The 72,089-nt window shown below is 43.8% G+C and overlaps 2 protein-coding genes and 1 long non-coding RNA gene across 4 annotated transcripts in view; 2 read left to right on the top strand and 1 right to left on the bottom strand.

Moving 5' to 3' along the window:
- Nucleotides 1-15,059, top strand: part of LSM7 (LSM7 homolog, U6 small nuclear RNA and mRNA degradation associated) — a 40,683-nt gene extending 25,624 nt beyond the window's left edge. The window contains exons 3-4 of the mRNA XM_068233731.1: nt 10,112-10,183; nt 14,639-15,059. Of these exons, the coding sequence (XP_068089832.1) occupies nt 10,112-10,183; nt 14,639-14,781 (215 nt within the window). The 3' untranslated portion in view covers nt 14,782-15,059. The remainder of the gene's footprint in view (nt 1-10,111; nt 10,184-14,638) is intronic.
- A 9,687-nt stretch (nt 15,060-24,746) lies between these two features.
- Nucleotides 24,747-57,470, top strand: LOC137548646 (kelch-like protein 23). Of its 2 annotated transcripts, XM_068271160.1 has the most exons (3): nt 24,927-25,967; nt 39,847-40,258; nt 55,584-57,470. In XM_068271160.1, the coding sequence occupies exons 1-3, from the start codon at nt 25,082-25,084 to the stop codon at nt 55,900-55,902; spliced, it is 1,617 nt and encodes a 538-aa protein (XP_068127261.1). In that variant the 5' UTR covers nt 24,927-25,081; the 3' UTR covers nt 55,903-57,470. The 2 variants fall into 2 exon arrangements, 1 of the variants encoding a protein (XP_068127261.1); XR_011026731.1 differs by lacking the exons at nt 24,927-25,967; nt 55,584-57,470 and adding an exon at nt 24,747-24,920 and having other exon boundaries at nt 39,847-39,932.
- A 12,716-nt stretch (nt 57,471-70,186) lies between these two features.
- LOC137548624 (uncharacterized) overlaps nt 70,187-72,089 on the bottom strand; it is a 22,306-nt gene continuing 20,403 nt past the window's right edge. Inside the window, exon 5 of the long non-coding RNA XR_011026726.1 lies at nt 70,187-70,829. This is a non-coding gene — a long non-coding RNA (uncharacterized lncRNA). The remainder of the gene's footprint in view (nt 70,830-72,089) is intronic.

Genomic DNA, 72,089 nt, shown 5'->3' with positions numbered 1-72,089 from the left:
CGACCGATTTGCGGCCGATTTCGATCGATTTCCATCTAATTCAATCGATCTGGCAGGCTGGAAAATCTAGGTCGATCTGTTGAGATTGCTTATCATTTTGCATTGGCCCTAATCTGATGGCAAACTAATGTCATCAGATTGATTTTCAATAGATTTCAAACTGAAATCTATTGGAAATCTGTTCCTACTAGAAAAAAATGTTCCTAAACGCATCAGATAGATCAGAAATCTATCTGATCTATCTGCTGCTAATCTAGCGAGTGTATGGCCACCTTTAGCCAACCAGATTGCGCTATCAGCAGGGCCAAATGAGCTATAGATCGCTGTAAAAATACATCCGTACATAACAAAAACAAACCCCGCTCCGTTGCCCAATCAAAGGCAAGGGGGGCAGTACAGCTGATGATTTCACCTCATACATTGTCCTATAGAAAAACTGCACTTTACATAACACGTAAAGATGCGACAAAAACGTCGCACCGAGGTGACATGCATTGTAAACCTCGTGAGATCGGCTGGGAGGAGCAAGAGACGTTAACAAAGATGCAACGAAAACTTCGCACCAGGATGACTTGCGCCGTAAACGATGCGCAATAGGCGAGGATATGCCCAAAACGTCACAAGGGGGCAAGGCACGTCTCAAGTGCCACATATGGAGCCGGAGCATCAAACGTTATCATGGCAACCCCAATTCAGCCATTCAGAATAATTACCGTGCGTCGCCAGATTACAAAAAAAATGCATAATGTAAAAATACACCATGCAAACCTATAAAAAGGACTAACCCATATATTGCGTAACTTGGCCCATATAGCACATGCAAACAGCGCCACTAAGCCTATCGAATCAAATAAAATCAGATGAATGTTATATCATAAAGCGAACAATGTAATCTACTATAAAATATGTATAGTGAGCTATCAAAATTGCCACTCTAGCCTCAGGTCATATTCCTTATTTAAACCTGTATTAACAGTATCCAACTCTCTAATCCATTTGTATTCTAATTTCAACAGTTTTGATAGGCGATCGCCCCCCTGTTATCAAGTTTAACCCCATCACACATACCCTCAATTGATTGACCTTATGACCCATTCTTGTAAAATGCTCTGATACTGCTTTATCCATATTCTTTTTCTGAATGGTAGATTTATGCAATGCTAATCGATCCTTCAATCTTTGTGTGGTCTGTCCAATGTAGCATTTGCCACATGGACATTTCAACATGTAAACTACCCAACTTGAGTCACAGGAATATCTATCATATACCGTATTTTTCGGACTATAAGACGCACTTTTTCTCCCCCAAAAGTGGGGGAAAAAAGTGACTGCGTCTTATAGTCCGAATATAACCCACCTTGGTGCTTTTTTCCTAGTGGGTGGCATGGCAGCAGTAGCAGTGGTAGTCCGCAGTGGGTGGCATTGGCATCAGCGCGATCCACAATGTCTAAACGGCATAGGAGAAGCCGCAGTTATAATCCACTTGTCCTTTGATCTCCCCAGGGTGCCCCCGCAGCGCGATCCACAATGACAAGCGGCATAGGGAAAGCCGCTGTAATCATCCGCATGCAATCCGCATGTAATCATTCTTTTTAATCCAGCCCAGCGTCAGCCCAGTTGTCATCCGCAATGCTTTGTTCTTCAATGTTCTGATCCAGTCCAGCGTCAGCCCAGTAAGCCCTGCAGCAGCACGATCCCAGCTGCTAAAGTATCGGAACATCTTCAGCCGCTATGGCGGCAATCCTCGGGGGCTTCCGTACTTGAAATCCCATCATGCTTTGCACAGCATTAGGGGAAAAATGCCCGGGCAGTTTTTTTCTGTGCAGCTAAAAATAAGTCTTGTATAAGAGAAAAAAGTTCTGATGCTGTGAAACCGTTAAAGAAACACCAAGCCTTTCCAGTGCTGCTGTGTCGATTTTTAGTCTGGAGGTTCACTTTAATGTCAGAGTGTACTAATTTTACTCCTAAGTGAGGGTGATCTCTTATAACAAAATATGGGGGGGGGCGATTAAATTCCCTAACATATGGTAATGAATCCTTGAGAATATCCCAATGGCGTTTAATACACCGTTCTACCTGATTGCTGATAACACTAAAGGTGGAAACAAATGTAATCCTGTCATGTTTAGTTTTGTCCCTCTGTTTTCTGGTTCTTCCCCTGTTCCTACTGAGTGGTTCCTGCAATAGTTTTGCTGGGTATCCCCTTTGTTTAACCATTTACCGCCATCCTAACGTATTAAAACGTCATGCTTACCGCTATTAACAGCAACATGACGTTTTAATACGTCGCGCATTCCCGCCGCTGCTACCGCCGTGTGTCCGCCGCTACCGCCGCCATTACCGTCGGGATCCCGTGCTGGGCGATTGGGGAAGAGGACCGAACAGTCCTCTACCCAATCGCAGTGCCTGGAGTGAATGGACGTGACCGCGAACAGCGGCTACGTCCATTCACATAAACAGGAAATGTAACAGTTTAATAAAGTGTAAAAAAAAAAAAAAAAAAGTGAACACGTCCTATGAGTGTTCACTAGCGCCATCTTGTGGCCAAAAAGTATATTACACCTACAACATACATACATTTTCAAGTATATACACATCATTAATAAAATTACACTTCCAACCCTCCCCCCAAAAAAAAAACACTTGTAAAAAAAAAATCAGCTTAAAAAAAATAAATAAATAGTTGCCTTAGGGACTCAGCTTTTTTTATTCTATATTTTATGGGGGAAAATTAATTTTAATTTATTACATAGGGGCTTGTAATTATGGCCAGAACAAACAGAAAAATAACCACTTATATTTCAAAATAATATACTGTCGCCATACATTGTGGTAGGGACATAATCTAAACGGTTTAATTATCGGGACCACTGGGCAAATAAAACGTTTGTTTTATCCACAGGAGAATGTTTAATTTTAAAACTATAAAGGCTGAACACTGAGAAATAATGATTTTTTTTCTTTTTTTTTTCTGTTTTTTCTCATTAAAATGCATTTAGAATAAAAAAATTCTTAGCAAAATGTACTATCCACAGAAAGCCTAATTGGTGGCGAAAAAAACGAGGTATAGATCATTTTCTTGTGATAAGTAGTAATAAAGTTATTAGGGAATAAAAGGGAGGAGCGCTGACAACTGAAAATTGCTCTGGTCCGTTAGGATAAAAACCCTTGGGGGTGAACTGGTTAAAGCGAACCACCATTTCAGACAGTCTAAGAGCTTGTTTGTCCTCTTGGTTGACAATCCTGTCAACCCATTGAAACTGTCCACTGGGGATGTTACATTTCTATCGGTTTCCTTACGATAAACTGTCACTAATTGCCAGCCTTCTTTAATGACCATCGTGTCAAGATAAGAAATCTTGAATCAATCAAAATTAATCGTCAACTTGATGTGTGGACACCTTGAGTGCAGGGAGTCTACAAACTCGACCAGGGTCGAGTGGCCCCCCGCCCATAGAAAAAAAACATTGTCTATGTAGTGAAACTAACATTTTGCATATTTTTGAAAAATTAAGTTAGTGTAAACAAAGGCCTCCTCATACAGGCCCATGAAGAGTTTAGCATAAACAGGGGCCACACTCGACCCCATCACAGTCCCCCTGCACTGAAGGAAAAAGGAACCATCAAAAAGAAAATAATTGTTTCTTAAGATGATATTCAGAAGAGCCACAAGAAACGCTCTCTTTGAATCATCAAAATCAGATGATGTAAAAAGATAGTGTTCAATGGCCTCCTCACCCCCATCATGTGGGATGGAGGTGTAGACGCTTTAGTATATACTATATATAACACGCACGCACGTGCACTATGTGGACATCTTCAGGTCCATTTGAAAAATTAGCCCCGCCCCTGACGCATGATGTCACGCCGCTCTGATTGGCCACCAGGTCCCCGTAAGAATAGCAAGGATATGGGGTTCCCGGCGTCCGGACAAGTGCAGCTGGGGGGAGAGAGGCAGGAGTCCCTGGACAGCGCCGATCGTGCTAGGGACTCCTGCCTGGAGGTAAACATGCTGCCGCTCTCGCTCACGTGGGCCACCAGGTCCCGCAAGATTACTGGGGATATGGGGATCCCAGTGGCCGCACAATGCCTGCAGCAGTTGAGGGAGAGAGGCGGGAGTCCCGCTGAGCAGTGCCGATTGGCGCACGGGACTCCTGCTAGCAGGCAGACAGCTCTTTTCACTGCCCCGACCTGAGCTTGGGGTTACTGCTCATAGCTGTCTTTTCCTACCCCGAGCTCAGGATGGGGTTACCGCCAGGGAGGTTAAAGTCTGAAGCCATTTAAAAAAAAAAAAAAACAGGTTGTGGACTGCTCTCTTCCAGGTTGTTCTGGCTCCGGCAGTTCTTCGAAAGTACTTGAGCTTCCGAAAGGCTGGCCGATCCGTACTGCGCAAGTGTGAGCGCACTCTCGCGTGTGTGCAGTAGAGACCCCCCCCGCCACAACTCAGTTATTGTGCCTCTGTACAGGGTGGTGTATATAGTGAGCTGCTCCACAGGACTGCATTTGGCACGCATACAGTAATCATCAGTAGTGGAGATCACTTGAAGTCTTTTTGTTGCTATGAGTTTTAGGTAGCCAGTTATAGGTGTCCCCTGGTTAGGTAGCCAGGTACAGGTATAGGGGCCCCCAGTATCACTCCAGGTTTAGGTTCCCCCAATAGTCCCCCCCAGATTTCATTCAGATACTTCATATTCTCCTATATCTTCACAACATACTATTAAGTCAACTGGTTTCCCCCAAACAATCCTATAGTGAAAATATTAGACTATGACTATGGTAGAAAAGGTGGGGGGAAAGGCTGCGCGTCCCTAAACATATGTTGCAATTGAATGGTTAATCGCACAGGCATACATCGCCTCTGCCAGACTGAAAAATGCATGCCCTGCATCCAAGACAAGTGCTAACATTCATTAAACTAGGAGGAACTTTAGCTTCCAATATGGTTTGCATGCAAAGTATATTATACTAGACACTTGCGCCACGGTGAGGCAAACCTCCGGGCAAGTGACCTAACCTAAATTAAAAACCTTGGGAGCAGCTAAGCAAAAAAAATGTGTAACTTACATTTGGTTGAACAGCGAGGAAAACGCCAGCGCATACCACTAAGGTATATATTTTGCATTCCAAACCATATTGGAAGCTAAAGTTTCTCCTAGTTTAATAAATGTTAGCACTTGTCTTGGATGCAGGACATGCATTTTTCAGTCTAACAGAGGCGGTGTATGCCTGTGCGATTAACCATTCAATTGCAACATATGTTTAGGGACGCGCGGCCTTCCCCCCCCCCACCTTTTCTTAACTTTGTAACTTTGTAACTATGTAACTGTCAGGTTAGCTGCTCCCAGCCCCTCCTCCTGAGTTTCCTGTTTGCATAATAAGTAGTAGCAGATTTGCATATGATTTGCATCTGAATTGAATGCAAAGTGTGCAGAAAATCTATTTAGGTGCTGCACACTGAGCCGCTGGTCATTTCAGATGCAGCCTTGGTGGTATGCGCTGGCGTTCTCCTCGCTATGACTATGGTAGGATTATATTGTGAGCTCCTCTGAGGACAGTCAGTGACACGACTATGTACTCTCTACAGTGCTGCAGAAGATGTCAGTGCTATAGAAATACATAATAATAATAATAATAATAATAATAATATTGTAGGGTATTAGACTATGACTATGGTAGGATTAGATTGTGAGCTCCTCTGAGGACAGTCTGTGACATGGCTATGTACTCTGTAGAGTGCTGCAGAAGATGTCAGTGCTATATAAATACATAATAATATGGTAGGACATTAGGCTATGACTATGGCAGGGATTAGATTGTGAGCTCCCCTAAGGACAGTCTGTGACATGACTATGTACTCTCTACAGTGCTGCAGAAGATGTCAGTGCTATAGAAAATACATAATAATAATAATAATAATATTGTAGGGTATTAGACTATGACTATGGTAGGATTAGATTGTGAGCTCCTCTGAGGACAAGCAGTGACATGGCTATGTACTCTGTAAAGTGCTGCAGAAGATGTCAGTGCTTTATAAATACACAATATGCTTTATTGGGCTTATTGTGCTTTATAAATACACAATATGACTATGGCAGAGAATAGAAAGTGAGCTCATCAGAGGACAGTCAGTGACATGACTATGTACTTTGTAAAGTGGTGCAAGTGATGGATACAACAAAACCCCTGGTGCTGCTCCCCCAAGTGTATAACTGTGCCCCCATGTGTGTATTTGTATACATTACCTGTCCTGTGTCGTTTACCAGACGGTGCCCATCCACCTTCAGCTTCTTCCTGTTCCATTTGTGGCTCACATGCCACCAGCATATAGTGTGTGGCGCATGTGCGATGTCACGTGTGCTAAATGCCAGTGGCATGTAAAGCGCAAATGGAGGAGCGGAAGAGGTATGGGCACAGCACGGTGGGCAACACAGGACAGGTTATGTATAAATACACGCTGTCTGGGGGCACATAGGGGGTTGTGGCGGATGCAGCAGAAGCAGGGGACTCCTCTGATTCTCAAGATATGTCATGCTAAAATCAATGGGGTATCTGTCTGAGGTGTATGGGCATCTGACATCTCTCTCTAATCAGATTGTATTAGAGAGAGATTTGTCTTTTGGTGAAATCTGCCCATCATTGCTAGATGTATGGCTACCTTTACTCTAGCATGGCAGCATTAGGACAGTGTCATTTCTGTAAGTTCAGGTCCTTATCAGTACTAGGAGTGAAGGGGGGTAGGGGGGCGGATCGCTCAGAAGCAGCCGTATCAGTCCACCGACAGTGCGTACACACGCCGGACTGTCGTTGGCACACCCACCCAGCGGAAGGTAACGACGGACCCGTCGTTGCCTCCAGTCCGGCGTGTGTACGCACCTTTTATGCTTTTCTGTTAACAATGGCTTTCTTCTTGCCACTCTTCCATAAAGGCCAACTTTTGTACAGTGCATGACTAATAGTTGTCCTATGGACAGAGTCTCCCACCTGAGCTGTAGATCTCTGCAGCTCGTCCAGAGTCACCATGGGCCTCTTGATTGCATTTCTGATCAGCGCTCTCCTTGTTTGGCCTGTGCGTTTAGGTGAACGGCCTTGTCTTGGTAGGTTTACAGTTGTGCCATACGCCTTCCATTTCTGAATGATCGCTTGAACAGTGCTCCGTGGGATGTTCATGGCCTGCTTTAAAGAAAACCTGTGACTACAAAAAGTTCCCCTGGGGGGTACTCACCTCGGTAGGGGGAAGCCTCTAGATCCGATCGAGGCTTCCCCCATTCTGCGTCCCACGGCGGTCTCGCTGTGCCCTTCCAAACAGCGGGCAAGTACATATTTATCGCTCCAGCACAGGCACAGTATCCGCTCGGAGATGGGCGGAAATAGCCGATCGCTGTCGGCCTGCTCCACTGCGCAGGCGCAAGTCGCCTGCGTATTAGAGCGGACCCAACGGAGATCAGATTTTTCCGCCTATCTCCGCATGGTTTGCCGCAACAGCGCCCCCGCTGGAGCCAGGATAGGTAAATAAATCAGCGCTTTTTAGCCTTGTCGAGGGAAGATTCCGAGACACTTCGGGGTAGTCAGCGCTGGACTGCCTGCAGCTACAGCGGAGGGGGAAGCCTCATTGGGACCCTGAGGCTTCCCACTACCGAGGTGCGTACTCCCCAGGGGACCTCTTTTTTGGGTAGGGTCTCTTTAAATTTCTCAGTGGACTTCATGGTGTTGTTGCTCCCAATATTCTCTAAGGGCCCGTATCCACTTGTGCGGTGCGAATTAGTCGCAGAAAATGCAAAACTAATTTGCACGCGTATGCAAATTTTACCACGAATTTGCGGGCGTTTTCGCATATGTTAGAAAGTATGTGAATTTAACCATGTCAGTGCCTGTGTGATTTTAGCTTTCCGGTACTATATGGTGATTCTGATTTGACTCCAGTAGTGGAGGGACGGTGTAGACTTGTGAGCACCAACTTTGGGCGATGACCTGTCTCCAAGCTTGTATGAGGATGGTGCCTGTGCTAGTGGTGCTGCTTGGTTACGTTACCAGGGCTCGGACAGATGTGGTGTTAGAACCTGTAGGTACTGCGGGGTCCATTCAGTAAGCAGAACTGCAGTGTCTTACAGCAATGGCAGGTCTTTTCAGCTCAAACAATATATAAATTGTGGCATGAAGAAGGGTGTTTATTTAATTGTGGGTTGTATTGCAAACAATATGTGGGCTGCACTACTAGGCCCCTGTGAGCTAGAATTAGAATTGCAGAGCACTATTGCTGTGCGACCAGCCACGTTCTATGGGCGTGCAATTGCCCGAGGCGCCGGATTGAGCGACAGGAGAGGGTGCGCAGCAGTATTGGGGGGGGGGGGGGAGAGCGGGCATAGCTGTTACAACTCACCTTCCGCCGCCGATCCCCTGCAGCCTCTTTCTGTTTCTTGCCTCAGCCTGGCAGCCATCGCTTTGGTAACAGTGTTCTCCCCAGAATTTTTTTCCAGCTGGGTGGCATGAAGAAGTAGCCAGGTGGGGCAAGATGAGAGAATACAGGGCTGGTGCTTCTCTGCACAACTCTGCTTACAGCAGAGGAGGAAGTGAGCTGATGACAGCCGGGTGCTCACCAAAACTTGCCGGGTAGAGCACCTGGCTAAAAGGGCCTGGGGAGAACACTGTAATAGCACCTCCCCTTTGATGACGTGACCACATGTCATCACAGGTGGCGCTGTCACTAATGCGAGCTGTGCCGAGACAGGAAGGAGATAGAGGCTGTGGGGGATCGGCAGAGGAAGGTGAGTTGTAACAGCTGTGCCTGCTGTTACAACTTTGGGTAACGGAAATAGCTGCAATAAAATTGCTGATGTTCTTTTGTAATTCTGTTAGTAAAATATCAGTTAATTTTACAGATTATTGTATTATCGCTAAACTTAACCCTATCACATGAGCCCTCCCTCTACCGATGCCTAACCCTAACCAGCCTTCCATCTATCAATGCCTAATTAGGTACTCAATTGTTTCATAAACTGTGGAGTCGGATGATTTTTGTACCGACTCCACAGCCCTGATAACCACAACACGTGGCACTTGATAATTAACATTGCAGTCTATGCGGTGCCCATTTTACCATATTGCTGCCAGTGCTTAAATTACCTGCTTCGCCTGAAGTGATATGCAACACAATATACATGTACATACAGGTCTAATCCTAGCCATCATGTGTTTTATTTTTGATTTTCTAACTGTGAGGGTTAACGGAAAACTGAAGTGAGTGATTTCGAGGTTGCCATATTTATTTTCTTTTAAGCAGTACCCGTTTCCTGGCTGTCCTGTTGATCCTTTGTATCTAATACTTGTAACCATACACCCTGAAAAAGCATGCAGCAGATCAGGTGTTTCTGACATTGTCAGATCTGACAGGATTAGCTGCATGCTTGTTTCTAGTGTTATTCAGACCCTTCTGCAGCCGAGTCGAACAGCAGGATTGCCAGGCATATGGTATTGTTTAAAAGGAAATAAAATATGGCAGCCTCAATAACATTCTCACTAGCCATGTTGTCGGCCTACATGGCTAAAAACCATGTACAACAGATAAAAAATGCAAATGCATGCATGATTTGACTGTATGGGAGTTGCACAAACATTTAAAACCTGGTCATTCACCTAGACAGTCACGGCTTAAAACTTATATAAACTAAATGTAAATTGTAACCTTGGATAACATAGAAAAAAAGTGATACAAAATTTACATTTTACAAGACCTAGCAAAGCTATCAGTGACTTGTTACAGAAAAATGCTGACTGCCACCAATAGCACCATTATTATCTCTAATATTGCATTAGTATTATAAGGCCTGTTCCTCCCATGGCACTCCCTCAGCAGTGAATTGTCCAAGTACATCGTTATTACTCACGCTTGCCTCACAGCCAGGTAGAAAGAAAAATGTGCTGATCAAGTGACCAACAAAAAGGGGTTGGGAAGAATATCAAAATGCTGTAGGTTTCACTTTAAATCTGTTAGAACCTTTGAGCCGTGGTTGAATATTGCTTTGAATCTCGAAATACTTTATGATTATATCATTTAGTTATTCTTAATATCTTTCTATTGATTCTTACTTGCCTGTCTATGATTTTCTGTTTAAAGCAAGTGGAGTCCTGAAAGGTTTTGACCCTCTTCTGAATCTTGTGTTGGATGGAACTATAGAGTATATGAGAGGTAAGTGTGAGATTTTTCAGCTCATTGCTATGCAAAAATATTATCGCATCATAAATACCAGCTATGAATGCATCAAATGTTATTCAGATATGGACTCTATTTGCAAATGTGGATGTTAGTACATATTGGCATTTAGTTTTTGTGGCTTCAATGACATGGTCCATGCCGTAGCAGTTAGGTACTCATAGATATTCCCTAGCTGGTTTGACTACTGTACATGCCACCAAATTGTTCTAGCAGAAATTGACAGACATTCCCGATTGAACGGTAGGCAGAAATATGGTCAATCACTGGTCCAGTGGTATCCTTTGTGGTGGGACCTGGAGCCAGTGACCTTTTACCCCCCCCCTCCTTCCCCCATGCAGCTTCCTAGGACCCCATGCAGGGTAATACCGCAGCAAAGCGCTCTCACAACTCTAGCCGGCACGCTCCGTTCTCTGTGCTGCTTTCGTCTCCCGGTGACCTGGTGGCATGTACACAGCCAGATTATGGGGTATGGGCACTAGGAGATGATAGCAGCACAAAGGAAGGAGCATGTCATCTGGAGGTGAGTGAGAGGCTAATACTCTGCATGGGGCCCTGGAGAGTAGCATTAGCAGGGGGCACCATACAGCAGCAGTAGCAGCAGTTTTGCTTTTTTTTTTTTTTTTTTTTTTTTTTATAGATTTTGTGCTGAAATGTATTACAAATTGATGTGCAGTGAACGGTAATGATAAATCCCTCCCTGATCAGATGTTGATCAGAGAAGTATCTATCTTTAGGGCATGTTGGGAGAAAGGTGAGGGAAGAGGTATGTCAGTGGGGGGCATGAAGTAGTAGCTTCAAGCAGGCAGGGGAAGTAAGGGGAACAGTGCTTCAGCCAAGATGATCTAGCCTAACAAATCTTTCGGGACATCATGTCGGCTACACACATGCTGGTTTCTTGCAGACGGCCAAAACCAGCCGCCTCGGCTGAGTTCAGACAACTGTGTACCAGGCTTAAGAAATCTGTGTTTTATTTTAGTCAAACTTTTGGTAAACACTATTGTCACTTAAAGTACCCCTGAACTGGATAATTTTTTTTTTCTTTTTAATTCTGATTTATGTGCGGTGCTGTGATATGTCACAGCACCATCCACAACCTCTAGTGCCCCTTGCGGCACCCTCTCTGCACAGCCATCATCTCCAACTGAGCAGAATGTTGAAGAAGTGGCATTTCCTCTAACCTAGCCATCCCACTCCCAGCTGATGATTTCTGAAATCCCTGTAATGGCACACAATGTAGGAGAGCTGCAATTTGTGTGGGCTTAGGGAGATTGAGCTCAGAACAATAGTGCACGGATATCACTTTTGACAAGACTATACGCATGTTTGTTTCAGGTGTGACTCGCACCAGTGCATCCAAATAGATCAACAGGTCTGCCAAGCAACCGGTATTGTTTAAAAAGAAATAAATAAGGCAGCCTCCATATAACTCTCAGTTGAGTTGTCTTTTTAATGCATACATGAAAATATCCATATAATCGTGCTTTGAACTTCATGTAAGACTATATTGTAATGCTGATTCATTGCTAATTTCTGCAAGCTTTTGGAGGGATACGTATGCCAGTTAACTTCTGAGACCTCATCCTGACTCTTTAAAGCTAACCTGGGGGGGGGGGGGGGGGGGGATGGCTTCTTACTGAGGTAGAGGAAAGCCTCTGGATGATCCAAAAGGCTTCCTGTGTCCTCCTTGCCCCCTCTGTCACTCGCTGGGACTCCTTTCTTTTTCATGGCAGCACTGCGCCTGTGCAAGTCCTCTTTGCATACATGCAGTAGCACAGAGTCATTCACATTCGCTTTTGATTTCCCATAGGATAATGCATGCAAATCGCATACATTTTGCATGCAGTATGTGGGAAGAAGGGACTTGCTGTGCAATTTTAAAATGTGCATAAAATCACAAAAGTTACCTTGCGTGTCATGAGTGCAATGCAACATATACAGTACTTAGATGTGCCCTGTATTACAGCTATAATCTTGCTTGTCATTCCAACTGTATCCACTGCACTGTGCCACTAACACAAAGATGGATACAAACCATTGCAATGTGATTGCATCATGCTGTGATTTATGTTGTCCGTGGCACTGCACCACAACAGAAGTAGTGTAAAAGTGCCCTTTACTATTGCAGTATAGATGTCTCTCTAAAGCCCCATCTACACGATACGATTCTTTGTACGATTCAATTACGATTCTATTTACGATCCGATTAAATCCGACATGTCCGATCATGATTCGATTCGATTTGCCATTGTTTTGCAAAGGCAAATCGAATTGAATTGAATCGAATCATGATCGGACATGTCGGATTTAATCGGATCGTAAATAGAATCGTAATTGAATCGTACAAAGAATCGTATCGTGTAGATGGGGCTTAAAGGTGGCCACACACCAATACATTTTTTTAAATATCTGTTCAATTTAAGAATTGCAATCAATTCTTCTCACTGACTGGTCATATTTTTGAAATGTTACAATGTACCACACACCTATATTCAATTTTTCCCCAATTATGATAAAAATGATTGGAAACTCTGAGAAAAATGCTTGGGTGTGTATATTAATAAATTGACAATCTAACACACGCCATACAAGCTTTAGAGAAATTGAAGAAAAATATCTGGCATTCCGGATAGATAAAAATCGAAAAAAACGGGAAATCCGATCGGATTTTTCAGTCGAATGACAAAAAAAGCATTGAATTTTTTCCCGGAGATCCGATCGAATTGCTGTAAAATCGGATCATTTTATTGTATCGTGTGTGTGTGTGGCCACCTTAACTAAAGCAAAGTGTCCAAATCTGATGACTTGTAACTGGGCCACATATTCCTGAATCATTATTTTGTTACGCAAGAGCAAAACGAGGCTCTTTTGAACTATTTACATACATCCAGCAGCTAGAGATCTAGACAAATATCATGCTTTCATTTGTGATATCTGTAGTAAAGTTTTAAGTACAATTGATGTTTTCTGTATTGTACCTGAAGGTAGCTTCGGCAATGGAACGCGCATATGACTCACCCGTTCACCAGAAAATGGGAATTATTTTTAAATGCCCCCGTCGGCAAAACCACATTGTCAATTTGTGCTCAAAGCCTCCCCAATGAAATTCAGAGCTCTGTGTCCTGTGTTGCTGCAGCCTTCCCCCCAGCTCGCCAACCATCGCCTGATAGGGGGCCACCGGGCTGAGGGTGGGTCACGGCAACAGTGAGTTATATACCCATTCAATCTCCGAAGCTGTCTACAAGTACAATAAGGATTCCATTAAGGTAAACATGTAGGGAAAAAAGTGCCCTGAGTGGTACTTCTCTTGAGAGGAGGAAGCCTCTGGAACCTAATGAGTCTTCCCCCCCCCCCCCCCCCCATCCTCCGTTCAGTCCAGCTCTGGCTTCCCTGCAGAGACACAGACTAAAATATTTACACCAGCAGCTTCCTGTGAAAACTGCCTGTGCAGGAGACTAGACATTTCAGATATGGACAAGATGGAATCCACATAAGATCTAAGAGTTAAGATGGCTACCATGTCTTGTTTCTCCTGGCGCTTTGAGTCCGCCAGGAGAAAAGCGCGATATAAATGTTCTGTTTTTGTTTTGTTTGTATATGTCACACCCCCTAGGGACACTTAAAAAAGTGAACACTTCCTATAAAAGTAAAATTACACATACACTTATTAAATATTAATAAAATGAATTTCTCACACTTCCAAAGCCCCTCCTAACCCCCCCCCCCCCCCCGACCGCATAAAAAATCAAAACTCAGTTTACATCAAATATATAAATCGTTGCTTTAGGGAATCAGCTTTGTTAATCTAATTTTATGAGCAAAAATTACTTTTACTTTACTACATAGGTGCTTGTGATTATGGACCGGACAAAAAAAAAACAGGAAAATAACACCTATATTTTAACATAATGTATTGTCGCCATACATTGTGATAGGGACATAATTTAAACAGTTTAATAATCAGGACAACTGGGCAAATAATGGCCGAAAACTGAGAAATAGTGAATTTTTTTTTCATTTATTTTCTTATTTTTCCCATTAAAACACATTTAGAATAAAAAAATTCTTAGCAAAATGTTCTACCCACAGAAAGCCTATTTGGGGGTGAAAAAAACGAGGTTTAGATCATTTTCTTGTGATAAGTAGTAATTCAATTATTAGGGAATAAAAGTGAGGCGCACTGACGGGTGAAAATTGCTCTGGTCCATTAGGGTAAAAACCCTTGGGGGTGAAGTGCTTAATTGTATTTGAAACTTCACTTCAGATACACTTTTTAATAGTCTTTATGGAGAAAAATAATATTGAACCTAATGAATAAAACTGATTATTCATTTTAAGTGTGCGCTGAGAGCCTGCACACTGAACAGATACTTTGAATGAATTTTTATGTATTGCTGTGTTGGTAAAATATAATCTTTGTGATTTTTACAGATCCAGATGATCAGTACAAGCTAACAGAGGATACACGGCAGCTTGGACTTGTTGTTTGTAGAGGGACATCTGTAGTTCTTATCTGTCCACAAGATGGCATGGAAGCTATTCCAAATCCTTTCATTCAACAGCAGGATGGTTAATTTTCCACAGAGAAAGCATAGCCAGATAGATTCCATTGGGATGCACCATACTTCAAGTTGAAGCCTTTTTTTTCCATTTAAGTTTTACAATCACTTGTTTTCTTTTGTGGTGGCAAAAATGCTATGTTCAATAAGTTTGGTTGGTCTGTATGAAATACACTTCTGTTATAGTTCATGGTTAATGTGGCCATGTTTGTTTTGTTATATTCTTTAATTATCGGAAGGCCTTTTGTTCCTACTTTGTATTCCTTAAATTTTATTAAATACATTTCCCTGAATTCCTCTTGTTTCATTTGACTCTAATTAAGACAGTTCACTTTCTCTAGGTTTCAAATTACTATTTTATTTTTTCAATTAAAAAGCTTTAATTTAAAAACTTGAAAACAATATTTAAGATGTAATACAATTTTTTTTAAGTGGGGAAAAAAGTGCACATTTATAACAGTTGACTTTTTTTCACGTGAACCTGTCAGTCCATAATAAGCAACAAGACAACAAAAATACTCAAAATGCAATGCAAATCCTTGTCTTGCTCTTCGGTATGCCGTTTGAAGTATATGAAATGTGGAGTAACTATCCTTTCCTCTTTGGCGCATGGGGTTGTGGTGGTGTTGTGTGTTTTTTTTGTTTTTGTTTTTTTTTGGGGGGGGGGGGTCCCTTCTTTTCATTGCTCTTTGTGCTTTGCCTCTATTCTTAGCATGAATAGAGTCCCCTTCGCATTCTGCGCTGCCCAGCACAGTATTCAGACCTCAGATCAGTGCTGGCCAGTGCTCACAGCTCCCTAAAGGACCTAAAGAAAGAAGTGCGCAGACTAGAAAGAAAATGGCGAAAATCTCAGAATTCAAAAGATAAACACATTCTTGTCTCTCACCTGGGAAGCTACCAAAATGCAATTACTAAGAAAAAATCTTCCTACCTATCACAGGAGATCGCAAAGGCCGCCAACAGGCCAGCCCAACTATTCCGCACTGTTGATAGCCTCTGTAACCCATTCTGTCAAAATCCTACCATAAATCCCTCAAAGGAGCTATGTGAGAAATTTGCTAGCTACTTTTTCTGACAGTGTCCTCTATTCAGTCTCTCATTTAGTCCACAGCACCTAAGACTTATTCAACTTCTGTAAATAGTTGCAAGAAAAACCTAACACCCTGGACTGACTTCAAAAGTATTAGTGAGGAAGAGATCTCGGACATCCTCCGTCGCCTCCACCAGACAACCTGCGACCTGGACCCTGGACCAACTAAGCATATGCTGAAATGCCCTGACCTGCTTGGTCCAGCTTTTCACAAAATAGTAAATTGCTCTCTGCAAGCAGGGAGGTTTCCTACCACTCTAAAAGAAGGAATCATCAAGCCCCTTCTTAAAAAAAAAAAAAAACCTTCCATGGATCCAGATGCTATGAGCTGCTACAGACCTGTCTCCAACCTCCCCTTCTTAGGTAAAGTTATTGAACAGGCTGTCTATCTGCAACTTGAAACCAGGCTCTTAGCAAACATCCTGGACCCTGTACAATCTGACTTTAAGAAACACCACAGCTGTGAAACAGCCCTCATCCAAGTCTGCAATGATCTGTTAATGGCAAGGGACAGAGGGGAATGCTCCATCCTAATCCTGTTGGATCTCTCAGCAGCTTTTGATACAGTTGACCATGAAATCCTGCTCAACAGACTGCAGGAGTACTGTGGCATCAATGGATTAGTCCTTCAGTGGTACAGATCATTCCTGACTGACAGAACACAGAGAGTAGCCCTAGGACCCATCATGTCCAACCCTGCACCTCTAAAATTCGGAGTTCCACAAGCATCAATCCTATCCCCTCTGCTGTTTGCAATCTACATGTTACCACTCGGTACAATTATCCAACAACATAGCCTGACTTACCACTGCTACGCCGATGACACACAGCTATACCTGTCCTTTAAACCTGGTGGAACAGACCCTACTCCAAAAATAAATTCTTGCTTAGCCGAGCTACAGGCGTGGATGAATAACTGGTTGAAACTGAATGCTGACAAAACTGAGGTCTTTTTTGTCCAAAGCCAACGCTCGCCATCAAAACAGCTCTATCCTAAATCAACACCAATCAGGATTAGAAATTCAGACATAAACCGCTCCAACCTTGTGCGCAGCCGTGGTGTGCTAATCGATGGGGAATTGAGTTTCAGAAACCAAATTTCCGTAGTCAAATCTTCCTACTTTCATCTGAAGAACATTGCAAAAATTAAACCTCTGATTCCCCCAGAGGATCTTCCAACCTTCGTTTCACGCATTCATCACATTACGGCTGGACTACTGCAATGCCCTTTATGCAGGCCTTCCCAAAAAGGACCTGCTCCGCCTGCAATTAGTGCAGAATGCTGCTGCCAGATTGCTAACAAACCAGCCTCGCCACTGTCACATTACACCGATCCTTCGCTCACTGCACTGGCTACCAGTAGAATGGAGAATACTCTTCAAGATTTGGACTGCTGACATTCAAATCACTGCACAACTTGGGCCCTGGATACATGAAGGACTTGCTGAAGCTGCACCACACCCCTCACAACCTCAGATCAGCAGGATCTTGGTCACCCCCAGAGTGCACCTCAAAACCTCTGGAGACAGAGCTTTCTGTCATGCTGCCCCTACTCTTTGGAACTCCCTACTACACCTAGTAAAGACGGCCTCATCCCTGGAGTTATTCAAATCCAGATTGAAAAGCCATCTGTTTAGCCTGGCTTTTCCGGACTTATAGAATTCTTCCTCTGTACCACGATTTACCAATCCACTAATAATTGGTCTGAGCCATGCTCATGCGCTTTGAGTCCTACGGGAGAAAAGCACTTTACAAATGTTATTTGTTGTTGTTGAAAGCAAGAGGTGCTGTGCACCTACTGGATTGGTGGTCATCTGCTGGATTGGTGGGGTGTAGGACAGGATTGCTACAAAGGTTGACATAAGGCTCCCTGCACACTGCGTGCTATTCCGATTATGCTTTTTATCGGTTTTTACATCCGACTCCGATTTTTAATCTTTGCTGCATTTTTTGATCCGTTTTTCTGTTGAATGTATGCAGGAAAAATTGGAATTGAGAATCGGAATCGCAAAACGGATTTGCAGTGTGCAGGAAGCCTTAGGGATCACAAATGTATGCGATTCAGATAGTGTATTTCTTTCAAACATACACAGTGTATGACTCTTATGGTAAAGTGCTCTATCCTCAGCTGGGGATTATATTTTAATTGTGATTGTTAAACCATGTTTATGTTGTTCAAATGTGTTATGCAGTTAAATTAACCTAGCAATGGGATAAGTAGCTTGAGATGTACATGTTGGATATATTGTATAATCTAAAAGCCCCCTTTGATTTCTGTCCTGCATCAGGTGAAATGGGTATAGGAGTGAGACAGCAATTTTACAATTACTACTGCCAGCAGATTACTGCAAGTCACACTATTAGCCTAACCCGTGGTATTAGAGTACCACAGGCATTGCTCTGGTAACCTGCTTTAGTAACACCATTACCATAGCAATGCTAGCGTTACTTGAATACTGTGGGTCACAATAATAGCATAATTCATACTGCCGCCAGTAGTTACGGTAAAGTTGCTGTCTGTGCACCAGGGCTGTGGAGTTGGAGTCGGAGCAATTTTGGGTACCTGGAGTTGGAGTCGGTGGTTTTATAAACTGAGGAGTCTGAGTCAGGTGATTTTTGTAACACATCCACAGCCCTGGTAAGTATCAGACTAAGGAGTTGGAGTCAGAGCTATTTTGGGTACCTGGAGTCAGTCGGTGGTTTCATAAACTGAAGAGTTGGAGTTGGATGATTTTTTTACTGACTCCACAGCCCTGCTGTGCACAGTAATATTACAACAGCTTTGTGCATTAACCACACTGTGTCATAGTAGGTGCAAATAAGTATCTCACAGAGTTGAGTACACCTCACATTTTAAAAAATATTTTATCTTTTCATGGAACAAACACTGATGAGAAGATATACTTAAAGAGAATCTGTACTCTAATATTCTTACAATAAAAAGCATACCATTCTATTCATTATTTTCTCCTGTGCCCCTCTGTGCTGTTTCTGCCACTCTCTGCTGCAATCCTGGCTTGTAATTAACAGTTTTAGGCAGTGTTTACAAACAAACTAACCAGCTTCTAATAGGCTCAGCTAAGCATAGAGTGTGAGTCATCTCAGAGTATGCAGGGGGCCTGCAGAGGGTGTGTATCGCTTCTACCAATCACAAGCAGCCCTGCACATTCCACACAATCAAGCTTTAGCCCGACAAACAGGACAGAGGAAAGATACATTGATTTATTACAGAGACAGTGCAGTTAGGAAAGACTGCAGCAAGCCAGAGCAGATTAGAACAGGCATAGGAACTTATAGGATTGAAGAACTAAGGCTGAAAAATTTGTTAGAGTCTCTTTAAGGCAAGGCAAAGGATGCTGGCACTAGAAAGGCTGTGTGTGAATTAAAGCTTGAGATAGCAGACCTTTGCTCACGGTGAGGCAGCATCCAGTGAACCAAAGTGAAGAGAAGCTGGACACATAGGATGCAGAGATTCTTCAAAGCTTTATTACCCTCCTTAGGTAAAACACATAGAAGCCATAGACAGCAGTGGAGGATAGGGAGAACACCGTGGCATAACAGCTATTTTGCGGTAAGTACCGCTTTGTCAGAGGCTCATTGCAGAATTTCTGCATCCTATATGCCTGGCTTCTCTTCACATTGGTTCATTGATGAGAAGACACTTTTTTTGCGTATATTCACTAACCTGCGTTAAGCACAATAACATGCACAATGTCTTACCGTACAATGAATAGAATGTAATGCATTGCATGTAATGTAATGTTATTCTGCTTAATGCAGTTTAGAGAATTGATAAAGTGTAAAGTAGACTGTGCACAGCTAGTACAACAGTGTAAATTTTCTGTCCGATCAAAATATCTCAACCTACAGCTATTGATGTCTAAACTGCTGGCAACAAGTGAGTACCCACTAAGTAAAGCATGTCAAAATGATGCCCAATAATACTTTCCCTTCTTCACAATAATTCACTGCTACCATTTTTAAATTGTACTTAGATTTGATTTTGATTTGTACTATGATTTGTATAACTTGTGTTCTTAAAGGATACCCGAGGTGACATGTGACATGAGAAAGATGTGTATGTACAGTGCCTAGCACACAAACTATGCTGTGTTCCTTTTTTTTTTTTTTTTCTTTCTCTGCCTGAAAGCGTTAAACATCAGGTATGTAAGTGCCATTTCTGTCAGGACTGGGTCAGACTACAGTGTGACCCTCACTGATAAGAAATTACAACTATTAACCACTTGCCGACCGCCCACAGCCCATGGGCGGCGGCAAAGTGGATCCCCTAAGGACCGCAATACGCCTTAAGGCGGTGCGTCCTTTTCCTTAGCCGGGGGAGCGATCGCGTCATTGACGCGCGCTTCCCCCGGCAACTGGCTCCGCCCACCCGCCGTAACATCCCGCCGGCCATACGGAAGCGCCAGCGGGATGTTAACCCCGCGATCGCCGCTACAAAGTGTATAATACACTTTGTAATGTATACAAAGTGTATTATACAGGCTGCCTCCTGCCCTGGTGGTCCCAGTGTCGGAGGGACCACCAGGGCAGGCTGCAGCCACCCTAGTCTGCACCCAAACACACTGATCTGCCCCCCCCCCCGCCCACTGATCGCCCACAGCACCCCTCAGACCCCCCCCTGCCCACCCCCCAGACTCCTGTTTGCACCCAATCACCCCCCTAATAACCCATCAATCACTCCCTGTCACTATCTGTCAACGCTATTTTTTTTTTTATCTGCCCCCTCCTGATCACCCCCCCCCCCCCCACCCCTCAGATTCTTCCCCAGGACCCCCCCCCCCAGACCCCCCCCCCCCCCCCCTGTGTACTATATGCATCTATCCCCCCTGATAACCTGTCAATCACCCATCAATCACCCCCTGTCACTGCCACCCAACAATCAGCCCCTAACCTGCCCCTTGCGGGCAATCTGATCACCCACCCACACCAATAGATCGCCCGCAGATCCGACATCAGATCACCTCCCAAATCCATTGTTTACATCTATTCTCTCCTCTAAACACCCACTAATTACCCATCAATCACCCCCTATCACCACCTGTCACTGTTACCTATCAGATCAGACCCTAATCTGCCCCTTGCGGGCACCCAATCACCCGCCCACACGCTCAGATTGCCCTCAGACCCCCCCCCCCTTATCAATTCGCCAGTGCATTAATTACATCTGTTTTTCCCTGTAATAACCCACTGATCACCTGTCAATCACCTGCCAATCACCTATCACCCATCTGTCACCCCCTGTCACTGCCACCCATCAATCAGCCCCTAACCTGCCCCTTGCGGGCAATTTGATCACCCACCCACACCAATAGATCGCCCGCAGATCCGACATCAGATCACCTCCCAAATCCATTGTTTACATCTATTCTCTCCTCTAAACACCCACTAATTACCCATCAATCACCCCCTATCACCACCTGTCACTTTTACCTATCAGATCAGACCCTAATCTGCCCCTTGCGGGCACCCAATCACCCGCCAACACGCTCAGATTGCCCTCTGACCCCCCCTTAGCAATTCGCCAGTGCATTAATTACATCTGTTCTTCCCTGTAATAACCCACTGATCACCTGTCAATCACCTGCCAATCACCTATCACCCCCTGTCACTGCCACCCATCAATCAGCCCCTAACCTGCCCCTTGCGGGCAATCTGATCACCCACCCACACCATCCGATCGCCTGCAGACCCGCAGTCAGATCACCTCCCAAGTGCATTGCATCTGTTCTCTCCTCTAAACACCCACTAATTACCCATCAATCACCCCCTGTCACTGCTACCCATCAGATTAGACCCCCATCTGCCCCTAGGGCACCCAATCACCCGCCCACACCCTCAGACCCCAGCCCTGATCACCTCGCCATTGCATTACTTGCATCTATTCCCCCCACTAATCACACCTTGAGACACCCATCAATCACCTCCTGTCACTACCTGTCACCCCCTAGCACACCTACCCATCAGATCAGGCCCTAATTTGCCCCGTGTGGGCTCCTGATCACTCGGCCAAACCCTCAGATCCCCCTCAGACCCCCTTCCGATCACCTCCCCAGTGCATTGATTGCATCTATTTTCCCCTCTAATCACCCCCTGAGACACCCATCAATCACCTCCTGTCACCCCCCTAGCACTCCTATCCATCAGATCAGGCCCAATACAACCTGTCATCTAAAAGGCCACCCTGCTTATGGACCGGTTCCACAAAATTCGGCCCCTCATAGACCACCTGTCATCAAAATTTGCAGATGCTTATACCCCTGAACAGTCATTTTGAGACATTTGGTTTCCAGACTACTCACGGTTTTGGGCCCGTAAAATGCCAGGGCGGTATAGGAACCCCACAAGTGACCCCATTTTAGAAAAAAGACACCCCAAGGTATTCTGTTAGGTGTATGACGAGTTCATAGAAGATTTTATTTTTTGTCAAAAGTTAGCGGAAATTGATTTTTATTGGGTTTTTTTCACAAAGTGTCATTTTTCACTAACTTGTGACTAAAAATAAAATCTTCGATGACCTCGCCATACACCTAATGGAATACCTTGGGGTGTCTTCTTTCTAAAATGGGGTCACTTGTGGGGTTCCTATACTGCCCTGGCATTTTAGGGGCCCTAAACCGTGAGGAGTAGTCTAGAAAACAAATGCCTCAAAATGACCTGTGAATAGGACGTTGGGCCCCTTAGCGCACCTAGGCTGCAAAAAAAGTGTCACACATGTGGTATCGCCGTACTCAGGAGAAGTAGTATAATGTGTTTTGGGGTGTATTTTTACACATACCCATGCTGGGTGGGAGAAATCTCTCTGTAAATGGACAATTGTGTGTAAAAAAAAAAATCAAACAATTGTCATGTACAGAGATATTTCTACCACCCAGCATGGGTATGTGTAAAAATACACCACAAAACACATTATACTACTTCTCCTGAGTACGGCGGTACCACATGTGTGGCACTTTTTTACACCCTAAGTGCGCTAAGGGGCCCAAAGTCCAATGAGTACCTTTAGGATTTCACAGGTCATTTTGCGACATTTGGTTTCAAGACTACTCCTCACGGTTTAGGAACCCCACAAATGACCCCATTCTAGAAAGGAGACACCCAAAGGTATTCCGTTAGGAGTATGGTGAGTTCATAGAAGATTTTATTTCTTGTCACAAGTTAGCGGAATATGACACTTTGTGAAGAAAAACAATTCAAATCAATTTCCGCTAACTTGTGGCAAAAAATAAAATCTTCTATGAACTCACCATACTCCTAACGGAATACCTTGGGGTGTCTTCTTTGTTAAATGGGGTCATTAGTGGGGTTCCTATACTGCCCTGGCATTTTAGGGGCCCTAAACCGTGAGGAGTAGTCTTGAAACAAAAATGACCTGTGAAATCCTAAAGGTACTCATTGGACTTTGGGCCCTTTAGCGCAGTTAGGGTGCAAAAAAGTGCCACACATGTGGTATCGCCGTACTCAGGAGAAGTAGTATAATGTGTTTTGTGGTGTATTTTTACACATACCCATGCTGGGTGGGAGAAACAACTCTGAAAATGGACAATTGTGTGTAAAAAAAAAAAATGAAAACATTGTCATTTACAGAGATCTTTCTCCCACCCAGCATGGGTATGTGTAAAAATACACCCCAAAACACATTATAGTACTTCTACTGAGTATGGCAATACCACATGTGTGGCACTTTTTTGCAGCCTAACTGAGCTAAGGGGTCCAAAGTCCAATGAGCACCTTTAGGCTTTACAGGGGTGCTTACAATTTAGCACCCCCCAAAATGTCAGGACAGTAAACACACCCCACAAATGACCCCATTTTGGAAAAGTAGACACTTCAAGGTATTCAGAGAGGGGCATGGTGAGTCCGTGGCAGATTTCATTTTTTTTTGTCGCAAGTTAGCAGAAATGGAAACTTTTTTTTTTTTTTTTTTGTCATTAAGTGTCATTTTCCGCTTACTTGTGACAAAAAATAATATCTTCTATGAACTCACTATGCCTTTCAGTGAATACTTTGGGATGTCTTCTTTCCAAAATGGGGTCATTTGGGGGGTATTTATACTATCCTGGAATTCTAGCCCCTCATGAAACATGACAGGGGGTCAGAAAAGTCATAGATGCTTGAAAATGGGAAAATTCACTTTTTGCACCATAGTTTGTAAACGCTATAACTTTTACCCAAACCAATAAATATACACTGAATGGTTTTTTTTTTTATCAAAAACATGTTTGTCCACATTTTTCGCGCTGCATGTATACAGAAATTTTACTTTATTTGAAAAATGTCAGCACAGAAAGTTAAGAAAATCATTTTTTTGCCAAAATTCATGTCTTTTTTGCTGAATATAATAAAAAGTAAAAATCGCAGGAGCAATCAAATAGCACCAAAAGAAAGCTTTATTAGTGACAAGAAAAGGAGCCAAAATTCATTTAGGTGGTAGGTTGTATGAGCGAGCAATAAACTGTGAAAGCTGCAGTGGTCTGAATGGGGAAAAAGTGCCTGGTCCTTAAGGGGTAGAAAGACTGTGGTCCTCCAAGTGGTTAAACACTTTCCTAGCAGAAAATGGCTTCTGAGAGCAGGAAAGAGATAAAAATGGTCAATAATTAATAGGTGTTAGCTCTGGCATACTTCAATGAATGTGTCATTGAGCAAAAACCATAAAACAGTAAAAACTTAAAAAGTAGATTTAAATATAAAATAAAACTGTGGAATATTGTATAAACCCCATTTTTAGGAAGAGGAGCATAGATACAATTGATTTCATTCGTCTATTTTTACCTCGGGTGTCCTTTAAAGCTTTTTCTGAAGTGGACCCCTCCTCTCATTTGACGGGTGAATTCCTTTGCTAAGTGAAGGACACAAGCAGTGTGTACAGAGAGATGGCTATTTCTAGAACAGATGAGCAGTCTCCAAAGTATGACAAAGCCAGCACACCGTGTCTGCAGGAACAAATTTCTTTCTGATTTGGATCAAGAAGCTAATTTTTTTTTTCCATAAAGGAGGAGGTATGCCGCAAAGAAAATAGCCTGCCCTGGTGGATATATTGCCCTGAGTGAGTGTTGTGTGGACTTTCACTTTTATTGGCAAAACTACATGCCATAAATGGATTTTCTAATAACCATGCATGTTTAGTGAAGTGACTTACAATACTAAAGTAGGTTCGTATGTACTGGAAATGAAATGTAGTAATTGTGTACCTCAAACTCTTCTAAAATGAATCAGGTGGATGAAATAATTCTTGAGGTTCAACAAAAGTTGTTTCATGTGGACAGATCTGTCCTGGCTACAGAAAGCCGGTATTTTAAAGTAATGTTTTATGGTGGATTCAAGGAAAGTTCTCTGCATCATATCCACCTTTATGGGGTTAGTGAGAGATGTTTCCAGATTCTTTTGGACTTTATAAAAAGTGGAAATATGAATTTGAACCAAGGCAATGTTACAGATCTTCTGGAAACTGCAGACTTTCTAGACCTAAGACAAGCTAAACAGTTTTGCACTGGGTACCTGGTAAAAGAATTAAGAGTGTCTAATTGTATTGGCATGATGTCCTACTCTCGGCAATATGGCTGTACAGGGCTTTATCAGTCAGCATTCTATGTTGCAGTTACACATTTGTCAGAGCTTATGTGTGACAGTGAAGATGAATTCAGTCAGCTGGACAAGGAAACACTAGAAGAGTTGTTACGGACTGATGAACTGTACGTCCCTAATGAAGACCTTGTCTTTGATGCTGTAATGAAGTGGGTCTTGGAAGATACAACAAGAGAAAAATACTTTGAAGAATTGGTAGGTTTTGTCCGACCTACATTTCTCAGTCTTGCCTTTCTTGATGTTCTAGTTAAGCGTAGCCAAAGATCAAAAGGAAATGATGCTTACACAAGACTTCTACAAATATTAAACACAAAGCCACCCAAGAGCTGGAATACCATAAATGAGGTGTTATCTACAAGCAGAAGTTATGAAACCTTGTATGTCATTGGTGGGAAGCATGAAAAAGAACAGCAGGAACTATATGCCTTTCAACATAAGACTGGAACTTGGAGAGCCTGCTCACCTTTAGATCGTAAAAATCTCACACAGTATGCAGTCGCTACAGTAGGTAACACTCTTCAGAAAAAATATGTTCACATTTTTATGTTTAAAATGAACCAGAGGCAACCTCCCAAAAAGTTAGATACTTACCTAGGTAGAGGGTAGCCTCTGGATAGACTTCCCATCTCTTCCACCACCCCACTGTAACCACTAATGGATCCTATGAACATATATCTGACAAGGGGCTTGTCGGGTTTGTTCTCGTGGCCGTGCTCCCCACCACGTACGAGTGCGGGCAGACTATGACTGCACGACTATCCCGGCCAGTGGCGGTGGGGCGTAGGAGGATGTGGGGAAGCCTCTACTATCCTGAGGCTATCATCTCCTTAGGTAAGTAACTAACCTTTTTATTTTTTTCACAGCTCGAGTTTGGTTTGGGGAGGGATAACACTTATTATTAACCAGCTGAGCGGTCTGGACGAGCTCAGCTCGTCCAACACCGCCAGCGGCTGCCGCTCAGGCCCTGCTGGGCCAATTTTAATGAAATAAAAAGCAGCACACGCAGCCGGCACTTTGCCAGCCGCGTGTGCTGCCTGATCGCCGCCGCTCTGCGGCGATTCGCCGCGAGCAGCGGCGAAAGAGGGTCCCCCCAGCCGCCTGAGCCCAGCGTAGCCGGAACAAAAAGTTCCGGCCAGCGCTAAGGGCTGGATCGGAGGCGGCTGACGTCAGGACGTCGGCTGACGTCGATGACGTCACTCCGCTCGTCGCTATGGCGACGATATAAGCAAAACAAGGAAGGCCGCTCATTGCGGCCTTCCTTGTTTATTCTGGGCGCCGGAGGCGATCGGAAGATCGCCTCCGGAGCGCCCTCTAGTGGGCTTTCATGCAGCCAACTTTCAGTTGGCTGCATGAAATAGTTTTTTTTTTATTTAAAAAAAACCCTCCCGCAGCCACCCTAGCGATTTAATCAGAACGCCAGGGTGGTTAAAGAGGAACTCCAGTGAAAATAATGTAATAAAAAAGTGCTTCATTTTTACAATAATTATGTATAAATGATTTAGTCAGGGTTTGCTCATTGTAAAATCTTTCCTCTCCCAGATTTATATTCTGACATTTATCACATGGTGACATTTTTACTGTGGGCAGGTTATGTAAGCTGCTCCTAGCTGTTTTGGCTGCTACAGACAGCTGTAAACAGCCATTTCCTGTCTGTGAACATTGTTACATTGTGGCAGTTTGCCCAGAGTACCTTGGTACCAGAGCCTCTTGTGGGAGGGGTTTCATCACAAAATCAGCCATACAGCGCCCCCTGATGGTCTGTTTGTGAAATGCAATAGATTTGTCATGTAAAAAGGGGTATCAGCTACTGATTGGGATAAAGTTCAATTCTTGGTCGGAGTTTCTCTTTAAAAAAAGAATGTATTGCATGCAGTGTGTGAAAAATGCTACAGGCTTTCCCCATTGATTTTCATTGGCTATCAGTTTTAATGCAAATTTACTTTGCAGGAAAATGTATGCAAAGTACTTAAGTGTGAACCATACAAACCTATCGTTAAGTATTGTTAATTTTAGAACTGTTTTAAATACTGATATAGCAGTATTTTTTTCTTCAAATGATCTTCAGCCAGGTCAAAGGGGAAGCACTAGCTACTGTACCAAGCAGGACGATGTGTTAAAGAATTATTCATCACCATTTTATAAATAGGGCCATGTGAAATTCTATTGCTTACAGTTTTTATGTAGTGCTAACATAGCACAAGCATTAACCTTTACCAACCTTGAATACCACAAACTGTACTGCAGATTTGGGTCTCAAAATCCAATGATGACTGCATTCTTTCCAGCTTTTTCAACAACATTGTAAATTGCATAATTTGAAAGGCTCGTGTTAAAAAAAAAATAAAAAAAAATGCTTCTATGAGAAATGTATGTATGATCAGATAAGCCTAAAGCTGCCCACACAAGTTTGGATTGCCATCCAATGTGGCATACATTTCAGTCCCTCTAATCTGAATCTCACCAGAGAGGGATTAAACCCCCCACCACCCCATATACTGCACACAGATTTTTAATAGATTTCACTATGAAATCTATTGAAAATCTATCAAACCGCTGTTTAAAAAAGTGCAATGCTATGGGCTGTCGATATACCGCCACTTCCCCACTGCCTCTGATGGACCAACATTTTTCACCTGGTCTAATCAAAATTTTACAATTTTTGTTTCAAAATCGATCAAAATTTCAATTGATACAGCTCGTTGCACTATAGAGTGATCACTATCAGAGTGACCAAATCTGCCATGAAAAATTAATGTGTGTATGGCCTGCTTAATAGTTAATGCTTAACCACTTCTCTACCACTGGGTTTTTCACCTAAAAACCACAGCAATTTTCACATTTAAAGGAGGCAAGGGTTAATGGGCTTAATGGGGGTATAATTTATTTAAAAAAAACCTCACTGATGCTGATCAGTCACTAATGCTGTGTTAGTTATCTGAGATCCTCTCACGAGTGATCTCAGTAACTGTAACAGCATAGTGACTGATTCAATGTTTACACACATTCTGCATGAATAAGCACTGTCATTGGCTTTGTGAACACATGTTCACATCAGCCAATCACAGACCAGCGGGTGCCCGACGCGTATGCACGTCCGCGTGCATGCGGACGCGAACGCGAACGCGATCGCGCACAGCAGGAAAATAAACAGGAGTTGCCTATCTACGCCCCTGTGACTCAGGTGAATTTTAAAGGGGCGTAGATAAGCGTGGCAGAGGTTGTTAAGTGGTTAATGATCTGACTAATGCTATACACCTTATTTCACATAGTTTTGTTATGTGCTTTTGTTATGCCAATTTCCTTTTTTGCAGCATTAAAATTACAGTTTTTCGAAATATAAGACGCTCTGGAATATGACGCATCTAGGTTTAGAGCGCAAAAAAAAAAAAAATTGTATACAGTATATACTAAACCTGGTGCGTCCATGTTCCAGGAGCGTCCTGTACATGTTCTCCCCCATTGTCCTCCTGTGCCCACTGTGTCCCTTCCTGTCCTCCTGTGTATCATCCCTTCCTGCCACCCTGTGTGGTCCTCCTGCTCCATGTGTCCCCTCCTGTCCTGTGTGTGTGTGTGTGTGTGTGTGTGTCCTCCAGCCACCCTGTGTCATACTCCTGTCCCCCTATGTATGTGTCTGTCCCCCTCCTGCCCCCCCCTTGTGTGTTTGTGTTTCCTTCCCCCCCCCCCTCCTGTGGTCCTCCAGTCCCTGTGTCCCCTCCTGTCGTCCTGTGTGCCCCTCCACTCCTGTCCTCTGTTGCGCCCCCATCCCCCCGCATGTCTCCGCTCCCCCTTGGTAACAATTATGGCAGAGCAACTCGCCTTCCTATGGATTCCAGCGCTGTGTGGTCCTCCGCCTCCAGCATGTCAGCGCTACAACTGTAAAAGAAAAGTGAGTGGCTCACCTACCCAGCGGCAGCGATCTGCAGACATCTCTGGTACTGCGCAGCTTCCCCAAGTGATGGCTCCTGTTAATGACTCATTGAGTCATTAACAGGAGCCGTCACTAGGGAAAGCCGCGCGGTACGCAAGATGTCTGCAGTTTGGATCGCCGCCGCTGGGTAGGTGAGCCGCTCTGCCGCTAACTTTTCTTTTACAGTTGTAGCGCTGACATGCTGGAGGCGGAGGACCACACAGCGCTGAAATCCATAGGAAGGTGAGTTGCTCTGTCGTAATTGTTACCAAGGGGGAGCAGAAACATGCTGGGGGCAGGGGGACAAGGCAGGGAGTCCCCAGCGATGCGGCGGTTCGTATCGGCGGGCGTTCTGAAGCCAGGGATTTCCTGCCTTTGTGAAATAAGACGCAGGAACATTTTCTCCACATTTTTGGGGGAGAAAAAGTGTGTCTTATATTCCAAAAAATACGGTACATTTATGCAGTTACCAGTTTATCCAGCATTATCACATACACGTGTTGATTTTTTTTCTTTTTTTATTATTAGTTTAGGTGTAAGATTTACAAAAATAATAATAGTTATTACAAATCTGATTGGTGAATAGAAATGATCAATGAGATGCAAATCCAAGTTGAGGAAGGGTTATGCAAATTTATGCAGCTTGAAAATGGTCTAATTGAATTTCACCATGGCGGGATCCAATTGGTCCAGTTCTTGAAACAAATATCAAAATACTCCCTAATATATATATATATATTCAAATGTCTTAGCTCAAGGTGAGAGGCATGGATGTGTGTGTTCTGTTTTGTGTTTCTATAAGATAATACCCCCCTGTAAAGTGACCCCAAACACCAGAACTTGAAGAAGGTGGCAACAAGATCAGTAGGCACTGGTCCTAGTGAAGCCTAATAGTGGTATAATACAATATGGGAGGAGGCGCCCCAATTGTGATACAATGTGTAGTGAGTGGAGGTAAGTAATAGTAACAGTCTTACCTTGTGATAAGAGGTTAAGATTTTTATTGTTAGACACCAATAAAAAAGACAACACGTTTTACAGGACCTGCCCACAGGTCAATTCAAGACAGTGTCTGAGCTAGGGCTGCACGGTTTTGCGGTTTTAAACCGAAACCGCAATTCAGGTGCAGACGTTCTACAGATCGTCAGTAGCTGCGGTTTTGTCCCGCCTACCGCCCGTCCATTTCGCGCTGGTGAGAAGAGGGCAGTGGCAGGTCGTCATTACTTTAAGGCGGGCGGCAGGCAGCGTGACTCCGGTCACTTCCGGATTCTGCCTCCGCCCGCACCCGGCGCACACCAGCGTGCAATGCATATTTGTGGATGTCAATGAGCCGGGCAGCGGGGGCGAGTCCAGTCCAGAGCAGCACACAGCGCCACCAATAGCTAGATAGAGATGCTGTGACTGAGGCGATAGGCGGATCTGTACAGAGGGTACAGCTCCGCCTACCGCCGCCATCATACTATCTCTATCTAGTGATTGGTGGCGCTGTGTGCCGCTCTAGACTGGACTCGCCCCCGCTGCCCGGCTCATTGACATCCACAAATATGCATGCTGGTGTGCGCCGGGTGCGGGCGGAGGCAGAATCCGGAAGTGACCGGAGTCACGCTGCCTGCCGCCCGCCTTGAAGTAATGACGACCTGCTGCTGCCCCCTTCTCACCAGCGCGAAATGGATGCCCGCAACTTTGCTGTGCCCCAGCCTGCTGGACTTAATGGTGGCAGGGAGCGAGAGGCCTCAGCCTGCCAACAGAGATCCCCCAGCCAGTCCTTCCACCTGCATTGTGCAGCAGCCACCTCTAGCTCCAGCCACTCTGTCTCTCCCTCTCTCTTCCCACCACTCTGTCTCTCACCCCCCTCTCTCTCTCCCCCCCTCTCTGTCTCTCACCTCTGTTATCTGCCCCCTCTGTCTCTCTCTTTCCCCCTCTCTGTCTTGCTCTCTTTGTCTCTCCCCCCTCTCTGTCTCTCTCCTTCTCTCTGTCTCTCCCCTCCCATCTATCTGCCCCCTCTGTCTCTCCCCCCTCCCTCTCTGTCTCCCCCCCCCCTCTCTGTCTCTCTCCCCCTCTCTCTTTGTCTCTCTCCCCCCGCCCCTCTCTGTCTCTCGCCTCCCCCTCTCTCTGTCTCTCTCTCTCCTCCCTCTTATCTGCACCCTCTGTCTCTCTCTTTCCCCCCTCTCTGTCTTGCTCTCTGTCTCTCCCCCCTCTCTGTCTCCCTCCCTCCCTCTCTCTGGCTTTCTCCCCCCCATCTATCTGCCCTCTCTCTCTCTCTCTCTCTCTCCCCCTGTCTCTCTCTCTTTCTGTCTCTCCCCCCCTCTGTCTCCCCCCCTCTCTGTCTTGCTCTCTTTGTCTCTCCCCCCCTCTCTGTCTCTCTCACCCTCTCCTTTTCTGTCTCTCTCTCTCTCCCTCTCTCTCTCTGCCCCCCCCCCATCTATCTGTCCCCTCTGTCTCTCCCCCCTCTCCGTCTCTCTCTTTCCCCCTCTTTCTTTCTGTCTCTCTTTCTGTCTCTCTCTCCCCTCTCTCTGTCACCCTCTCTCTGTCTCTCTCCCTCCGTCTGTCTCTCTCTCACTCCGTCTGTCTCTCTCTCCCTCCGTCTGTCTCTCTCTCCCTCCGTCTGTCTCTCTCTCCCTCCGTCTGTCTCTCTCTCCCTCCGTCTGTCTCTCTCTCCCTCCGTCTCTCTCTCTCTCCCTCCGTCTCTCTCCCTTTCTCCCTCTCTGTCACTTTCTCTCTCTCTCTCTCTCTCCCTCTCTCTCTCTCTTCCCCTTTCTGTCTCTCTCTCTCCCCCTCTCTCTGTCCCAGGACATCATGGCCACAACCACCCTCAGCCACACTAACATTGCGGCCACTGTCAGCTCTGCCAGTGCCACCAGTGGCCCAGGTCCACCAGCCCCTGTGGTAGCCAGGCCACCATCCCTCTCTTGTGAATTTAGTGCTAAAGCTTGTTTTGGAAAAAATCGTTAAAAAATCGAAATTGCAATTTCTAAGAGAAAAATTGCAATTTCAATTTTTCCCTAAAATCGTGTGGCGCTAGTCTGAGCTGTGTATCTCTGTTTCAGAGCGCCAAATCAAGAAGTTTTGAACCAAATGAGAGTGGTATAGTTGGTGCAATTGAAATATTTGGTGAGGCCTACAGCCATAGTTTTCGGATAGGGATAAATTTACCTGAATGTAGGAAGTTAGCTAAAGTGAGCAATCAATTATGGATGCGCCAGTTAAACTTTGTTGATGTGCCAGGGGTAAAGTCTTGATTTCCCAACACTGAGAGCGATAAAGGGGCTTGGAGTTTAAAGGATAACTGTAGGGAGGCCGCCATGGTTTTTTTTTTTTTTCCTTTTGTGCAATACCAGTTGCTTGGCTGTCCTGCTGATCCTGTCTCTAATACTTTTAGCCATAGCCCCTGAACAAGCATGCAACATATCAGGTGTTTCTGACATTAATGTTGGAACTGACAAGATTAGTTGCATGCTTGTTTCTGGTGTTATTCAGACACTATTGCATCCAAAGACATTAGTAGGGCTGCCAGGAAACTGGTATTACTTAAGGAGGAATAAATGTGGCAGCCTCCTTATACCTCTCCCTATAGTTGTCCTTTAAGGGTATACCTGTATCTCTTCCATATCCTAAGTGTATGTATGTATCGGGGGGAGCATAAAACCAATTTAGATATAGCCATTAGAGAGGCAAGAGGCATGCATTTTGGTCGTACCAATGGTCTAGCACCATACAAAATAAATGGGATACAGTTGGGGACATCAAACTTGGAGAAGGACTTAGGAGTACTCATCGACAACAAGTTAAATAATGGTACTCACTTCCAAGGCACTGTAGCTAAAGCAAACAAAATTTTGGGAATGTATTAAAAGGGAAATAAAAACTCGAGATGCAAGCATAATATTGCCCCTGTTTAACTCTCTAGTAAGGCCACATCTGGAATATGGAATTCAGTTCTGGGCAACACATTACAGGAAAGATATTGCAGTTTTAGAGCAGGCGCAGAGACGAGCAACAAAATTGATATGTGGGATGGAAGGTCTCACCTAACAAGAAAGATTAGATAAACTGGGTTTATTTAGTCTAGAGAAAAGACGCCTTAGAGGGGATCTAATTAACATGTATAAATACATCAGAGGGCAATATATTAAAGCTTGGCGGATGAGCTTTTTGTCCCTAGGCCTTCTCAAAGGACTAGAGGACATGATCTGCGCATGGAGGAAAAACGTTTTAGCCATTAATTTACGAAGGGTTCTATACAGTAAGAGTGATTAAGATGTGGAATGCATTGCCACAGGAAGTAGTTATGGCAAATTCTATACCTGCATTTAAAGGGGGCTTGGATGCTTTCCTTGCGTTGAAAGACATCCATGGCTACAATTACTAGGTAATGCCCAGTGATGTTGATCCAAGGATTTTATCTGATTGCCATCTGGAAGGAATTTTTTCCCTTTTGGGGCTAATTGGACCATGCCTTGTAAGGGTTTTTTGCCTTTCTCTGGATCAACAGGGATATGTGAGGGAGCAGGCTGGTGTTGTACTTTGTTCTCTGGTTGAACTCGATGGACGTACGGTATGTCTTTTTTCAACCCATATAACTATGTAACTATGAATGTTATTTTTACCAGTGACAACTGCTGGACATTGAATACAGTTATTAAATTTAAATAATTTAGGTTTATATGGTCAAAGCTACCCATATTTTTCATATAGCGCAAACATCAGTGGAAAAAAAAAATACTAAACCTGGTGATTCTATAGTGCAGGGTTGTCTTATAGACCTTTTAACCCCCCTCCCCAAACTGTCTTGAAGCTACTCTATCTAAGCTACACTGACCAGCTACACTACACTTATCCCTGCAGCCCCCACCAGTTGCACTATACTACTCTTCACTAACACCTGCTGCACCCAGCACTTACACTACACTAACACAACACTGCACTGCACTACACTACCCCATGCTGCACCCAGTAGTTATATTGTAGTACACTATACTGCATTAAACAACTATACACTATACTACACTACACTGTAATTCACTAACACTACACTACCACTTCAGCTATTACCTGATCCTGCCGCTGCATTCCTCTCGCTCCGGTCCTGCTGTCAGACGCACTCCTCTTCTCCTCCAGCTGTAGATATCCAGATACACTGCAGTCGCCTGCTGCTTTACAGCTCCGCCGGGTCTTCAACACTCCTGGTGCTGTACTTCCTGATTACTGTTCTGTTACTGTAAGGCCAGCAGTGCACATGCACCAGGGTTATGCATGGGGTCACGTCATGCGTTAACCCAGTGCATGTGCACCACTGGCGTTACAGTAACAAAACAGCATTCAGGATGTACAGCACCAGGAGTACGGAGGACCCGGCAGAGCTGTATAGAGGCAGGCGGCCGTGGCGTACCTGGATATCGATGCAGGAGGAGAAGAGGAGGGCGTATGACAGCAGAACCGAAGCGAGGGGGAGAGGAGCGCAGTGGCAGGATCAGGGAAGACCTTCCCTGAGCACTCTGCTACACTTTATTCCATATCTTCGGAATATAAAACACACCAATTTCCCCCCCAGTTTTGGGGAAGTAAAAGTGTGTTTTATATGCCAAAATGTCTTGTATGCCAAAAAATATATCTTCAAAATATGAGCATATATTTGTCATGCGTACAACTAAAATACCCTTTGATCATAGATTTTGGATTCACAGCTACAATTTCATGACATTTTTATTATTATGATTGCTTCATAAATCACAAACATATTCCGTGGCGCTGTACAAAGTAGGCAAACAAACAAGGGGTACATAATGATACAGACAATGATATACATCAAATATGGACACTGGTACAAAATACAGAACTGGTGGTTACAATGACAGATGTAGCATGATGACTAAAATGTATAACAGAATGTGAGCTATGAAATGAACAACAAATCCAAAACACATATAAGGGTCAGAGAGACCTGCCCTTGCGAGCTTACAATCTGAAGTAATTGGGGGAAAACTTGAGAGATTGAGGGGGAATGGCCTAAGGTAGAGCATATGCTTGTCGGAAAAGTGAGTTTTGAGGGAGCGTTTAGAGATTTCAAAGGTTGGAGAGTGACGGATGTGCTATGGAAGGGGATTCCAGAGGAGGAGTGAGGCACGTGAGAAGTCTTGGATACGTGAATTCTAGAGGAGGACAAAAGAAGCTCCTGTACAGATCAGAGATTGCGGTTAGGTTGGTATCTGGAAACTACTGAGGAGATGTACGGGGAGAGAGATAGTGGAGAGCTTTGTAGGTTAGGGTTAAGAGTTTAAATGTAATCCTCTCTAACTGGCAGCCAATGAAGAGCTTGACAGAGAGAAGCAGCAGAGGAAGCCTGAGAAGAGAGATGAATGAGATGAGCAGCCGAGTTCAGTACAGATTGGAGGGGTGCCAGTCGGTTCGTTGGTAGTCCACCAAGCAATATATTACAGTAGTTCAAGCAAGATCTAATGAGAGCATGTACTAATACTTTAGTAGTGTCCTAAGTGAGAAAAGGTCAGTTGCGGGATATGTTTTTGAGTTGGAGATGACAGGAGCTGGTTTGGGAGTGAATGTGAGGAATAAATGAGAAAGAATCAAATATTACCCCTAGGCTCCATGCTTTGGTAACTGAAGTTATAGGGGTGTTATCAACATTTTTTGTTATATCAGGCAGAGAGGTGGACAGAGATGGAGGAAAGATGATTAGTTGTGTTTCATTCATATTGAGTTTTAAGAAGCAAGAGGTCATGAAAGAAGATATAGCAGACAGGCAGTGGGGAACACATGTGAGGAGGGAGTTAAGGTCTGGGGCTAAGAGGTACAGTTGTGTATCATCAGCATATAGGTGGTATTGAAAACCAAATGAGTTGATTAAGTTACCAAGGCCGTGCATGTAAATGGAAAAGAGGAGAGGGCCGAGGACAGAGCCTTGAGGTACCCCCACAGATAAAAGATGTGGAGAGGAGGTCTAATCTGAGTAGGACACGGTGAAAGATCTTCCAAAGAGATAGGATGATATCCAGGAGAGAGCAAGGCCCTTAATGTCTAAAGATGAATGGATCTGTAGGAGGAAAGTGTGGTTGACAGTATTGAACGCTGACGACAGATCAAGAAGGATGGGTAAGGAATAATGACCTTTGGATTTAGCCGTAAGGAAATCCTAGGCCACTTTAGTGAGTGCTGTTTCTGTGGAGTGGTTTGCCCGAAAGCAAGACTGGAACTGATCAAGCAGGGAATTAGCAGATAAATACTGGCTTAGATCAGCATGAATATGGCATTCAAGTAATTTAGATGCAAATGGGAGAAGTGACACTGGGCGGTAGTTGGCGAGCACGGTGGGATCTAGAGATGGTTTTTTAAGTAGTGGTGTTTACAACAGCCTTTTTGAATGAGGATTGAAAAATACCAGTGGAGAGGGATAGATTAAACAGGGATGTTAGGAGTGAGGGATGAGGATATCTGTGGAATGAGAAAGGAGGGGATAGGATTAAAAAAAAAAAGGTGGTTAGGTGAGATTTGGACATTAGAGAGGAGAGAGAATGTTCAGAGAGTGGAGAGAAGGCAGATAGAGAGCAGTTGACAAGAGGGGTGGAGATGGATGGTCTCCATGGAAAAAACACTTCAGATGTTGGCAATTTTAGCAGTGAAATCTGTTGGATTATTCAGCTGATAAGCATGAAGAAGGAGGGGGTGGGCGGAGAAGGGAGTTAAAAAGGCTGAGCAAGCGCTTTGGAATGTGTGAGTGGGAGGATAAGAAGGAGGAAAAATTTGCAGAAGAGAGAGCAATTCTAAAGTTGTTTAAGGTCCTCATTAGTATTGGTTTTTCTCCAGTCCTGTTCATCTACTCTAGAACACCTCTTCAGCTGTTTAGTTGCTTTGGTCAGCCAAGGTTGGCGAGTGACATGATGAGGGCGGACATTGGTGAGAGATGCGACTCCGTCCATGACTTACGTGATTTGAGCGTGCTTGTGGCAGAGTAGTAGGAAGATAGGGGGGGAGAGAGAAGTTTATTATCAGAGAGCGGGAGTGGAGCATTCGTAAAATCAGGGATCGTACAGAGATGAGGTTGAGCGTATGGCCATCAGTGTGAGTTTTTTTTTTTTTGTTATAATCTACTATTATTTAACTATTAAAGGACCTGTTTTGCAAAACAAATAGTACAACTGTGAAAATTGTAAATAAAAAAAGTGAATCTCTCCCTTTTTAAGATATTCCTTTATCAGCTGTGGTAGAAAATAGAAAATTCTGATACATTTTTCATAAAATTGAATTGATTGTAGGATAGTGTAACGTTTGCGGAATCGTTTTCGCAGTCAGCGCATGAGATGCGCACTGACACAACGAAAACCTTCCACAAGCGTGAACCCAGGCTAGATGCAATGCACCAGCAGAGGGCAACTCCCATCGGCAGATGGCGCTGTGGAGTGCAGACGAGCACAGCCTCTGCACAGCCACAAATGCCAGATGAGAATTGTACAGAACTAAGACAATACGGGGCTAAACAGCCCTTAAAGAGAAGGAGCACAGACACAGGATGAATGTGTGTTCACCAATCTAGTCGCGACCCTGCGACGGTGAACACACATCAGCAGAAACAAAAGCAAGAACGCGATCGTGAGAAAGGCGATCGCCAGAAGTGGCACAAGACAGATCAGAACAGAACACGAGAAAGGCACAGCAAACAACAATGAGAAAACCACGAAAACAACAAACGCTAACTAAACGCGAACACCGCACTCATTCGCAACAGCTAACGCGTATACAGCGCGATCTCCGCACGTTAAGCGCAACAGAGACAAGCACGCCTAACTAACCACCGACAGACAAACACGAAACAGAGGACGTGAGCGCTTGCTTAACGGTTACCTCACCAAGCCAACAGCAAGCGTTCGTATCAGACAAACAGACAAACGGAAAACAGGAATAAGAAAGGAGAGATCCACTGCTCTTTCCGTCAGAGCGAGTGCGATCTGGGTTCAGGAACAAGAAAGGGAAGATCCACTGCTCTTTCCACCAGAGCGAGTGCGAGCCAGGTTCAGGAACAAGATTGCAGATCAGAAGGATCCACAGCTGCTACCGCTAGGGGCTAGTGCGATCCAAGCAAGACAGACAGATGAGATAGCTGGTAGCAACCGCTGCTCCAGCTGTACTCCAAGAAAACAGATCAGAAGGATCCACAGCCGCTACCGCTAGAGGGTAGTGCGATCCACGCAAGACAGGCAGATGAGATAGCCAGTAGCAACCGCTGCTCCAGCTATACTCCAAGAAAGCAGATCAGAAGGATCCACAGCCGCTACCGCTAGAGGCTGGTGTGATCCAAACAAGACAGATCAAACAGAAGGGGCTACCAGTAGCAACCGCTGCTCTGGTTTGCACCCCAGACAGACAGAACGATTTCCTGACAACCACCGGTGGCGACAGGACAATCGCAACAGAGAGGCAATACAGACAAAACAGATAAACCAACTGCACTAGGGAAGCTGCCTAGTGCAGTCCCAAGAATTACTCTAAGATAACTTTGACAAGAAATAGCATGGCTGACACTCTAGGAGTGTTTCAACAAACCCTGAAGGGATGACCAGCAAAGGACTCTGGGAAAACATGGGCTTTATACTGCCAGCCTACAAAGGAGGCAGCTAGGTGATTTGCATAACCAATGTATGCAAATTCCTCAGCAGCAGAGCAGATCAGAACTTGCAAAGGAAAGATAGGTCTCTCTTCCAGAGACCTGTAGCCCACAGACTAGAGGAATGGTCAAACAGCTGTCTGCCTGTGCAGCCAGCTGAGCGGATCATTACAGATAGATTGTAATTTCTTGCTGTATACACCAATGCATTTTTTTCACAGCTTTTGACATTGTATTTAATAATTGTGGCAAAATTGAACATACCCTCAGTCAGATGTTTCAAAAGTTACAACCTATTGTTGGAAACATTGACCATAATTCATTCTGAAGTTGAAATAAAAAAAAAAAATATTATATATATATATATATATATATATATATATATATATATATATATATATATGAGACAAGGGGCAATATGCAATTAACTTTTTCTTCTGAGTTTTCTCCTAGGAGATGATTTGTCATCTTTGCTTTAGAATAACTTTCGTGGCAGGTACATAAAGGGCAAACAAAAATCCCAAAAAAACTTCTAACCACACCTTACTATATCCTAAAAACTTTATCATACGTTTAACTTTAACTTGTACTATAGCTGTTTACACATAATTTCAGTTGTCACAGACACTGCAAGATGTATCATTCAATAATCCTTGGTCTTCATTGGTCATTACATACAGTATTATTTCCAGAATGAGACCAATGCTGAAATATCTGCTGAATCCATTACTGTTCTGTATATCAATAATACAAGGGTCACTAGTTAGTAAAATTGCTACAAGATAAAAAATACTGCTTTACAATTTACAATGTATTTTTATTCATTTTTTGCTTATATTTGTATTACCTTCTTGTTCATCCTTTCAGGAAACCTAGTAATTGTGACTGGTGGATATTTCCGTGGTGATTTTGTATGGTATAGCATAGACTGGGTTCTCATCTTCGATTCTTCCAATAACTGCTGGACCGATGGCCCTCCCTTGAAGATATCACGGAACTGTCACTGTGCTGTAGGGATTGGACTATACATTTATGTTATAGGAGGATGCACTGATGATGGTATTACTGCAGATGTAGAGAGGATGGACCTGGTAGAGATGACATGGGAAAGTCAAAGCCCTCTTATCAGACCTGTTGAAAGAGCAGCGGCTGCCACTATGGATACCAAACTGTACGTCGTATGCGGGCGTGATGAAAATGGAGATGTGTACAGTGGAGTCCAGAGCCTAGACACAGAGACTGGCGAGTGGAGTGTAATTACTTATTCTCCAATGCCAAGGTATGGTGACAAAACAAATTAAGTTCTCTATAAAATTTCAATACGTGCTAACATCCTGTCTATATGTTCTTGTATGGTACTTTTGAAGTATTTATAGTTAGTGTCTTAAAATGGTGCTTTGATAAAAAATGAAAAATGCTTATATTATTGATTTTAACCTTGTTTTAAGATACCCACATGCTATTCCTGTTTTCTGTAGTATAAACTGGGTACAGACTGACTGAATTTGACAGCCTCCATATCCCTCTCACCTCTGGCTCCCTTTAAAGAGACACTGAAGCGAAAAAAAAAATATGATATAGTGAATTGGTTGTGTACTATGAATAATTACTAGAAGATTAGCAGCAAAGAAAATATTCTCATACTTTTATTTTCAGGTATATAGTGTTTTTTCTAACATTGCATCATTCTATAATATGTGCACATTACACAACACTCAGCATTCAAAATGAGTCTTTCAGAGCAGTCTGTGAAGTAATGACCTCTCCTCTAGCAGAGGAAAAGTAAATAGTCCACGAACAGTTGAGATAATAAAAGTCAGATAACAGCCCTCTCCACGACTAACTTAGTCGGAGAGCTTAATAGCTTGTTTGCATAGAGATAACAACTGGAGTTTCTCAACTCTTCCTGTACTGGAAACAATTACACTGATGTATCTGATCTTAATGTTTTATTTCTTAGCTGTGCTACACATACAAATCATAATATCATCATTTTTTTTTCGCTTCAGTGTCTCTTTAAGTGACACTGCCTATTTACAGTATGTGATATGCTGCATTTTTGTTTTATTAATGGAGAGGGGCACATGCCACTGATCTTTGGGGCTGCCCAAGAACTTCTTACTGAATAGGTACTGACCCTAACCAGGATTCGAACCCTAGTCGCCCATGTCAAAGGCAGAGCCCTTAACCACTTCCCGACCGCCTAACGCACAGAGGCGGCCGGGAAGTGGACGCCGCAAGGACCGCCGTATAGACAAATGGCGGCGGTCCTTGTAGGGGCATGGGCGGAGCGATCGCGTCATCCGTGACGCGATCCTCCGCCTCCGCCTGGCGCCGCTCACCCGCCGCAACATCCCGCCGGCCATACGGAAGCGCCGGCGGGATGTTAACCCGACGATCGCCGCATACAAAGTGTATAATACACTTTGTAATGTTTACAAAGTGTATTATACAGGCTGCCTCCTGCCCTGGTGGTCCCAGTGTCCGAGGGACCACCAGGGCAGGCTGCAGCCACCCTAGTCTGCACCAAGCACACTGATTCCCCCCCCCTGCCCCAGATCGCCCACAGCACCCATCAGACCCCCCCCTGCCCACCCCCCAGACCCCTGTTTGCACCCAATCACCCCCTAATCACCCATCAATCACTCCCTGTCACTATCTGTCAACGCAATTTTTTTTTCTATCCCCCCCCCTGCCCCCTGCTCCCTCCTGATCACCCCCCCCCACCCCTCAGATTCTCCCCAGACCCCCCCTCAGACCCCCCCCCCCCCATGTACTGTATGCATCTATCCCCCCTGATCACCTGTCAATCACCTGTCAATCACCCGCCAATCACCCGCCAATCACCCCCTGTCACTGCCACCCATCAATCAGCCCCTAACCTGCCCCTTGCGGGCAATCTGATCACCCCCCCCCCCCCACACACCAATAGATCGCCTGCAGATCCGACATCAGATCACCTCCCAAATCCATTGTTTACATCTATTCTCTCCTCTAAACACCCACTAATTACCCATCAATCACCCATCAATCACCCCCTATCACCACCTGTCACTTTTACCTATCAGATCAGACCATAATCCGCCCCTTGCGAGCACCCAATCACCCGCCCACACGCTCAGATTGCCCTCTGACCCCCCCCTTATCAATTCACCAGTGCATTAATTACATCTGTTCTTCCCTGTAATAACCCACTGATCACCTGTCAATCACCTGCCAATCACCTATCACCCATCAATCACCCCCTGTCACTGCCACCCATCAATCAGCCCCTAACCTGCCCCTTGCGGGCAATCTGATCACCCACCCACACCATTAGATCGCCCGCAAACCCGCCGTCAGATTACCTCCCAAATGTATTGTTTACATCTGTTATCTTCTCTAAACACCCACTAATTACCCATCAATCACCCATCAATCACCCCCTATCACCACCTGTCACTGTTACCTATCAGATCAGACCCTAATCTGCCCCTTGCGGGCACCCAATCACCCGCCCACACGCTCAGATTGCCCTCATACCCTCCCCCCCCCCCTTATCAATTCGCCAGTGCATTAATTACATCTGTCCTTCCCTGTAATAACCCACTGATCACCTGTCAATCACCTGCCAATCACCTATCACCCATCAATCACCCCCTGTCACTGCCACCCAACAATCAGCCCCTAACCTGCCCCTTGCGGGCAATCTGATCACCCACCCACACCAATAGATCGCCCGCAGATCCGACATCAGATCACCACCCAAGCGCAGCGTTTACATCTATTCTCTCCTCTAAACACCCACTAATTACCCATCAATCACCCATCAATCACCCCCTATCACCACCTGTCACTGTTACCCATCAGATCAGACCCTAATCTGCTCCTTGCGGGCACCCAATCACCCGCCTACACGCTCAGATTGCCCTCAGACCCCCCCTTATCAATTCGCCAGTGCAATATTTACATCTGTTCTCCCCTGTAATAACCCACTGATTACCTGTCAATCACCTATCAATCACCCATCAATCACCCCGTCTCTGCCACCCATCAATCACCCCCTGTCACTGCCACCCATCAATCACCCGCTGTCACTGCCACCCATCAATCAGCCCCTAACCTGCCCCTTGCGGGCAATCTGATCACCCACCCACACCAATAGATCGCCCGCAGATCCGACGTCCGATCACCTCCCAAGTGCAGTGTTTACATCTGTTCTCTACCCTAAACACCCACTAATTACCCATCAATCACCCCCTGTCACTGCTACCTATCAGATTAGACCCCTATCTGCCCCTAGGGCACTCAATCACCCGCCCACACCCTCAGAATGCCCTCAGACCCCAGCCCTGATCACCTCGCCAGTGCATTGCTTGCATCTATTCCCCCCTCTAATCACACCTTGAGACACCCATCAATCACCTCCTGTCACCCCCTAGCACACCTACCCATCAGATCAGGCCCTAATTTGCCCCGTGTGGGCTCCTGATCACTCGGCCAAACCCTCAGATCCCCCTCAGACCCAGTTCCGATCACCTCCCCAGTGCATTGATTGCATCTATTTTCCCCTCTAACCACCCCCTGAGACACCCATCAATCACCTCCTGTCACCCCCCTAGCACTCCTATCCATCAGATCAGGCCCAATACAACCTGTCATCTAAAAGGCCACCCTGCTTATGACCGGTTCCACAAAATTCGCCCCCTCATAGACCACCTGTCATCAAAATTTGCAGATGCTTATACCCCTGAACAGTCATTTTGAGACATTTGGTTTCCAGACTACTCACGGTTTTGGGCCCGTAAAATGCCAGGACGGTATAGGAACCCCACAAGTGACCCCATTTTAGAAAAAAAGACACCCCAAGGTATTCTGTCAGGTGTATGACGAGTTCATAGAAGATTTTATTTTTTGTCAAAAGTTAGCGGAAATTGATTTTTATTGGTTTTTTTTCACAAAGTGTCATTTTTCACTAACTTGTGACAAAAAATAAAATCTTCTATGAACTCGCCATACACCTAACGGAATACCTTGGGGTGTCTTCTTTCTAAAATGGGGTCACTTGTGGGGTTCCTATACTGCCCTGGCATTTTAGGGGCCCTAAACCGCGAGGAGTAGTCTAGAAAACAAATGCCTCAAAATGACCTGTGAATAGGACGTTGGGCCCCTTAGCGCACCTAGGCTGCACAAAAGTGTCACACATGTGGTACCGCCGTACTCAGGAAAAGTAGTATAATGTGTTTTGGGGTGTATTTTTACACATACCCATGCTGGGTGGGAGACATTTCTATGTAAATGGACAATTGTGTGTAAAAAAAATCAAACAATTGTCATTTACAGAGATATTTCTCCCACTTAGCATGGGTATGTGTAAAAATACACCCCAAAACGCATTATACTACTTCTCCTGAGTACGGCGGTACCACATGTGTGGCACTTTTTTACACCCTAAGTACGCTAAGGGGCCCAAAGTCCAATGAGTACCTTTAGGATTTCACAGGTCATTTTGCGACATTTGGTTTCAAGACTACTCCTCACGGTTTAGGGCCCCTAAAATGCCAGGGCAGTATAGGAACCCCACAAATGACCCCATTCTAGAAAGAAGACACCCAAAGGTATTCCGTACGGAGTATGGTGAGTTCATAGAAGATTTTATTTTTTGTCACAAGTTAGCGGAAAATGACACTTTGTGAAAAAAAACAATTAAAATCAATTTCCGCTAACTTGTGACAAAAAAATAAAAACTTCTATGAACTCACCATACTCCTAACGGAATACCTTGGGGTGTCTTCTTTCTAAAATGGGGTCATTAGTGGGGTTCCTATACTGCCCTGGCATTTTAGGGGCCCTAAACCGTGAGGAGTAGTCTTGAAACAAAAATGACCTGTGAAATCCTAAAGGTACTCATTGGACTTTGGGCCCCTTAGTGCAGTTAGGGTGCAAAAAAGTGCCACACATGTGGTATCGCCGTACTCGGGAGAAGTAGTATAATGTGTTTTGGGGTGTATTTTTACACATACCCATGCTGGGTGGGAGAAATACCTCTGTAAATGACAATCTTTTGATTTTTTTACACACAATTGTCCATTTACAGAGGTATTTCTCCCACCCAGCATGGGTATGTGTAAAAATACACCCCAAAACACATTGTACTACTTCTCCCGAGTACGGCGATACCACATGTGTGGCACTTTTTTGCACCCTTACTGCGCTAAAGGGTCCAAAGTCCAATGAGTACCTTTAGGATTTCACAGGTCATTTTGAGAAATTTCGTTTCAAGACTACTCCTCACGGTTTAGGGCCCCTAAAATGCCAGGGCAGTATAGGAACCCCACAAATGACCCCATTTTAGAAAGAAGACACCCCAAGGTATTCCGTTAGTAGTATAGCGAGTTCATAGAAGATTTTATTTTTTGTCACAAGTTAGCGGAAATTGATTTTAATTGTGTTTTTTCACAAAGTGTCATTTTCCGCTAACTTGTGACAAAAAATAAAATCTTCTATGAACTCACCATACTCCTAACGGAATACCTTGGGGTGTCTTCTTTCTAAAATGGGGTCATTTGTGGGGTTCCTATACTGCCCTGGCATTTTAGGGGCCCTAAACCGTGAGGAGTAGTCTTGAAACGAAATTTCTCAAAATGACCTGTGAAATCCTAAAGGTACTCATTGGACTTTGGGCCCTTTAGTGCAGTTAGGGTGCAAAAAAGTGCCACACATGTGGTATCGCCGTACTCAGGAGAAGTAGTATAATGTGTTTTGGGGTGTATTTTTACACATACCCATGCTGAGTGGGAGAAAGATCTCTGTAAATGGACAATTGTGTGTAAAAAAAATTAAAAAATTGTCATTTACAGAGATATTTCTCCCACCCAGCATGGGTATGTGTAAAAATACACCCCAAAACACATTATACTACTTCTCCTGAGTATGGCAATACCACATGTGTGGCACTTTTTTGCAGCCTAACTGCGCTAAGGGGTCCAAAGTTCAATGAGCACCTTTAGGCTTTACAGGGGTGCTTACAATTTAGCACCCCCCAAAATGTCAGGACAGTAAACACACCCCACAAATGACCCATTTTGGAAAGTAGACCCTTCAAGGTATTCAGAGAGGGGCATGGTGAGTCCGTGGCAGATTTCATTTTTTTTTGTCGCCAGTTAGAAGAAATGGAAACTTTTTGGTTTTTCTTTTTTTTGGTCACAAAGTGTCATTTTCCGCTTACTTGTGACAAAAAATAATATCTTCTATGAACTCATTATGCCTCTCAGTGAATACTTTGGGATGTCTTCTTTCCAAAATGGGGTCATTTGGGGGGTATTTATACTATCCTGGAATTCTAGCCCCTCATGAAACATGACAGGTGGTCAGAAAAGTCAGAGATGCTTGAAAATGGGAAAATTCACTTTTTGCACCATAGTTTGTAAACGCTATAACTTTTACCCAAACCAATAAATATACACTGAATGGGTTTTTTTTTAATCCAAAACATGTTTGTCCACATTTTTCGCGCTGCATGTATACAGAAATTTTACTTTATTTGAAAACTGTCAGCACAGAAAGTTAAAAAAATCATTTTTTTGCCAAAATTCATGTCTTTTTTGATGAATATAATAAAAAGTAAAAATCGCAGGAGCAATCAAATAGCACCAAAAGAAAGCTTTATTAGTGACAAGAAAAGGAGCCAAAATTCATTTAGGTGGTAGGTTGTATGAGCGAGCAATAAACCGTGAAAGCTGCAGTGGTCTGAATGGAAAAAAAGTGGCCGGTCCTTAAGGGGTAGAAAGCCCTAGGTCCTCAAGTGGTTAAAGGGAACCTAAACTGAGAAGTATATGAATTTTTCCTTTTAAAATCATACCAATTGCCTGACTCTCCTGCTGATCCTGTATCTCTAAATACACCTAACAATTTTCCCGCCGATATACAGAAGATTCGATCACTGTGATCGAATCTGCTGTGAAATTGTTGCGCAAACGTTGACCGAACGATCGATTTGTGACCGAAATCGATCGTTCCCGTCGATTCCTGTCCATGCGGAAGATTTTGCTTGGTCGTCGGCGGGTTGGGAGTGCGTCGATAGCGGCGTTCGAATGTCCGACGACCGACGCAATACATTACCTGTTCCGCCAGCGTGTGTCCCCACTGTCACCGCTGCTCCTTCTCCGCTGGGCGCCGAGTCCGGCAGGCTCCACTTCTTCCTGTCCCGGCAGGAAGTTTAACCACTTCCCAACTGAGGGGTTTTACCCCTTGACCACCAGAGCAATTTTCACCTTTCAGCGCTCCTTCCATTCATTCGTCTATAACGTTATCATTACTTATCACAATGAAATTAACTATATCTTGTTTTTTTTGCCCCCAATTAGGCTTTCTTTAGGTGGGAATATTATGCCAAGAATTATTTTATTCTAAATGTGTTTTAATGGGAAAATAGGAAAAAATTTGGAAAAAAAATTATTATTTTTCAGTTTTCGGCCTTTATAGTTTTTAAATAATGCATGCTACTGTAATTAAAACCCATGAAATTTATTTGCCCATTTGTCCCGGTTATAGAACCGTTTAAATTATGTCCCTATCACAATGTTTGGCGCCAATATTTTATTTGGAAATAAAGGTGCATTTTTTTCAGTTTTGCGTCCATCCCTAATTACTAGCCCATAGTTTATAAAGTAACAATGTTATACCCTCTTGACATAAATATTTAAAAAGTTCAGTCCCTAAGGTAACTATTTATGTATTTTTTTTATTGTAATTTTTTTTTTTTAATTACAAAAAATAAAATAAAATTGGGGAGTGTGGGAGGTAAGGAGTTAATTATTTGTGTAAAACTAATGTATTTGTATGTGAAAAATGCTTTAGGGTGTAGTTTTACTATTTGGCCACAAGATGGCAACAGTAACTTTTTGTTTAATGCGACCTGCAAGCTTCCTTCCGGACGCTTGCAGGAAGTACTAGGAGGCTGGAAAAGTTTTTTTTTTTTCTTCACAATGATCGCGCTGCTTATCGGAGAAGCAGCGGATCATTGCGGGGCTTAGATCAACGAACGGGAATGGATTTTCCCGTTCATTGATCTCCGGGCGAGCGGCCGGCGGCGTGTTTACGAGCGGCAGTGCGAGCGGGAGCGCGGGCAGCGGCGGGAGCGCGGAAAGTACGGATTTCTCCATCCCTGGTGGTGAAAGGATGGAAAAAGGGACGGAGAAATTCGTACGCGTGGGTTAAACAGTGCCCTCTTTTGTTTAAACTTCCCCAAACAGGAAGTTCAGTGAAGTTGGAGCCGAGCTCGGAGAAGAAGACAGCGGAGACCGGGGGCCTAGCGCCGGCCAGATCAGGTAATGGATGCCGGCGGGCGGCGGCGGCAGCGGCAGTTCCACAGATTGTGATCGGTTTCATGCTGAAATTGATTCACAATCTGTTTTCAGTGAAGGCAGCCATACGATCCCTCTCTGATCAGATTCGATCAGAGAGGGATCTATCTGTTGGTCGATCTGATGGCAAACCCACAAGTGTATGGCCACCTTAATACTTTTAGCCACAGCCCCTCAACAAGCATGCAGATCAGGTGCGGCCACCTTAATACTTTTAGCCACAGCCCCTCAACAAGCATGCAGATCAGGTGCTCTGATTAACTGTATGCTTGTTTCAGGTGTGTGATTCAGCCATAACTGCAGCCAAAGAGATCAGCAGGACTGCCAAGCAACTGGTATTGCTTAAAAGGAAACATCCATATCCCTCTCAGTTAAGGTTCCCTTTAGCCAGTTCACTATCCAGCCACTGCTACAGACCCTTCCAGCAGAATCACACATGCATCAATTCAGATACAGCACTACTCAGGTACTCCAAATATAACCATCCCTACATTTGCTTAAAGCACACCTGAAGCGAGAGGGATATGGAAACTGCCATATTTATTTTCTTTTATGCAATACCAGTTCCCTTGCTGTCCTCCTGACCCTTTGCCTCTAATTATTTTAGCCACAGACCCTGAATAAGCGTGCAGCAGATCAGATGTTTCTGACATTATTGTCAGATCTGACAAGATTAGTTGCATGCTTGTTTCCGGTGTTATTTAGACACTGCTGCAGCCAATTAGATCAGCAGGACTGCCAGGCAACTGGTATTGTATAAAAGGAAATAAATATGACACCCTCCATATTCTTCTCACTTCAGTTGTCCTTTAAAGGACTGCTGAGGCTAGGGGCAAGAATCTATTTTTACTCACCTGGGGCTTCTTCCAACCCCTTGCAGCCGGCGGTCCTCGGGGCTCCCGCTGGACACCCATAATGATTGCGACCCACCGACGGGATTGGCCCTTCTGTGCCTGCCCGCATGTCCACGTCATCTGGTGCATACTGCGCCTGCGCAGGCGCAGAACACGCCAGATGATGTGGACGCAGGCGCAGAAGAGCCAACCCCGCCGGCGGGTTGCGACCATTACGGGTGTCCAGCGGGAACACAGAGGACTACCAGATCTGCGGCGAGGGACAGAGATGGCTGCATGGGGTTGCAAGAAGCCCCAGGTGAGTAAAAATAGACTCTTGCCCCTCGCCTCAGAAGTCTGATAATGATCTGTATAGGGATGATAAAGACTGCAAAGTGACAATTTACATCCTGAGTAGGGAGAATGAAAGACAACATGACATTATTGTGGATGCACATTTTTCAAACACATTTTACAAGCACATACCATAGCTAGTTTGCTATAAGTATAGTTACAGACAAGTATAGTTACATAGTTAACAGTTCATACTGTACATATTGGAAATATGTCAGCATGTGAACATGAAATTATGTATATTGCATTACTGACCAGGGCCCCATTTTATGACATTTTAGGCACACTGAAGTATATGTACACTAAAGCCATTTACATTCACTAGATTCTGATCTCTTGAAGTGATAATCCATGATTGCACTAGGTGTATAGGCATCAACTAATATTGTTGACTTTATAAGGGATCCATTGTGATGTATATGTAATAACTGACATTATTGTTCTATTGTTTATACTGCTAGACTTTTCCCATTTAACCCACATCCTTCAATTTCTACAGAGCATAAGAGGCTGCTCTGTAGAAATTCAAGCAGTGAATCTGTACATTGTTCCTAAACAATTAGTAATGATAGTCACAAATATTGGAAGTGTGTTATGTATTGTTAACTGCGACTGGTTTGCCTTATTTAAAAAAAACAAAAAAAAAACTAAGATAAACTGAGAACCAGTTTTAACTGATGTCATTTTATCACCAAAACACATTATCAGTATTTTAATATTTTTTTTGGGCTTCATCATTTATTTATAAATGTATTAGCCTGAGAACAAAAATATGCCCTAAAAAATTGAGATGCGTTACTCCAGTAACCTTCTTTACCCATCATCCCTACTTTTTCCTCTGAAGTTTGCCCACACATTGCCCATATAATGTACTGACTGTTGTAGTAAGGTAAAGGGGGAAGAGGCGCCCAGAGCAGATAAAATACGTTAAAAACAAATAAAATGAAAAAAGTGAGGTGGCTTACCTCAATGAAGACAAATTCACGTATTAATAGAATTTTATTGCACTGGCAACGCGTTTCGTGGGTGCATACCCACTTCCTCAGGCCAAATAGCAGTGCCTAATAGTGCTTGTAGCCACAAATAAGGCGCCTCTCTAGTCGGGGTTATACATCTCCACCTGCTTCTAGTGGTCGGTTGCCCTTCTGCAACCCACCTTTGTGAGTATAATACATTAGCATATTTTACATGCTTCTGGTACTGTGACATACTGCACCATTTGGGCTCCTGTTGTCTCTGTGTTTTCTTCCTGCAGGCTGCAATTTTTATTATCCCTACTTTTTGACTGTTGTAGTGAGTAGTTAGCATAGTGTAACATTTTATCATACAATATGTCTTTTGTTGGGGGGGGGGCAATGCAGTAATTTTCCCTGGGAACGTTGGCTTTAGTTGGCGCCTAAGTTACATCTGAAGATAATAGTTGGAGTATCTGTACAGTCTGGTTGCCAATATTCTACTGTTCACTTTCATCAGAGTTTTAGGGAATTCTCCTCATCAATCAGGTATCCCTTAACAATTCAATTCCCCTTTACTGAAGGCTGTCCTTATAACATTAAAGAGAAACCGTGACCAAGAATTGAACTTCATCCAAATCAGTAGCTGACCTTTCCCATGAGAAATCTTTTCCTTTTCACTAACAGATCATCAGGGGGCTCTGTATTGCTGATATTGTGGTGATGCCCCTCCCACAGTGGGATGTCAGGACCATGGTCTTGACAGTTTCTTGTCTGTGAACCTCATTGCATTGTGGGAAATAACAGCTGTTTACCGCTGAGTCCAACTGCCAAAAAAGCAAGCAGCATCTCCTTCCAGTGACATCACCTGCCAGCAGTAAAAATGTCACCATGTGGTAAATGTCCAAATGTAAATCAGGGAGAGGAAAGATTTTACATTGGGAAAACACTGACTAAATCATTTATACATAATTATTGTATTAAAAGCACTTTTTTATTACTTTATTTTCACTGGAGTTCCTCTTTGAGTTCTTCCTAGTGGCTGCCCCTAACCTTCTCATTTCCAGTGTAAACCCATTCCTGAAACATGCATGTAATTACCGTATTTTTCGGACCATAAGATGCACCTGGATTTAGAGGACAAAAATCAGGAAAAAAAATATACATACTTATCCTGGTGTGTCGATGGCATAAGGGCGTCTTATGAACCTTTTCCTCCAATCCCCCTAAATTATGTCTCCCTTATACCTTCTGGGTCCTCCTTGTACCTTTTGTGTCTTCCTCAGTCCTTTCTGTGTCCCCCATGTCCTTTCCTTCCTTTGTTAGTCCTGTGTCCCCCTCTCTCTGTCCTGTGTCCCCTTTTCTCTGTCCAGGTCGCCATCCAGTACACCAGGGCATCACTTACGGTACTCTTCCTCCATATGTCCCTTTCAGATGTCCGCTGGCCAATCACATGGTGGCGCTGTCAATCACGGCCGCTGCAGCAGAGAGACACGCTAAGCCCTGCCGTCCACCACATCACCTTACTCATCTGCTTGGCCTCTATCTTCTTACAGTATATTCATTTCAGATGCCCTGATTTCCGTCTAATAATGTGGGGATGCTGTCAATCACGGCCAAACACGTTGACCACACACCGTCCATCGCAGCTGTTCCTACTGTATATTCTATTCAGACTCCCGCTGGCCAATCAGGTGCGGGCCAATGGTCTTGAGGGCGGGACAAGGCTCTGCCATACTAGCCAATCACTGCACTCGCTCTGATCAGCAATCTCTACGACTTAATTGTGGCTGAGACCAACCGTTATGCCACACAAAACGCAACCGCCAATCCGAGAAGCTACCATGCCCAGCCTTTTCGATGGAAACCACTCCAAGTTTCCAAACTTAACATTTTTTGGGCCTTCTCCTTAACATGGGTCTAGTCAAAAATAATGTATTGTGGTCTTATTGGTCTACGCACCCAATACATCACATGCCCATGTACCAATGCAAGTGCCAATATAACCTGTCATCTAAGAGGCCACCCTGCTTATGACCGGTTCCACAAAATTCGGCCCCTCATAGACCACCTGTCATAAAAATTTGCAGATACTTATACCCCTGAACAGTCATTTTGAGGCATTTGGTTTCCAGAGACTACTCCTCACGGTTTTGGGCCCCTAAAATGCCAGGGCAGTATAGGAAACCCACAAGTGACCCCATTTTAGAAAGAAGACGCCCCAAGGTACTCTGTAAGGAGTATGATGAGTTCATAGAAGATTTTATTTTTTGTCACAAGTTAGTGGAAAATGAAACTTTGTGAAAAAAAACAATAAAAATCAATTTCCGCTAACTTGTGACAAAAAATAAAATCTTCTATGAACTCACCATTACTCTTAACAGAATACTTTGGGGTGTTGTCTTTCTAAAATGGGGTCACTTGTGGGGTTCCTAAACTGCCCATACTATTCAGAGAGGGGCATGGTGAGCCCGTGGCAGATTTCATTTTTCTTTGTCACAAGTTAGCAGAAATGGAAACTTTTTATATTTTATTTTTTTGTCACAAAGTGTCATTTTCCGCTTACTTGTGACAAAAAATAAAATCTTCTATGAACTCACCATGCCTCTGAGTGAATACTTTTGGATGTCTTCTTTCAAAAATGGGGTCATTTTGGGGTATATATACTATCCTGGAATTCTAGCACCTCATGAAACATGACAGGTCCTCAGAAAAGTCAGAGATGCTTCAAACTGGGGAAATTCACTTTTTGCACCATAGTTTGTAAACACTATAACTTTTACCCAAACAAAAAAAAAATCCAATAAATGTTTATTTATTGATCAAAGACATGTAGCACAATAAATTTAGACAAAAATGTATATAGAAATTTTACTTTATTTGAAAAATGTCAGCACAGAAAGTTAAAAAAATCATTTTTTTTGACAAAATTCATGTCTTTTTTGATGAATAAAAACTAAAAATCACAGCAGCAATCAAATAGCGCCAAAAGAAAGCTGTATTAGTGACAAAAAAAGGAGGTAAAATTCATTTAGACAGTAGGTTGTATGGCCGAGCAATAAACCCTAAAGCCCGGTTCACATTAGCGTTCCAGGTCCGGCTTCCCCGGACCCAGAACGCTCCGTACACAGCGGATGGTGAATGGATACATTGTTAATCAATGTATCCATTCACACTCGGCTTTTTTTACAACATGCGCTATTTTTCAGTCCGTCCCGGTGCGGCTGCGGACCCGGGCTGGATCCTGACCCGAACATGCGGCCCATGCTGTGCAATGAGAAACGGATGCTTACAGCACCGGTCCTATGCCACTTGGGGGGCCCGGACTACACGCCGGTATCCCCCATGCTTGCGGTGCCTTTCTGGCACTGCAAAGTATCTAGTTCCGGCTACTTTATTGTAGCCAGAACTGATACATTCCGGATCCGCAACTTGTGCCACCTTGTGGCCACCGCAGAGACCCGTACGGTCTCTTTGCGGACCCCGGACACTTGCGGACTCAAACCGCAAGTGTGAATGGGGCCTTATAGCTGCAGTGGTCTGAATGGAAAAAAGTGTCTGTTTTAAGGTTGCAGTCCTTAAGTGGTTAAAGATAGCAGCAGTGTCTAGCCTCAAGGGCACTATCCTTAAAAGCAGGTGTAAGAACAGAGCTATATTGTAAACTTTCAAAATATTAATGGTAATCATTATCAACATTTTCTAGGCTTATTTCCAGCAAACAAAACACAGATTAGACACAGACACAAAACACAGAGCATTTATAAATATGGAAATAACTGCATAGTGATAAGCTTGTGGAAAAACAAAATAAAAAAAATGAGAGATATTTTTATAATCACTATTCTTTATAAATAGGCTTCTAAAATAAATAGGCTTCTAAAAGGGAATACATAACCAGTAGGGCATTGAAGAGATCTGAAGTTGATGCATCTATGAGTTTTTTATGAGGTACACAGGAAGTGGTTTAAGGACAATGAAGGAAAATGAGGTTTATTACAGACATTAAAAATGTCCTGCTTATTAAATGTATTGGTGACCTGTTGCCTTTTTGTCGCATGACAGGTTGCTTTTAACTGGTAAGACCAGACCAATTTTAAAATTGCAGCAAAACAATAGTCAGCCCTTCCAAAAGCTCACATGAGGCCTTATTTTATTTTAGGAAACTCAGAAACTTTCAATTCAAAGGCAAACGTCATGTGCAAGTATGTTTACTTTCATTGTATACTTAAATTCCCATTAGATGGGAATCAATCTGCAAGAGGTTCAACATACCTGTATCCAAATAAATTTTATTTAGCAAATTAGTGCCATTTGGCACAGCACAGGTCATAGGATAGTACAATGCATGGGTCAATGTATAGCACATGTGTATGTACAGTGCCATTGTGTACAGCATGCAGGTGGGTTACATAGTTGTTTAGGTAGAAAAAGATGTGTCCATCAAGTTCAACCTTTTGAGCCTCAACACCCTTCATTCCAGGTGAAAGAAAAGCCACAAGGACAGAAACTGTCTGATTGAATCATAGTATTACCTTTCCATAAATAGCAATCATAGCTGTTGATGCTCTTCAAGGTAAGGAAAACATCCAAGCCCCTTTTAAGTTCAGGCATAGAATTTGCCATAACTGCTGCAGTAAAATATTCCACATCTTAACCACCTTTATTGGGAATAACCCATTTCTGAACAGATGGTAAAATCTCAAAGTCCTTTTGTGTAATTCTTTTTCTCCAACCACAGTCAAGGAATGGCCTCTTCTGACATTACATGCAGTCATTGACCATAGACAAAAAAACTTTAAGAAAGTACTGTAGACAAATTTGCTAATTCTCTTACAAATTCATTTTCATTACATCATTGTGGAACATACATTTACTCCTGCATGAGCTGGATATGACCGTTAGTAAATATGTTTTTGTGTAGCTGAGTCATTTTACTTGTGTTTTGAATACAAATTGTTAACTAAAAGAGCTGAATGTAATTTATTAATTTTAATTGTTTTTTTTTCTGGAGTACATCTTTAACACAGCAACAATGATTTCCTGTACCACTTTATTGGTTTACTGAATGATGTAACATGTTGCCTGAGTTGTTCTTTAAATCATATACTGTTACTGTTTAGGTATGACCTTTGTGCTACAATACTTAATGGAATCTTGTACACCATTGGAGGCAAGGCTCTGAGGTTTGACCTTTGTGCTGAGAAGTGGTCGGTGATTGAAGAGGAATGTCTTGATCGCAAGTTCTTTATGGGATGCAGTACAGCTAATGGAAGAATTTATTTGGTGGGACAGAGAAGGGCAAGTCTAACTAATGATATGCCCACCGTCATCTTGTTTGACCCATATCTAGATATCTGCCAGGTGGAAGAGTCAAACGTGCCCTGTCCTCTTCCCATCAGAGGCTGTGTGAGCATGAGACGTTATGATGTGTGGTCTTGAATATCAACAGTCCAATAGTTAATACAATTTTCCCCACTGCATCTTTCTTAATCTACAGTATTTGTAAACTGAGATTTGATGGAATAAATAAGACTTTCTTCTTATTATACTGTATGTTCACAACTTTTCAAATAATAACAATATCACTCTACCTGGCATTGTACAATCACATATCATTCAAAAGCTAGCAAAATCAGTTTATTGATTAAAATATGACATGACAATGGCTGCAAAGCACTCTTTAAAAGTAGTTTTTTGTTTTGTTTCTTTTTAAAATGTATTTATTTTTGCCTCAGTATACTGTTACAAACGTACCAAGCTGTGCAGGGTTTAACTTCTAAAGTTTTTTTTTTCATTATTGTTCAGTTAAAGATAGTCAATAGGTACATTTAAATTTTTACACTTTTATTGCACATTTAGTTCACAAATATTAAATTAATTATATCAAGTCTACAATATACACATGTAAACAGTTAAAGGATAATATTTTTTTAACCATCTTATTTCATGTAATTACATATAGCCTATCCATACCTCAAACATAATTGTTAAGTTTGCAGATGATACGACTGTCATTGGGCTTATATCAGACAATGAGGAAGCTGCATACAGAGAAGAAGTTAGGAACCTGACTGCATGGCGGGACAACCTGTTATTAAATACAACGAAGACCAAAGAAATTATTCTGGACTTTAGGACCACCAAAAAGACCACTCACCTACCGCTAATGATCAATGCAGAGGCTGTGGAGAGAGTTTCTAGCTTCAAATTTTTGGGAGTCACCATTGCAGAGAACCTGTCCTGGGCTGACAATGCTTTAGCTCTAACTGGCAAAACACAACAACGCCTCTACTTTCTGAGAAAACTAAGGAGTGCTAACCTCCCACAGAAGCTGCTGGTTAATTTCTACAGATGCACTATAGAAAGCGTTCTGACCAATTGCATGACAGCCTGGTACAACAGCTGCACGGAGGCTACTAGAAAAGCCCTGCAGCGAGTTGTTAAAACAGCAGAAGCCAGTATTGGCACTGAACTACCATCACTGGAACATTTGTATAGTACTCGCAGCGTGAGAAGGGCCAAAAACATTATCAAGGACAACACTCACCCTGGAAATGCCTTGTTAGAGCTCCTTCCGGCCTCTTGCACACTGCACGCGATTCTGATTCAGATTCCGCTTTTTAATCTGTTTTTACATCCGATTTTTAATCTTTACTGCATGCTGCATTTTTTGATCCGTTTTTCTGTTGAATGTATTCAGGGAAAATCGGAATTGAAAATCGGAAACGGAATCGGAAACGGAATCGGAAAACGGATTTGCAGTGTGCAGGGAGCCTCCATCAGGTAAACGTTTTAGATCAATCCGCACACACACAAACAGACTGATGAACTCTGAATCCTCTCTGAAATAATTAACACTGTGTACAAATTGTTTAAACATCTGTAATACCTGGCATACTTGTATAATTTCTTCTCTTCCTTGTTACGATCACTATGTTCCCTATATGCACCGTGGAGTTGTCATGAAAAGTAATTTTGTTGTGTTACACAGTGACAATAAAGTGAATTGAATACTGTATGTGCACGCAAAAAAAAAAATAAAATTATAAGTTTTTATCATCTTGTATTTCAATAAAAATGTTTTGAAGAATAAGTAAAACAGTTCCCTTAAAATCTAAACTAAATACTTTAGGGCTTCTACCAAATGTCACTGAAGCAGCTCATAGGCTTGTTCACACAAACAGTTGCAAAGCGTTTACTAAAGCCTTTAACACAGCATTCTACAGCAGATCAACTGCTTTTCCACTGAATAAATGAGAACATTCCCATAGTAGTTTGTGATAGGCTTTTGATAACATTTGTGAATTGGCGTGGCAGATATGTCTTTCACAGACGCTGCTTGCTTTCAGTTGCAACTGCTTTGATAGCTATGTGATATCTGCCTGTAAAAGCAAGGAGTTGGAAGTGGATGGTTTGAGGCAGTTGAGAAGCAGTAACTGCAACACTTTACAATCATTTGTGTAAACTGGCCCTAACATTGTCTTGGTCTCTTTGGTTAAATTGCAGACAGCTTTAGCTGGTGACTGAAAGTTGTACCGGGGTGGCTACAAAACTTATAGCTAAGTATGGGCTGCAATAGAAAAGTACACTTATTGGCCATTTTATTTACACCTTTGCTAGTACCATGTTGTACACCATTTTGCCTTCAGAAGTGTCTTATGTCTTCATGGCATAGATTCATCAAGGCATTGGAAAGATTCCTTAGAGATTTTGGTCTACATTGACATAGTCCAATGCAATCCAGGTTCAGCTCTTTTAAGACTTCACTTTATTAATCGAAGTGCAAAAGACACACAAAGATTAAAATGCTGCAATGTGACTACAGCCCACCATTTCGGGCTTCCTCCTAATTGTATTGGATTATGTCAATATAGACCAAAATCTCAATGGATAATCCCAGCCTGCTCTTACCTTGGTCATTTCAGCTTAGCTCCCCCCTTTCTTTTGGAGTTCTGATTTGCCAGCTGCAGATCCATGATGCGAATCTCCTGTTCCACCACATCCCAAAGGTGCTCTATTCGATAGAGATCTGGTGACTGAGGAAGCCATTGGAGTATGGTGAACTCAATGTCATGTTCAAGAAACCAGTTTGAGGTGATGTGAGCTTTGTGACATGGTGCATTATCCTGCCGGAAGTAGTCCCAAAAAACAGGTACATTGTGGTCATAGAGGGATGGACAGGGTAAGCAACAATACTTGTTAGGCTGAGGTGTTTAAAGGAACAGTATCAAACCAAGTGTTCTAAAATGACAATGTACAAAAAAATGTCTAAGTAGCTGTGTAAACGTTTTCCAACTTTTCATGTTAAATATCAGAGGCAAAAGCTTTAATTTATTGTGTATAGCTTTTAGTTATGTTGGAATGTTTCATTTGCAAAGGTGAATCTCAATGCTTCAATATTACACTGTTCTTTGCATGTCAGACTGCAGAGTTACAGCATATGAAAAGCCTCAGATGCCAGGATTCACACACAATTACAAATAAGGTACATTTCCTCTGCTCTTGTGCAGACAGCTCAGTCAGAGAAACACGCAGCTGCAGTGAGAGCTTTCTCACACACAGGATTAACAGATGTAGTGTGAGAGAATCCCTCCTTCCCTTGTGATTAAGTAGTCTGTCAGATTTGGTGTCAGTAAGTGTGAAAGGCCTTTGATAACAGTAAACAAAGAGATAAGCATTTAAATGTATACACCTGTACTTTAGAGGACTTCTCAAACTATTCATATCTTAATTGTCAATCCGCAATGTTCACTTGGTACTAAGGGTTCCAAATTATGCCAAGAAAAAGTCCCTCAGCTATTTACACCATCGACAACAGCAGCCTGAACTGTTGACACAAAGCAGGATCGATCCAGACTTTCATGATGTTTATGCCAAATTCTGACCCTACCAAGAATGCTGCATGTGAAATCGGCACTCTTCCGAACAGGTAACATTTTTCCAATTTTGTATTGTCAAGTTTTTGTGGACCTGAGCAAATTGTAGCATAGTTGTCCTGTTCTTAGCTTAGAGGAGTGGCCCCCTGTGTGGTCTTCTGCTGCTGCAAAAAAAACAACAGGAATCAGGAAGTCACTCCACAAGCACCCACATCCACCATGGGTGTGATGCAAATCAGGAATACTAAAGATGACCTGAGACTCCACCTGGATTTTAGCAGCAATAGCCTTTTATTTCCCATGAGTATTATAGACAGTAGGCACAATCAGTATGAAAAAGATGGAGGATGCCTGGCACTGCTGCAAAAAATGCATATATTAATTTGTAGGAGCATACATGCAATGCAGAGAAGCTAGAATTGTAAAGCATAGTTCACATACCGGGAGTCCAGAGACTAGTCCCAGTCAGTGGGTGTGGGCACAGGTAGCTTGATGGCATTTCGCACTTGTTGCTGCTTCTGAGGCTGTGTTGGCATCTCCTCGCTACCGCTGGGTATTTAAACCCTTTACCATATGTCTGGCCGGACGTGCAACAACCCGTCGTCAGACAACCCGCCTCACTATGAACCATCTAAGTTTTTAATACCAGCAGAAAAGAGAGTAGGTAGGGTGGCACTAGATGCCCTGGTAGGCAGCTCCAAGGGGGTAGCAGGGGTTAAGGACCGTGCCTCCGGAAAGACTAGGTACAATTGTAGCACAGAAAAGCAAACAAATATCCGGGCACCAGTCAGCAACGTGATGCATGAACTCCTTTAATCCTTCCCCAAGACTTCTGACAGACAATTGCAAGGCCTGACAGCCGTTTCACAGAAAAATCTGCTTCTTCAGAGGCAACAATAACAAATAAAGTGACAGCAAAACAACATTTATACATTTCAAGATAGGTGTGGATAGGCATTATAAGCCTATCCACACCTATCTTGAAATGTATAAATGTTGTTTTGCTGTCACTTTATTTGTTATTGTTGCCTCTGAAGAAGCAGATTTTTCTGTGAAACGGCTGTCAGGCCTTGCAATTGTCTTTCAGAAGTCTTGGGGAAGGATTAAAGGAGTTCATGCATCACGTTGCTGACTGGTGCCCGGATATTTGTTTGCTTTTCTGTGCTAAGTTTTTAATACACTTTTCTACACCTAATTTGATCACCTCCCTCTTTTCTTATGGTGTCAGTCTGCATATTCATCACAAGTCACCCCCACTCTTCCCCAGGGGGCCATACACAATGGCTTCATGGGCTTTACCAGGCATAGCACACACTGTGATGTGCTCTACAGTTGCCTAATATAGTGACAGGGCTGTCTAATAGGATCGTTTTACCCAGCTGTAGCAAACTGCAGGTATATATGTTATACACATTATCTATTCACTTTTGTCTTTATTGGAATTCACCTCTGCAGTTTTATGCTGCTCCATCATGTGTGCTCTGCTGTTTATCCTAATATCTGTACTACCTGGGTGTACTTAGGCTGTTCTGGGCCTTTTCCGTAGGCCATCCCAGCCATTTACAACTTTATTGTTTACAAAGTCCTCTTGCTCCCTGGTAACTAAGAGTGTATCTAGTGTTGTACACGTCTGTGTCCTGGCCACTTCTGGTCGACTGTGGAACCCAGAAGGAGGTAAGGGGCGGGATGTCTGATGCCACTTGCACATACGTCCAGCTGGACATATGGTAAAGGGTTTAAATACCCAGCAATAGCAATGAGATGCTAACACAGCCTCAGTACAATCTCCGACAGGCAGGATTCGGCCTCCAGGCTACCTGTACCCACACCCAACTGACTGAGACGAGTCTCCAGACTCCTGGTATGTGAACTGTGCCTCACAATTCCAGCTTCTGCTCTGCATTGCATGTATACTCCTACTTTTTTTGCACTACAAATTAATATTTGCCTTTTTGCAGCAGTGGCAGGTGTCCTCCATCTTTTTCAAATTGATTGCATCAGCCCTATAGACTTAAGGGGGGCATACATCAGGCGACTTGGAAGCCGATCCACCATCTGATTCGATTATTGTAATCAAATTGGATGAAAATCGGTGCTGCCGAGTCCATGCCCGACCAACAATGCGACCAGTTTTGGCCCCGAAATTGGTTGCATAGTCAATCGTGCATGCTGCAAGATGTTGGCCCGACTTGCTCGATCAGGTGCGCGGCAGGAACGGTGTGCAATTTCACGATGACTGATGAACGCGATGAAACCCCCGGCACTGTCCCTCCTAATGATAAATGTCCCCACCCCCTGGTGCCCAGGTGCAATGTATACATTACCTTTCTGTATACATTGCTTCTGGGCACCGGAGGGGGCATTATCATTAGAGGGGACAGCGTCGGGGCGACGATGCAGACGTATGCGCTGAACAAGGACGATTCCCAAGAGACTCCATGCTGAAATTGATTGGGATTCAGCCTGTGGTGTATGGGCAGCTAACAGATCTCTCTCTTATCAGATTAAATAAGAGAGAGATTTGTCTTTTGGTCGAATCTGCCCATACATTGCTAGATGTATGGCTACCTTAAGTACCTAGAGCACACTGCTCTCACACCCAGGAATATGTCCTTTGACAGCACACAACTCTGCATCGTAGTGCCAACTTCTACTCTTGTCTCTTTTTGTAGGCACAATCATGGTTGAAATGCATATCAGGACATGCCTGCTGTCTATGATACTTATGTAAAATAAAAGGCTGTTGCTGCTAAAATCCAGGTGGAGTCCCAGGTTACCATTGGTATAGGCAGCACACTCTGAAGAAGCCCCAAGGGCGGGGTGAAATGCATTAGCGATGGCCGCTGCCGGTGTGCGTCCTGGATGATTTGAATGTTTGAGCAGTTCCCACGTGGTGATTGCCCGTTATTCGCTGCTTACTACATCCCGTGGCAGCGAGGCACAGTATACAGATAAGTGGAAATAGGCAGTTGCCTGCATATTCGTATGGAGTGCTGAGGAATATTTATGTCGCAATTCAGCTACTTTCTATGTGAACTGTCTACAATGGGTACTACCGCTATCAGCCAAATGGATAAAGATTTGTGTGACAAAGACTGGTGATCACACAAATACTCTGGAATTACACTGATTACCACGTGGTGGAGCTGCCTTCAAGTGATCTTTTCATCTACCAGGTCGTATGCTGTTTTTATTATCATTACCATGACAAGTAAACCTCTTTTGGGGACATTGCCTCAGCATATATATGGTTTTGGATGTGCAGAGATGTTGCTAACCATCTCACATGGACTATATGGGCACAATAGAAGATTGCTTTAGATAGACATAGGTTTTCCTGGAGAGGAACTATTTTTGCATATGTCATTTTTTTTCTATTAACAAGTGCACTTTACTCCAGAAGGAATTTGTCTTGGATTGGCCTATTTTGATGGATTATGGACATCAATCATTACATAATTCATTGCATCTTCTGATAGAATTCCCTGTCCCACGCAATTGTGAGTGAGTGGTTTGTGTGAGTGGTTGCTCTCTTTTGGATGCTTTGGGGCCCCATTTGGATCTTGTCATTTTTTAGATATATGCAATTTATACCCTATATTTATTGGGGCTTTTTGCTCAATTTTTCAAACAGTGAAGCATATTTATGTGCAATAAATGGTTCTCTCTTTTGAGTGCAGCTAAACTGGTGTTGATGTTCTAATTTTTGGGTACCATTGGTATTCCTCTGCTGCTGTTGTGGTCAATCTGCTTCAAGGTTTGACAAGTTGTGTGTTCAGATGCATTCTGCATATCTTGATTGTAACAAGTGATTATTTGAGCTACTGTTGCTTTTTGAGCTTCTCAAATCATTCTGCTCATTTTCTTGTGACCTCTGACATCAACAAGGCATTTTTTGTCCACCCAACTGCCGTTCACTTGATATTTTCTCTTTTTCAGACCATTGTCTATAAATGGGATGATGGCTGTGCATAAAATCCTCAGTATATCAGCAGTTTCTGAATTACTCAGTCCAGTCCTTCTACAATAACCATGCCACATGCAGTTATTTCAATCCCCTTTCATCCGCATTCTGGTGCTCTTTTTGAACTTCAGCAACTTGTCTTCATCATGTCCAGATGCCTAAATGCATTGAGTTGGTGCCATGTGATTGGCTGATTAGCTCTTTGTGTTAACAAGCAATTCAACAGTAATTAATAAAGTGGCCAGTGAGTGCATAATGAATAATTCATTTTCATGGTATTTAGTTACAAAAGCTCTAGTGCACCAATAATACAGAATTACAATAAATCAAGTCTGAAAACATAAAATATTGCTACAACAGTTCATTTTTGAAAGATATAATTTAGCAGAAGTAAACTACCAGATAATTGCTGGAAATTCCACTTCCATACAATACACCCCCTCTACCACAGACACACAAAAACACCCCCTCCTGCCATGCAGAGTAGCACAGGGAGCGCTTCCGATCATATGACTCTTATCAGTCATGTGATCGGGAGCCGACGAATGAAAGTAGAGAGTGTGCGGCTGTGAAGCATGGAGGAAACCTGCAGCACTGGAACAGGTAAATATACAGTGCTGCTGCCTCGCTAAGAGAAGTAATATTTCCATTAACCACTGCAATATTTGATGAACTGAAAGCACTGAATGTTTTTCAACAAAAGTGAAAGTTCCCTTTAAATGTATTTTTTGTTTTTTTTGATGCAACTGGGCTAAAACACACTGGCTTCTTATGTGTAAAGAACTACTTGTAGAGGAGGTTCTCCTCCCATCCCATTGCCACACTCATCCAATTGTGTTCTTAGTAATACCCAAACAGGGAAACAAGCTTCTTTTGTAAATGGCTGCACCAATGATACTACCAGGGCACTCTGCATTGATGGGAACATGGTTCCTAAGAAATCTACTCCTTAAAAACTAAATATACCAAATTAAAGAAGAAATATAAATGAAAATTAAATGGAACTTGCACACAGATATTTCAGTTTAGTATGAGGACTGTAAGATGCACTGGGCCTGATTCACGGTAATGTGGTGAAAATATTGGCCAGCAGAGTACTCTGTTACAATTAGTGTGACTCGCAGTACATGGGGAACATGAGCCTTGCTATGGCAAGTGCATTAAAGAGACTCTGTAACAAAATGTTCAGCCTTATTTCTTCTCTCCTATACGTTCCGACACCTGTTCTAATGTGGTCTGGCTTACTGCAGCCTTTTCTAGTTGCACTGTCTTTGTAATATATCTAATCTTCTTTTCTTTGTCAGAGAGGAATGTACTGCCTCTGCTGTGATAGGGAGAAATTATGCACTCCCCCTCCACGTCCCCTGCAGGCTCTGTGTGTGTGCTTTGTTTCTCCCTCACAGACAGGTCTCTGCTCTCAATTTCAGCTTGTCTAAAGGGGGAAGGGAGCTGCCCATGCTGAGAAACTGTAAGAATTACTGACTGGAGTGCAGATAATTCACTATGTAATAAAAACTTGTAGTATACTGTAACATGATATATATATATATATATATATATATATATATATATATATATATATATATATATATTACATATATATATATATATATATATGCACATATACACAAACATCACTTCCTGGTTAGCGGCCATGTTTTTTGTTTGTAAACACTGCCTAAGACTGGTGATTAAAAGCCAGGATCGGGGCGGGGAGTGGCGTAAATGGCAAAGAGAGATCCAGGAGATCACAGTGACTTGATTGGTATGTTTTTTATTGTACAAATCGCACAGTCAGGGGTGTAACAATAGACCCTGCAAGGGATGCCTCCGCAGGGGGGCCCAGAAGCCTCAGGGGGCCCCATGGGGGAAAAAGTTTGAGAGACTGACATGCAACTAAGGGCATGGAGAGAAAACTTATTCCACTCTCATACCATTGTTATGTTGACTGCATGTGTCCACTACACAGATAAGGAATCATACACACCAGGGGCGCCTCTATCCATTTTGTCACTCCAGGCGAGAAAACCTGTGCCACCCCCCCCCCCCCACCCCCCGATAAAAACGCAGATAACGAATTTCCCACTCATCAAACACAGATGTGTAGCTGTGTAATCAAACACAGATACCACATCCCCGCACATCAAACGCAGATACCACGTCCCCCGCACATCAAATGCAGGTACCACGTCCCCCGCACATCAAACGCAGATACCACGTCCCCCGCACATCAAACGCAGGTACCACGTCCCCCCCACATCAAACGCAGGTACCATGTCCCCGCACATCAAACGCAGATACCACGTCCCCCACACATCAAACGCAGGTACCACGTCCCCCGCACATCAAACGCAGGTACCACGTCCCCCGCACATCAAACGCAGATCCCACGTCCCCCCACATAAAACGCAGATACCACGTCCCCCACACATCAAACGCAGATACTACGTCCCCCACACATCAAACGCAGATACCACGTCCCCCACACATCAAACACAGGTACCACGTCCCCCACACATCAAACGCAGATACCAAGTCCCCCCACATCAAATGCAGATACCACGTCCCCCCACATCAAACGCAGATACCACGTCCCCCACACATCAAACGCAGATACCACGTCCCCACACATCAAACGCAGATACCACGTCCCCCATCAAACGCAGATGCCACGTCCCCCCACATCAAACGCAGATGCCATGTCCTCCGCACATCAAACGAAGGAACCACGCTCCCCGCACATCAAACGCAGGTACCACGTCCCCCATCAAACGCAGGTACCACGTCCCCCACATCAAACGCAGGTACCACGCCCCCCGCACATCAAACGAAGGTACCACGCTCCCCGCACATCAAACACAGGTACCACATCTCCCCACAACAAACGCAGATACCACGTCCCCCGCAGGTCAAACGCAAATACCACGTCCCCCGCAGGTCAAACGCTGATACCACTTCCCCCGCAGGTCAAACGCAGATACCACGTCCCCCGCAGGTCAAACGCTGATACCACTTCCCCCGCAGGTCAAACGCAGATACCACGTCCCCCGCAGGTCAAACGCTGATACCACTTCCCCCGCAGGTCAAACGCAGATACCACGTCCCGCCCAAGGACAAACGCAGATACCACGTCCCCCGCAGGTCAAACGCTGATACCACTTCCCCCGCAGGTCAAACGCAGATACCACGTCCCCCGCAGGTCAAACGCTGATACCACGTCCCCCGCAGGTCAAACGCTGATACCACTTCCCCCGCAGGTCAAACGCAGATACCACGTCCCCCGCAGGTCAAACGCTGATACCACTTCCCCCGCAGGTCAAACGCAGATACCACGTCCCGCCCAAGGACAAACGCAGATACCACGTCCCCCGCAGGTCAAACGCTGATACCACTTCCCCCGCAGGTCAAACGCAGATACCACGTCCCCCGCAGGTCAAACGCTGATACCACGTCCCCCGCAGGTCAAACGCTGATACCACTTCCCCCGCAGGTCAAACGCAGATACCACGTCCCCCGCAGGTCAAACGCTGATACCACTTCCCCCGCAGGTCAAACGCAGATACCACGTCCCGCCCAAGGACAAACGCAGATACCACGTCCCCCGCAGGTCAAACGCTGATACCACGTCCCCCGCACATCAAACGCTGATACCACGTCCCCCGCACATCAAATGCAGATACCACGTCCCCCACACATCAAAGATACCAACTTCCAGTCATTATCCACATTTTCTGTCATTTTTGTAGGTAAATGTTACACAGTGCAGGCAGATGGGGTGGGTGTGGGGAGAGAGACAGGACTCTGCAGCTTGGTGCCTGGATCGTTTCTTTTATTGTAAAGTCATGAGTCTGGGATCTGTGAAAGCTCAGCCTGCATTTTTAGCCTGGACATCACAGTAAAAGTGAGATAACATCTGTTTGTTTGCTTCACCCCTCCCTGCCTCTGGGTCTACAGTGCTGATTCTCCACTCTTCACCATTGAATGACGTCACACAGACAGAACTGAGTGACAGCAGCTCCGACCATGCACAAATCACTACCTGCATTACGTTGTAAAATGATGCCTATTGCCTCTGTTCACACACCTGTAACTGTCTGCAGCTCTCTGTCTGCCATGCTCGTTCTCCTAACAGTGCAGACCACACTGACTTCTTACTTCTCCCCTGATGTAGGCTGCATCTCAGCCCCCAGTCACCTCTCCTCTGCCACCCATGTCAGGCTCGGGACAGACAGGGGTACAGAAGGGCACAGTGATTCTGGAAGCATGCTGGCTTAGGTAGTCAGTCTGGATTCGGAACCCCGAACTTCCTGCTGGCGGGGGGCGGAGTTTGAGGCCACACGCAGGCAGTTGACAGACACTGCACTCTGCGTATGGCTGTTAAGGAAGCCAGAAAGGGGCGGTCTTAGAGGAGGGGCAGAGCGTGTTTGCTCCTTCTCTATTGGCCAGCGGGGGAGCAAGGGGGAGAGTGAAGGCTGTGGAATTATGCAGGGTGCTGGGAGCCGGAGCAGCGAGCCCTGCAGTGTGCACAAGCCTAAAAAATGTGGACATACATGAATATGAAGGTGGCCATCAGCGCCTATTGATTGACATGCCGCCCCCAAGCGGCTGCCTATAGTGCCTGTGGCTCCAGGCGCCCCTGATACACACTTTGGAATTTGTACACTGTCCCTGCTCCCTAGGGTTCGTAAAAAAACATCTGTCTCACACTGCAGCAGTTCTGATTACTTCATGTACAACATTACAAACAAAGGAGTCACAGTTGGAAAAAAAAAAGTTGTAGACTGTCCCTCAGGAGATTCCTAGATTCTTATCACACACAAACAGGCTAGTGACCTTATGGTGTCTAATTACTGGACAAAGTGGAATGGGAAAGATTGATGTCTGACTGTTGCTGCCTCATTGAGAGCTTGTTGTCTCACAAGGAGTCCCAGATCCTGTAATAACAGTATCAATCAGTGACATTCTGAATGTTTTGCCAAAGTCACAGTGATTATATCTTATGTTCAGCATGTCATTGTTGTTCCTCCATATAGCATGTGCTCTCATGTAGTAAAATAATACGGCTGTGTGTGTATGTGTGTACTGGGAGCAGAGCTGCGACAAGTCCTTGTCGGCTGCAAGGGGCTGGAGGAAGCCCCAGGTAAGTAGATCTGGGGGTAGCATAGAATGCCTGACATTTCCTTTAAGTCTAAGTGTTTTTCTCTGCATGGGGAAAACACATTGGTCCTCAGTTTTCCTGTGCAGAACGCGAAGGGGGTGGGGAGGCCCCTTTCAAAGTTTCGCAGGGGGGCCCAGTGATGTCTAGTTACGCCCCTGAGCACAGTATAGATTCTCTTTAAGATACTTGCTAAACGCACGTTACCATAGAAAACCTTGTACCACAGGTCACGCTGTTTGTGCAATGCAAGGTACTCTGTTGGAATTAGTACTGGTAACAATGGGTTATGTGAGTTCCTAAAAGATAAAAAAAAAAGAAAAAGAAAACACAGGGACACCGGGAGCCCAATCTGGTATAGTACATCAGATTGTATTGGAATGATAAAAGAGTATGTAAAGTATTCACAAGTCTGGGCTGCTAATCTAGCGACCACCGTATTCACATGTTGGAAAGTACCGTTCCCACTCTGCCTTTCTGTATTTCACTGGTCACGGCTCCAAAGAAGATTTATGACCCAGCTATGAACTGAACACCAATCCAGGGGTGAGGATCGACAGCAACAAACAGGAGTAGGAGGCGCCCAAATGACAATCACTGGTATAAAGATGTCATAATACAGGGTGGTATAATACAGGGGTGTCAAACTCATGTAAGGGGCCAAAATCTAAAACACAGTCTAAGTCGCGGGCCAAATTGTTAATTAAGATTTAACATGTATTGAACAGCCTCAAATAAAGTGGCATAACTACAATGACTGGGGGTGGGGGGGGGGGGGGGGGGGGGGGGGCAGGATCCCCCGTCCTCCCCCATCTGCAGAGTAGCACAGTTGAGAAGTTTTATATTTGGTTGCTCCAGTGCTGCTTCAGGTCTGCTCTAATCTTCCTGACAGGCTCATGCTCTATCCTACATACCACTGTCTCTGATTGCATGTCAAGTGATCAGAAGCTGGAGGTGAGGAAGCATTGACCGTGCAGCTGCTGGGAAGAAAGCAACAGACAAGACGCAGCACTGATTATTACACTGCTCTGCTGCACTACTATGTGCGGAGATGGTGCCCGGGTGAAAGGCGTGTGTGTGTCTTGGTGCTGGCCACACGGGGGGGGGGGGGGGGTTGTTGCTGCACCGAAGCTAACAATGTTTTAACCAGAAACACTGTCATCACCAGGATGAGATGACAGTGTACTATTGTTCTTTTACTGCTTACAATGTTGCACTTTTGAAGCTCTCGAGGGCCACATAAAATGGCAAGGAGGGCATTCGACCCGCGGGCCTTGTGTTTCACACTTGTGGTGTAATATATAAGAAGTGGGTATCAGCCTACCTTTAATGATGACTAATTAGACATGAATAGGATAGGTAAATTTTATTTCGGAACAGTAGACAACACATTTCACAGCTTAAAGAAAACCTGAACTGAAATTAAAAGTCAAAATAAACATACACAAGTCATACTTACCTCCTGTGTAGTCTACTCCTCAATCTCTTTTTCCTCTCCTGCGTCCTGTTTGTCCATTGTGATCAATGAAATTCTCCTTCCTCCATTTTGAAAATGGCCATTACCACATACCAGCTTCCTGGTCAGCACACCGTTAAACTGTAATATCGCCCACCTGAGCCATAGGGAAACATGGACACATCAGTTGTCCTCTCAGCTGTAACTGACAGCAACTGATATATTTCAGTTCTGACAAAACATTGTCAGAACTGGAAGGGATCATTGTCAGAAGAAAATGGTGAGCTTCTGAGAGGAACTGATGGCAAGGTAACTATGTAATGTTCATTTGAAGATACCTCATGTGTTTATTTTAAATAATTTTACTCAGTATAGGTTCTCTTTAATGTTGCTTCATCAGGGCACTAATCTGCGCAATATTCTCTGTGTGAAGCCTGGGGCGCCAAAGGATTGGGTTTTATGCATCAGGCTCATTGAAAACTACAAAATAGATCAGATCATCTAGTGATGTGAACAAAACATCACCTGACAGTAAGCTCTGCAACATAGAGGTTCAACAATGTCTTAATATAGTACTTTGGTGTACTTAGTGAACAAAACATGTGACACATTGCTCAACATTTTATGAATATCTGCAAATTAGCTAAGCCACTTGACTTCTATTTAAAACAAAAATAAGCCTTAATGCTAAACTTCATACAAATATTTATGCAGAAAGGTCCATAAGAAGCTGTTAGAGCCAGCTGGTGTTTTCAGAGCCGGTTATTGACCACTCCATTTTCTGTGACACTGTGATGCACACAGCTGTTGTTGATGCCCCATTGTTCTGTCTTTATTCTGCATGTCCAAAGAATTTTTGCTTTCTTGTTTACTGTCATCACTCTCGTCTACATCACTTCGAACATCATTACCAAGCTGCATATAACAAAAAATGAACAATCAGTTTACATTGCTAAAGTTGATGTATATTGTCACAGAGAAGGTGACAAGGGAATAAAGCATGATAGAAGAAATAGCCAATGCTTCAAGGTGACACATTTGTGTGAGAAATTCATGTAGGGAACACTGTGTGATGCAAGTACCCAAAGAGAGATATTGGTGATGTGCTTAGACTCCTGGTACCTCTGCACTCTTTGGCACTCTAACATATAACTTATATAAGTCCACATTTGAGTCAGCAACATCAAGGAAGTTAAAATAGCTCTTTATTATTTAAAAAGGCATGATGTCACTATATCCAGCAACAGCCACGTTGTTTCGGATTAACTGCCCTTCTTCAAGCCGTACAGTAGACATCACAAATGCCAAATGCTTCCTTGTCGTAAGCTGCCAGCCAAAAACCCTGCCCTACGTGGAAGTACCTCCCAAGGTGGAATGTTTAAAAATTGGCTGAAACAACAATGATGCACTCAGCAGGGTGAAGGGACAACAATGCATGAAGACCCAAAGTTGATACAGAGTTGCTATATTTTCAAGAGGAGTGGCATAGTGCCCTAAATACAACATTCTCACCCCTTCCATGGGAAAAGATGTTCCTCCTGGCACAAAAGACATCACTGAATGTCTTAACTCAAGAGCAAAATGATAAATTCTTGACCTCCTGGTATAGAACCCTGCTTAAACTTCACAAGATATTCCCCACAGTTGAGCCTAAATATTGGAGAAGCTTGGATAGACAAGACAAGACAAATAACATTTATATCACGCTTTTCTCCTGGCGGACTCAAAGCGCCAGAGCAGCAGCCACTAGGGCGCACTCTATAGGCAGTAGCAGTGTTAGGGAGACTTGCCTAAGGTCTCCTACTGAATAGGTGCTGGCTTACTGAACAGGCAGAGCCGAGATTCGAACCCTGGTCTCCTGTGTCAGAGACAGAGCCATTAACCATTACACCATCCAGCCACCAGCCTCGGGAGACATCCTACACATTATGTGGAATTGCCCTGGTGTTAAACCATATTGGAAACAGTTTCATGACGTTATAACTAAAATCTGGTGTGAGTCACTTCCATTTAAACCTGAAGTCTACTTACTGCATGGTTCCTCCTACTCTCTAAAAAGCTATAAAAGATCTATCCTTCCTCACCTAATAAATGCAGCACCTGCTGTGATCCCAGCTTTGTGGAAGGACACTTCAAAAAGTGGTTTCTCAGAATTGAGAAGATCAAAGAGGTTGA

This window comes from Hyperolius riggenbachi, chromosome 1, assembly GCF_040937935.1.
Source record: "Hyperolius riggenbachi isolate aHypRig1 chromosome 1, aHypRig1.pri, whole genome shotgun sequence".
NCBI lineage: Eukaryota > Metazoa > Chordata > Amphibia > Anura > Hyperoliidae > Hyperolius > Hyperolius riggenbachi.
The sequence above is the reverse complement of the archived record's forward strand: the minus strand, read 5'-3'. Positions and strand labels throughout refer to the sequence as shown.

What these genes read in the sequence shown, in the direction of transcription:
- LOC137548646 (XM_068271160.1), top strand. Translation starts at nt 25,082, where the DNA reads ATGAATCAGGTGGATGAAATAATTCTTGAGGTTCAACAAAAGTTGTTT. An exon ending in GTATGCAGTCGCTACAGTAG is followed by an intron (nt 25,968 to 39,846) that starts GTAACACTCTTC and finishes TCATCCTTTCAG; the next exon opens with GAAACCTAGTAATTGTGACT. An exon ending in ACTTATTCTCCAATGCCAAG is followed by an intron (nt 40,259 to 55,583) that starts GTATGGTGACAA and finishes GTTACTGTTTAG; the next exon opens with GTATGACCTTTGTGCTACAA.